General features: G+C 34.7%; 1 protein-coding gene across 3 annotated transcripts; it reads right to left on the reverse strand.

Annotated features, from left to right (window-relative positions):
- Positions 1–16,615: 16,615 nt before the first annotated feature.
- On the reverse strand, positions 16,616–49,280 carry LOC149557108 (nuclear transcription factor Y subunit A-10-like). Of its 3 annotated transcripts, none has more exons than XM_089831810.1 (7): positions 49,206–49,280; positions 44,943–45,036; positions 44,366–44,810; positions 36,869–36,987; positions 36,639–36,710; positions 18,259–18,423; positions 16,616–17,660 (listed from the first exon to the last, which is right to left on the reverse strand). In XM_089831810.1, the coding sequence occupies exons 3-7, from the start codon at positions 44,664–44,666 to the stop codon at positions 17,217–17,219; spliced, it is 1,101 nt and encodes a 366-aa protein (XP_089687936.1). In that variant the 5' UTR covers positions 44,667–44,810; positions 44,943–45,036; positions 49,206–49,280; the 3' UTR covers positions 16,616–17,216. The 3 variants fall into 3 exon arrangements, with proteins under 3 accessions (XP_089687936.1, XP_089687937.1, XP_089687934.1); XM_089831811.1 differs by having other exon boundaries at positions 44,366–44,854; XM_089831808.1 differs by having other exon boundaries at positions 44,366–45,036.
- Positions 49,281–72,089: the final 22,809 nt, after the last annotated feature.

Raw genomic sequence — 72,089 nt, forward strand, 5'->3', positions numbered from 1 at the left:
GGTTTGTATGAATGGTTGATTATACCTTTTGGTTTGACTAATGCACCTAGTACTTTCATGAGGTTGATGAATGAAGTTTTGAAAATCTTTTTGGGTAAGTTTGTGATTGTTTATTTGGATGATATTTTGATATTCAGTAAGACTAAGGAAGAACATCTTGAGCATATTAGACAAGTATTATAGAGGTTGAAAAAGGAAAAGTTGTTGATTAATCTGAAAAAGTGTTCTTTTATGCAAGAGGAGATTGTGTATTTGGGATTTGTGATTTCAACTGATGGATTGAAGATGGATCTTGAGAAGGTTAAAGCAATTTTGGAATGGCCTACACCTGAGAATGTGAGTGAGGTAAGAGCATTTCATGGTTTGGCTAGTTTTTACAAAAAATTTATCAAGAATTTTAGTGTTGTTTGTAATGCTATGACTAAGACAATGAGGGGAGATAAAAAAAGAATTCAAGTGGACACATGGAGCTGACAAGAGTTTTGAGGCTCTGAAACAAATGGTTGTTGAATTACCTATATTGGCTTTGCCTAATTTCAACAAAGTATTTCAATTTGAATGTGATGCAAGTGGTAATGTAATAGGAGTTGTATTAAGTCAAGAAGGTAAGCCTATTGCTTCCTTTAGTGAAAATTTGAATGATGCTAAAAGGAAATATTATGTGTATGATAAAGAGTTTTATGCTATTGTTCAAGCATTGAAGAAGTAGAAACATTATTTGATGCCTAAGGAGTTTGTGTTATATACTGATCATAAAGCTTTAAAATACTTGGGAAGTCAACATAAATTGAATCAAAGACATATGAAGTGGGTTGAGTATTTGCAGATTTTTACATTTGTCATTAAGCATAAGAATGGAGTTACTAATAGAGTTGCTAATGCATTGAGTAGAAGATGCTCTTTGTTAACTAAAATAAAGGTTGAAGTTATTGGTTTTGATGAGATGAAAGAGTTATATGATGTTGATCTTGATTTTTTTGAGGCATGGAGAGAGTGCAGAGCACCAAATCTGATAGATCACATAAGTAAATATGATGAGTATTTCAGTAAAGAAGGTATGTTGTTAAAAGGCATTCAGTTGTGTATTCTTAGAAGTTCTATGAGGTTGAATCTAATTAAGGAAAAAAGAGAAGTATTATTGGCCACAAATGTATAAGGATGTTCAGAAATTTGTAAAGAGTTGTGGAGTTTGTCAAGTTGCAAAAGGAGTGAGTAAAAATACTGGTTTGTATACACCTATTATTGTTCCTAAGAAACCTTGGACTGATATCAATATGGATTTTGTTCTTGGATTGCCTAAAATAGTGAAAGGGTATGATTCTATATTTGTTGTAGTGGACAAATTTTCTAAGATGGCTCATTTCATACCATATAAGAAGACATCAGATGTTGAGCATGTTGCTGAACTTTTCTTTAAAGAGATTGTGAGATTGCATGAATTACCAAGAAGCATCATTTCTAACAGACACAGTAAGTTTGTTGGTTATTTTTGGAAGACTTTGTGGAAGAAGATGGGTATTGAATTGAAGTTTAGTTATACATTCCATCCACAAACAGATGGACAGACAGAGGTTGTGAATAGAAACCTAGGAAATTTTCTTAGATGTTCAGTTGGGAATAAGTCAAGTAATTGGGAGATGGTATTGGCACAAGCTAAATTTGCATATAATAATTATGTGAATAGGAGTACAGGGAATACATCTTTTGAGATTGTTACTGGAATGGATCCTAGAGGTATATCAGATTTGAGAGATGTTGTTGGTGAAGAAAAGAGAAGTGTTGCAGGAGAAGAATTTGCTAATTTTATGGAGTCTTTGCATAAGGAAGTGAAGTTGAGGTTGGAACAAAGTAATCAGAAGTATAAGGAGAACGCTGATTAGTCTAGAAGACACCATGATTTTCAAATTGGTGATGAGGTGATGGTTCATCTAAAGAAAAGAAGATTCCTAGTTGGAACATATAGTAAGCTGAAGATGAGGAAATTTGGACCTTGTAAGGTCTTGAAGAAGTTTGGCAGTGGTAATGCTTATGAAGTTGAGTTACCTGATGACATGGATATATCTCCTATATTCAATATTGTTGATTTGTATAAGTATCATGAGTTAGAGGATGAAGTTGTTGTATCAAATGATTATCCTAAGAAGCAGATTGAAGAAGTTGAACAGATATTGGATCAGAGAGTTGGAAAGAGCACAAGAGGAAAAGATTACTATGAATATTTGGTGAAGTGGAACAACAGACCTATTGAAGATGCTTCATGGATTTCTCAATTTGAGTTGGATTCAGCTCAAGTTGGGACATCTCAATGATTCAAGAGAATCATTTCTTTCAACCCCAATTGTTTGATGAAAGAGCATCCTGGGTTGCCTTGTTATCTTGCTTAGTTTTTGTTCATTTTGTAAGTTGGTGTTGTTGGTGTTTGAAAATGTTACCGGTTTCCAATTACCCAGATGTGAATATGGTACATCTAGGGGCAGCTAACTCCCATCTTTAACATATCAATTCAGACATCGGGCCAACTGTAAGGCTTTGACCCTTCTTCACTTCAGGCTCTACAAGACCTAGGCAGCTGGACCTTGAGGTTCTGATGTATGGTACAATACAATTTAAACATAGATCTGAACCTAATTACTACAAATGAAAACCCCTTATATCTCATAATAACACTTGTAATAACACAGATCTACAGTAGCTAAATGTGAATTTATGAAATTCACAAGTTAAGTAAGGGTTAGACTTTTCAGCGCTTCAACATAAAGGGGAAAATGTTTGATTAATAATATTGAACTCAACAAAACCCCTAATATGCAGCAACATGAACAATTGATCCTGTAACCGATCGATGCCTAATCCATTGAGAAATTTTATGAATCAAATACATACATATGGATATCTAATACTTATTTATATATTCAAATATCTAATCTATCCATTCACCTTATGAACAGACATCCATGTTCAATTTAAATCCCATTCTTACATGATATTCCCATCAGTAAACTTGCAACCCTATTGATTTCCCTAAAGCATTTTACGCAACCCATTGAGTTATAAGCAACAATGAAATAACATACAGCCTTAAGGGACTGCAATTATGACCTAGGCTCTTTGTTCAAAGATCATAGAACACTAAAGATTACTGATAGAGGAGACAAGATTCAAGATGAAACTCAACCTGCTATTCTTTGTATTAATTTTCTTGAAACAATACATTCATATGCATGAAAATGAAAACACAAAACACCTAATAGATCTAAACTTATCCTATAATTTGCACTAATGTTGTTCATATAAGAGAATTATGCTGAAGAATGGTGTCTCAGTATTGGGAATACATCAAGACTGGAACCAAATCCTGGTATCACACCCATGAGCATTTTTTCTCCAACAAACTGGAACCAATGGTCTCACAGTGAAAAACTGGACCTTGTACAATCAGAAAGAATGAGAATGATATAGGAAGAAGGAATTCTTGGATCTGCTCTGCATCTGACATGTGTCCACTTGAAATTCCCTCTCTTTTCCCTGATAGACTCTCTCTAATCTCTCTCTTCCATAGGTGAATCAAATCCTTCACCATTTTGGCTCTCAAAAGCATAAAGTATCTTAGACACTTGATGGAATAATAATGGGTTTTGATGCCAGATTTTAAATCAAGGTTAAGCCAAAAACTAGTTAAAAGGCCTCCAAAATGCAAAACAATCTTCTCAAAGTTTTTTTTTCCACATTCTGGCTTCAACTAGTCTTCATAACTGCCCTCTAACCAATTTTGATGCTCCTTGACAAATTTTGCCCACTGTGCTAAGAATGCCCTGGGAATCAAAAATTGACTTATAACATGAACTAGTGAGAACCTGTGCATAAACCAACCTCAAAAATGAAAAATTCAACTCGTTCCAGTTCTGATGGTATATTGGAGCACTCATTTTTTGATTAAAAAATGCTCCAGTTATGGCCCTCTAAAGTTCAGGTCTCTATCTCATGGTTTTGCATACATTTTGTAAAAATGTATATCCTTTTTATATAGTTTCAACTATATCAAAAGTTCAAACCTTATTTAAATGACCTGCACGTAAGTTTGAGGGAAAATTAATAAAATATTAGAATTTGAAATTTCCCAAATTCCCCACCATTTTCTATCTGGGTCAAATTGGTTGACCAACCCCATGACATGTTTCAAGATGTGATTGGCTCAGACCTACATAGCTGGCACCACATGGCATCACCCAATTCGTCCTTGTCACTGCCATGTCATCATGCTACCTAATCTCGCCACGTCATACTCGCTATGTCATTATACTTAACCAGTGAGCAACTTTGGTTAGCGACATAGCGACAACCCTTTGATCTGCCACGTGGCACAAGCTGGTGCGTCTCTAAGATTTACTCACCACGTCATGGCCTACCTTGGAATTTGTGCCATGTAGCACCTTGCGATTCGTCTGAAACTCCACTTCATCATCTTGTCATTGCCTTCATTGTCCAGTTGCCACTTGTCACTCCCTAGTTCGCTGCTCTATATTCGTTGCTCTATATCTAGGCGGAACCCACATTGCTTATTTGACCTTCGCCTCGGCGATTCGCTATGTGGTTAGCCGAAAAACCTTGAATTTTCAAGCTAGAGAGGTAGCAAGTTGCCAAATTTTCTAACTTTTCTGGCGACGTTGAAATATTGCTGACTCACCTTGTTTTACATGCATATTCATTCAAAATTTATGTTTTTTTCTGGGCAACTTGGACCCACGGAATCCATCGTACACCACACAGCTTCCAAAACCCTTTCTATTGTTGACACTAGCCACTTGAGTGCAAAGGTATTTAAAAACTTAAAAAGATCCTCCCATGGTGAATGTGGGATAATGGTTTTGCTCAAACCTCTGCAGATTTCCTATTTGGTGTGAAATGCTCCTTTTTACTCCATACATGCATGGCCCTGTCCTCACGTGGGGCTTCTTCTTTCATTCATATGTTGTGTGAGCTTTCACTGTTGAAGTTCATGCTTCCTTCACGTAGGATGGCTCCCTTTCTTTAACATTGACTCTCTTTTCCTTTTAACCTATGGCTATCCTCTTTTCACATGCTTTGCCTCCTATTTAGCCGTAGGATCTTCTTCTTAGTCGACAGCTTTGACTTTCATGGTGTAGGTTCTCTGCTCTAGTCGGCTGCCTTTAACTAGCGTATCCTTTGAAACTTCCTTATTAAAAACCATGGGCTCCCTTATTTATGGAGTTAACTATTACAAAGAAGCCCCTATTCTTTTATGCTAGTGGCTGGTGCTTTGAATCTGCCCTGCATGTGCTCTATTATCTCTTGGCTTGAAACGACTTCATGATTGCTACAGGTTCCCTTTTGGCATTACCTATTGATAATGACTCTGTTGTTATCCTCAATAGGAAAGGGTGTGGCAACTCATGACTAGGACACTCTGTTCTCCCTTGGCGGCTTCAAATCCCTTGTGTTTATTATAGGCTGCTCTTCTTTCATCTGTTACATCTCATGGTGTAGATTTTACAACTATAACATATACCTTTTGATTTATTTGCTTCAACTTTACAATGTGGGCACAAAGTATTTCCTCCAAGACCTGGAAGATCTAATTGACATGTATTACATGTTGTGCAGACACTACAAACAGTCATCCTCTGGATGGCAGAAAGTACATATATTGGAGCTCCAATGGAACTTCTACTAGTAGTATCTTTGGTATTGCACTACTCAAGATATTTAGATAAACCCTTAAACTCATTTTCATCTCCCATTGTGAAATTTTTCCCCGTTAATCTCATGACTGGTTGGGCATTAGATTGTTTCCACTTTGAGATATCTACTTGAGGATGAAAATTCTCCAACAATGAAGCTTTGTCGTTCTAATCTCCCATTAAACTGCACATTTTGATTGCATGATCCTTCGTAACAATCCCCATTTGGATATCTTTTCTTCCCCAATTCATTTTTGACATTCAAACTCTAATTGTGAAAATGGTTGTCACAACTCTAATGAATTTAGTCGGGCCCCAAAGTGGGTCTGGCTAAAAAAAATTCGTTCCCAAACAACTGAATCCTCAAACTGGCCCATTAACCCTTTAATATTCATTGGAATTGATTTTGAGCATTAATTGATCATTAAAATCTAATTTTATCATTTTCTGCCCACTGTCAAATTTGCGCTAGGAGGTCTGTTGACTGGCCTTAAAAACTAACCCAAATACCTGATCGAGCTTTGAAAACTAACCCACTAATTCTCTGTTTCGTACTCTTACACCCTATCAAATCTTGACTCATGACGAATTTGGGGTCAAAAGATATTCGCTGTCAAAGTTGACCTCTCATAACTGCCTACAAGAGAACACGTTAGAAAGCAAGAAATTGCATTCATAATTGGCTTCGAAAACTAGGCAAATGGACACTTGGGAAAACGAAAACTAGGGCATTAATTCTCTGTCATGAGAACAATATGGATCTTTGATTTGGGCTCATGATGAATAACTAGACACATTTAGTGAGCGGTCAAAGTGGGCTACTTAGATTTTGTAGATTGAAACAATGGTAGAAAGTGATTTTTGCAAATGGAATTGACCTAAAAAAGTGTGCAAACGAATTCTTCATGACTTGCAAATTGGCACACTTAAAGTATTTTCAGAGGACAACATAGTGGTACAATCCATTCAATATCACCTATCACGGATCTCAAGATATGATGTCACGAACAGGGGTACTGACCAATTTGCATATGCTGATACTAGTAAAAAGTTAGAAATTGCAAACGAAATCGCATGTGAAAATTGATCAAACGGATTCATCATAAGTTCAAATTTGAAATGTAGCAAGTCTCTGACCCCTAGAATGCAATGCAAAAGGAATTTTAACATTTCAATCAACTGGGTCAAAATTATAACACGTCAAACAGGGCTTCCCAGATTATGAGCAACATGTATCAGCATAAAAATAGTAAACTACCAATTTTGAGGCATTCAAAACCTAGTCAAACGGATTCAAAATGACTCAAAATCTGAAACATAGGTTCTCAGGTATGGACACTAGACACTCCCAAAGGGGAAAATCACAAAACATTTATGGGCGCGAGATATTTAGATGCAAACAAGGCCTCCTGTCACTATTTGATACTTAAGCAAAAATGTAGAATTCTCAATTGCTCAAAATGAGACTTCATGAAATGGCTGAGAATGTCAATTTGACTTCATGGAATGAGTGGACACACTGAATGGAAGGTGTTAGAAACATTAAACACCTCACGGGGCTCAAAGGTATAGCCGGGTACAAATGCTTTAAAGAGTGCTTAAAGGGCTTGAATTGATTCAAAATTTCAAATAGATGCTCAAAATGAGAACACAATGTTGAGTGCCAACAGGTGCCATTTTGCAAGTTGGTGTCGAGTTACTATAGCACTCTTCATGCGTCGAGTTACTATAGCACTTAGGTGGTGTCGAGTTACTGTAGCACTTACTTGGTGCCAAGTTACTATAGCACTCTTCATATGCTGAGTTACTGTAGCACTCTTCATATGCTGAGTTAGTGTAACACTTAGTTGGTGTCGAGTTATTGTAGCACTCCTTCATGTGCCAAGTTACCCAGTGTACGCTGAATGACTCTTCATGTGCCAAGTTACCTAGTGTATGCTAAGTGTCAGTATTTGGATGTGATTTCTGCGAGCCGACTTGCAAGATTTTTTTTGATCTCGACATTTATGTTAAGATCTTTTCTTGGGATGTGTCCAAACCGTTGTTGCGTCAGCCCTCCTCTTATGTAATGATTCTAGAATTATCTGTAAGTCGTTTTGGCATATATATATATATAGTTTTGGCTTAGAGTTAGGCAAGTTTTAGGGAAGCGGATTAGAGAGCAGAACTGAATGTGTGAATTTGCAGTGGGATCTTTGTAAGTGAATGTATTGTAATTGGTTGTAACCCAGAAGGCCTTACAGTTGTTCATGTATGAAGATGTTTTGATGAATCAATAAAAGTATTTCACCCTTCTTCCTCCTTTGGTTGGTGTTCCTTGTGTTTGCTTCTATTGCATCAACTCTTGCAGGGTGGTTTGGATAGCTGGGTGAGCCTTTGGTCCTAGTTATTCATCCCTTGCCTGCGTCAGTATTATAGCTTCAATACTTTGTTAATCAATAGCAACAGATCTAGATACCACTACAGCCTGAAGGTCAGAGCCAGAAGGAAAAGTAGAGCTCACAACGATCTACTCTGAACCAATCTTATCAGCAAACACCACATTTTCCAACATAGAATCAGCAATAGGAATCCCACCCCCATTCTCTATAGGATTCACCTCCTCATGAGAGGTGTATTTATTAACCGTATAGAGTTATGATAAGGCTCCCTTACACCATGAAGAGGGCCTCTTAGATTTAACTATGATAATATCACATTTTGCCATCGAATGACCTATTTGAAGCAATTTCTACATCTAAATAGAATTCCTTCATAATTTGAAGTTTGTATCCAAGAACCTTTCGGTGAAAAAAGTTTAATCTCTGTCGAAAAACCTTTGGATGCATCTATAACAATAGGAATCCTAAGTAATGTTTATATGTTGTTAGTGTGTGATTGGTACTCTATTTTGTTGATTTTTATGCCTTCAAGCTATTTATTTATTTTTAAAAGGACAATATCGCATTTGTGTAATTAAATTATTTCTAATTACACTTTACTTAAGATTACTTAGGATAATGTATTGCATAGTAGTTTCTGTATGAGACACCTAAGTGTTTGAAACTATATTAAGAACATAGTGTAGGAGAAATCCACTTTATTAAGAGGTAGTAGTTATCAAATTTCACTTTATGCATGAGATCCATCTTTAGTATACACACCACATTATCATCCATCAAATGTTGTACATGCTACATTGCATAATAGAGAATGCTAGAGCCTTTAGTGGACATGTAATTCCACCTTGTGTGGGTGATAACTTATCTATTCTTTATCATAGTCTCTTATGATTTTTCTTAGATAAGTAAACCTATTATGCCTATTATGTATAGTCTTATTATTTCTATTATCAAAAATATCATTCTTTCATCTTCATGTAATTGTCTTGTCATTCTCTTGTGGAAGTTTTCTTGGTTTTTCATTTGATTTTGGAGGTGTTGTATAGTCAACTAAAACTCAAACATGGTATCAAAGATCTAAAGGTAGGAAGTCTACCTTCTCAATAAGTGTAAATTTGGCTTAGTCAAATTGTGGGTGCAAAAAAAAATTATTTGGGCATAATCATTGTATAGTCTATTTGGAGAAATTTTTGTTGCAATTTGTGGCTTTCTATTGTAGGTAAAAATTGGAGCTTCTTGATTTGAATCAAATGATGGCATCACATTAAGAAGGTCCAAAAACCCCTAAAATTGAACTATGTTTTATCTGAATTGGACACAAATGGCCAAATCTAGAGTCATTTCAATTTTGGAATGCAATGGTGGGGATTCCAAAAATCATTATTAAGGAGATTTTTTAAGAGCAGCATCTTGGTCATCTAGAATTCTTTCAGATAGAACTTCATGCTCTACAAAAGGTGTGGGTGGTTTCTAGTCATTGCTCCTAATTTTCTTTTTAACCACAAGTCTCATTTTTTTGTAATATTGAAGGTTTCGTTTGCACTCATAAGGGCTCCTTTTCAAATGCATTTTTTTTGGAAGTGTATTACTTTTTATAATTAGACGTAGTTTTACAATTATAAAGCATAGACCTTAGAATACTCCTTTGCATAGTGATTAAAATCTATTATAGCTTGATTGTGGTGTGTAAATAATTTATTAATCTCAATTTGCAATTTGACAATTATAATTTTTTTAATTATTTTGGATAAATGGAACTATAAGCATGAAGCACTCTCATCCTCATGTATCATCTATTGAAAGATTCTTATAATATATTTTCCTATTTGTATAATGAACTTCCTATTGATAGGGATTATGTTATTTGGAAAATATTTCAAGCTACAATTTTTTATACCATATTTGAGGATGTTGATGATGACTTATGGAGTCACTTGTTGGCTTTTGGGATCCTTATGCTTTTATAGAGTATATTTAGGAGGTATGTGAAGATAATCAAATTTGATGGACATATGATTTCATCTTGTGTGGGTGATAACTTATCCACTCCTTATCATAGTCTCTTATTGCCTTGCCTATATAAGAGAACATATTATGTACAATTTTATTATGTCCATATCAAGAATATCATTCTTGCATCTTAATGTAATTGTCTTGTCATTCCCTTGTAAAAGTTATCTTGGTCTTTCATTTGATCCTATGGGTGTTGTAGAACCACCTAAAACTCTAACATGCCCTTCTTTGGTTGCTTATTAATATCAAAAAGATGTCGAGATAGTCGTATTTAAATATTGGCAAATTCTCTTGCATTTCTTAGCATTGTACTATCATATTTATGTTATTTTTATGAGTGGATGCAAATCCTATTGTTTTATAAAATATTGTTATATGGATATTTAATCAATTAATTTAGAAGTGTAGATCAATCTAGGTAATGTATATTAAAAAAATAGAACATAAAATGTCAAATTGAGAAAATAAATATAAAATAAAATGCATAAGTAAAAGTGATGTTTAAAATATATAATAAGTATTAGATTCAAGATAACTTTGATTGGAAATTTGACCCTTGTCTTGTCTTGGAATGAATATTCAATTTACACCATTAGGAGTTAAATCTATAATTTTAATACATTTTCACAAATATAAATCTCACTTTGAACCATAAAAACGATTTGAAACAAAAAAAAAAAAAAATCAATCTATGTAGTGCCTAATTCACCATTCTATTTTATAGAATCTAAATTGATATTTAAAAATATTTTTGGAAGGCTATATACATGTCATTAAGGTGCATATTCTTCTAATTGAACCCCTAAACATAGTTTTGGGATCCAAGTTAATAAGCTACCAACATGTGTATTAGCAATGGTGTGATGTAAACCTACAAGTGATTTATCATGCAAACTCACCCTTCCCTAAAGAAAGGTCAATAGATAAGGAGGTAGCTTGATATGATAAATTAATGTAAGTTATAATAAATAGAACTATTAAATTTCAAATCAACTTTAGATAAGAACAAATTTTGAATTTGAATTTTAAAATTTCTAAGGATATATTTTAACATGAATTTGAATTGACATTTTAATTTTTTTAAACAAATTGTAGATCACATTTCAACCTTACACCTATAACTAACAAAAACTATAAAATGGTATGATCTAAATTAATAGCACATTGTATAAAATCAAACATATAGAATAGATTTTTAAAAACACATGATTTGTATTAAATAAATTTAAAAATCTATATCCAAATGTAATGCATGATTAATAAATGATAATGTGTACCTATGGTATTAATAGTAGAAGTTGGTGATTGAAAGAAGTATTCCAACATTAAAATCAATACATGAATGAATTAAAATATAAGTAACAATTGGTAAAAGACTCCTACTTCTATTGATGACGATGTATAAAAATGTACCTCTTTGCTAACCTCGTAAAGATGCATAATGTATTGAATTTTAGTGTCAACATTCAAGAAGAATATCTCAACCTAGCATTCATTCAAAATGTGTTGCATATATATATATATATATATATTCAAAATTACATTTCACTTATTATTAAAATAAATTTTCATTACAAGTATTTAGAAATTGGAGGCTATTTTTCAAGGTTAAGATTTGAAAATTATATAAATTGCAACTCCTTTCTAGAAAGATTAATACACAAATGTATATGTTGTATATAAGTTTTTAATATTCATTTTTGTAAAGTTGGAAGGGGTTTAGCTTGGTTGAGCCAATGAGTTTTCATTGGGAAGGCATATTTGAGGGATTCTAAATTCACTCCTTTCGGTTCATGTTTCTTCCCACCGTCTACCACCCACCTCTAGTCACCCTGCCCAGATCCGCCCCCATACTCATTTTTGTTTTAAGGATAGTGATCAAGATCTCTTCATTTTTCATTTGAGAAGATTCCTCTACCCCGCTAGCTTCACGGATCACAGTCAGGTGTCCACCATGTTTCACTCACTAGCTACTATGATTTGGGAGTCGGCTCTTCTCTCTATCCCCCATCGCTCCATTCCCAACACTCCTAGATCTATTCAATGGAATACTTGTCCCATGAACTAGTGGTTTGATGATGCATGTAAAACTTTCCACCGCTCCTCGTGGTTGGCTTTTGATACTCATTCTCCCGCTTTCACCAATTTACAACTCTCTTACAAACACTTTCTTCGCCATAAGAAATGATTATTTATTGCTTCACAGGGCAGATCCCTCCATGACATGCTTATTTAGTATCCCAAGTTATTTTGGCATATCATGTTCCCCCGATGTAGCTAACCCCAGTCCACCCCTGACCTTCATCTCCTTACTTCCCATGTCTCCACGTTGTATGATATCTCAGGTCAGCTTGCTCCCCCTCCCAGCTCACGCCCACATTGTCACTTATTCTCCACCTCCAGCATTTACAAGGCCATCAAACTTATGAGATGCAGCAGAACAGCTGATGAGGAGGGTTTTCAAGCTGAGCTCTTCAAGCTTGGTACCACAATCCTGGGCCCTTATCTCTCTACACTCATTAATAGAGTCGTTTGTTTTGATTTTCCGGACTCATAGTCGAGACATGTTATTCACCTGATCCATAAGTCTAGGTTGGCCTCCGATCCTAGGAACTATAGGACCATCATGATTGGGCATACATTTGCCAAAGTTTATGCTACAGCACTGAATACTATCTTATCCAGTGAGCTTGACATGAGGAATTGCAAGGCTAAGGATCAAGTAGGATTTAGGGTAGACTACCAGACCATGGATCATATCTTTATACTATGGGCTATTATCGAGGAGGCTCGACACCACTCGAAGAAAGTCTATTGTTGTTTTTTGAATTTTTGTAAGGCTTTTGATTCTATCCCTAGAGTAGCCCTTTTTCAGAGACTGAGAGATATTGGTATTTCTAATATCTTACTGATGGCTATCATGAGGTTATATGAGATAGTGGTTGGTAAACTTAGGACCACAGAGGACCTCTCTGACCCCTATCTAGAGCGCCATTAGGGTAAAGTAGGGTTGCCCCCTCTCGCCCACCTTGTTCAGGATCTACATTGATGAGCTTGAGGCTTTTCTCAGTGACTTATCAATTCCAGTTGATGGTTGTCATATACACTAGGTATTGATCTCCATCCCCCTCTTTATCGATAATGTGGTTCTTCTTGCCTCTTCTCCTGAGGGTCTTCAGAGGCTTTTAGATAGACTTGCATCTTTTTGCGACATGAGATAGCTGGTCGTGAACCTTGAGAAGACTCGTGTTATGATCTTCAACAGTCTAAAGACCTTACATCTCCATTTTCACTTCCAAGGTTGGGAAGTTGAGATTACATCGTCTTACACATACCTTGGGGTTAAGTTTTTTGGATCTTGTTTCAGCTTGAGACCAGCCATTCAACCTCGAATCAGTAAAGGGTTGGGTTCCCTTGCCATGCTCGAGAGAAAGTACTTCAGACACCACTTTCAGGACACATTGTCTATGCTATCCCTCATGGATTCCTTAGTAAGACCCACAGTGCTCTATGGTTTGGTGGTTTGGGGTCCCTCCCTTTTAGACTCGGATTGGGCTATGATCGAGCATACCCAGACTCTACTCCTTTGAATTATCAGATGTCATAGATCTATCCCCCACAATATTATTCTAGCTAAGTTCAGAGCTCGCCCATTCAGGCTTGTAGCCATTTTTGACCTGATTTGGTTTCTCCACCGTCTTTGTGACTTTGCAGACTCGACTAAAGGCCAACACAGATACCCTTATTTAGCCTACTGCTCCTCAGTTATTATTGCAGACTTTCATCCAGCTACTAGAGCTCATTGTTGGTATGCTCAGGCTACTATCCTACTGAGTTCAGTTGGGATTGACATTGACCCTCTCCCTCCCTACCAGTTCTCATTGGACGCTCTTGCTCATCTACTCCCCTCTCAGCAAGAGTTGAACGAGCATGTCAGACTTGACATTTGTAGGCAATATATCATATGAACTTGGGTGGATCCTCTAGGGGGACTACATTTGAGGATGGCTTTCTACGTCGAGCACTTATTAGATATTCGAGATGGGATTATTGTACGCCCTGAGTACTTACACAGGTACTAGACACGTCCTACATATCTCCCTTGCTCCTTTAGGATGGGCTCACACAAACTTCGAAAATAAGTCGATCACCGTATTGCTAGAGAGGATCGGGTGTGTAGACTTTGTACTTTAACAGAGGCTGAATTTGAGATCCATTTCCTTTTCAGATGCCCCATATACTACAAGATTAGAGAGAGATTTTATTGTCTCTTTGAAAATTGCAGATCCCTCTCAAAAAAATTCAAGTACACAAATCAGTGTTGCATTGTGCTCTATCTTTGTGAGTCCTTACAGCTTCGTGACCATACTTTACATCTATCATTTCCCAAGAGTCAAACCCAAGCACAACTTATTATGACCTTCTCACCCTTAGCTCTGGCTCAAGGTGTGAAGCGATCGTATTGTTTCTCTAACACAAGCCATTCTATATCTGTGAGACCCTGCAAGGAATCTCTTCACTAGCAACACACCTCTTGTAGCACTCAAGTTCATCACAAGGCCTCTGGTAGCTGCACAAATCAGTCATTGTTCGAGTTTTTCCCGGTGAGGACAAATACTTAATATTTTTTGTGATATCTCTTGGTTTCTTCTTTTGTTGTACTTGTTCTTTTTTGGACACCGTTGGGTACTTTCTTTGTCTGCTTTCTTCTTGGTGTAAGCTTCCAATCCCCATAGACCCACATTGCAATCTGTTGTTGAACATTAATAAAATTCTTATCTTGATCTTCCATTGATTGTTTTTGTCTCATTCTAGTAAGTTAATTTTAAATTGACTTTGTCTTCGTATTGTTATTCATTAATTGGTTGCATGTAAGAAATTTGTAAGTCTCATATTATTACTTGAATGGATGCAAGATTTGTAAACAATCTTTCATATATAAAATCCTCATTTTTGAAGACTAATGATCGACTTTCATTCATTCAAACCAAAGAGGGGTCAACATGTGCAAGAGTTAAATAATTATATACACCTATTTATGCTTATAATATCCAATCTTGCCACAAACTTTATACTATATATTGTCAATAAAATCTGGATATAGAATTAGACAAATTATCCAAAAATGAGTTAAATGAACTATTTCTGAATGCATAAAAACCTAGAAATATTATATTTAAAAAATAAGTTTATTTACATGCAAAAAAAATTTAATTTTTATTTTAACGTATCATAACTACCTATACAACTGTTATTGAAAAATAATATCGTTAGCCAATAAATAAAGTACTCTTTTTCATCGTAATAAAAAATAATATTCTTCTATATACAACTACTGAAATAATCATATTGCAGATGATTGAATATTAGACTATATGAACTTTTAAAACAATGTTGATATTAAGACATCTTCCGTTTCTTGTACATGATGTCCTTGATACCATAAATGTGGCCACTTATTTTATATAACTTCTTTCCATAAAGGCAAAAAATCCACTTCGCTGTTTTAAGTGGCGTCTAACTACAAAATAGTTTTCTGCAGATGTGAATATGAGGCATACGTTGGCACATGCCAGTGGCTACTAGTATTCGGCTTCCAAGATTCTAATCAAATAAGGTCTCTGTCACATGTTGCAAAGCCATATGAGAAGGCATACTTTTAATAATGCTAGTGTTCGCAGACATGACTAAGATTGGAATATCATATCAGAGGAATCATACATAATTCATGATATTATATAGTGAGAGCGAACAATCTTAATCTTATAAATTTCATCTAAAAAATATTACAAAGTCTTAGGCACTTTCTATCTTTAGACAAGCTTAATAGCTTTGCAAGTTAGTTTCTTACTGATACATAAAAAGATTTCCACAAAGTAATAACACCCGAGGCCCGTGGCTATACAGCCACGAACCACCCGAGATTTCTAGCTATAAATCACTCAAAAGTCAGCCTTCCGTAAGAGCGAACAATCTTAATCTTATAAATTTCATCTAAAAAATATTACAAAATCTTAGGCACTTTTTATCTTTAGGCAAGCATAATAGCTTTGCAAGTTAGTTTCACTGATACATATAAAAAGATTTCCACAAAGTAATAACACCCGAGATTTCTAGCCATAAATCACTCAAAAGTCAGCCTTCCGCAAGAGCTATCATTTTGACCTCTAGTAGCAATTGTGTCATACGCGTTTCAATCCCCAGCTTAAAACTGTTACAATGCTAAATGCGAGTAAGGCCAAAAAAACTACGTGCCCGCGTTCAGTACAACATTTCAAAGGTTTTCAGTTCTTAATTAGAGTTAGCATTGAACATCGAAGTAAAATGTACCCTAAATGTACCTAGATGAAAAACAGATATTTAAATTAAGCAGGTAATATTCGTCTCAGGGAACAGAAACAGAGCTGTAAATGACATCAATTGCTCTCATCCTATGATATTTATTAAAATAACTCACCAATGTTTTAACTAATGGCATCAATTTCCTACAGTTGACCACAAAGCATAAAAACGGAACAGAACTTTCAACAAACGTGTTTAGATTAAAATCTGTTAGTGCCCAAGCTAGAACACACATTATAACATCAGAGTACATTAACAGTATTCTCTGCCTTGACTAGCACAGGATGGGAAGTAATTAAAAAGACAATGTTTTGTTTGCTTCCAAAATCAAGCATTAATCTCATTGTCTAAGAGAACACGCTTGAACAAACCTTCCAGAATTTCATTTTTCTTCTGTACCAAACATATAGCTCAAAACCTTATCACAATTGTAATGATATACTAAGTCTAATGGAACCAGCCAAGGATGAATTGCCATAGAAAAACACCGGATGGGTTGGGCCAATCTCTTGACCGCACCTGATATGAAAGTACTGTTGATCTTCCATCTGATTGCTTTCCTACACACAAGGTTCTCTAAAGCAGGATGGCTCTTTCAACCAATTCACAAGCAACCTATACATGACTGCCTGTTAAACTGAATCATAGATATTCCAAGATTTTGCCACTCTGTTTTCACCTTACAGATAACAGAACTGCATTGACAACAATCTTTGCAAAAATCAATGTAAAAGCACATCCAAGCATGAGAACCCAATCTTTAATCTTACTTTTGAAAGTGTCATCGGATCACAACAACTCTTTGTTGTGATCCACCTGATAAGATGACCCCACTTTGCCCGCTGCCACCTTCCTCTGCTACTCCTGGAGGATGAAATGCTGAGAATTGAAAATTTGGGTGTTGGAAGTGGTTCATGTATGTTTCATTGGCATGAGAATATTGGTAACTTGTACCATTTTCAGATGACTCTGAAATACTGGTCACTTCTGACCCTGACATAGCTGACGCACCATGTAGCTCCTGTACTGAATTTACATTTCCACTTTCTGACTGCAGAACTTCAGACCCTGAGGAACTCCCAGCCTGCACAGGTTGTTCACCTGATGCAATGCCATTGGCTGCCTTTGCTTTTGCTTCCTCCAATTTCTTGGTATTCAGGAAGCGACCACCACATCCTCTTGCTCTTTTCATTGCATGACGATGACGAGACTCATGAAGATATGGCTGTTCGATAAACAAAAGGCATGTGAGACTACAATCAAGCATCATTTATAATATGAAAACAAATTGGGCATGTTTATAGAAATATCTCAAACAAATTCTCCTGTTAAATTTCAAAAAAGGTATACATATTCAACCATTGATAAGTAGGAGATATTTTCCACAGCAAGTCAAAATTCAGGTATTGCAATCAGGATTCAACTGTATAGGTATTTTGAGTCCAACTCATTGGCCTATGTTCCAAGAGTACTAGCTCACACAAACCCATCTCGATGATGCTCGCATAAGTGAAGCACCGAGACTTCTTGGGAGGTCACTGATCCCAGTACTCACTTGGGCATGCTTAACTACAGAGTTAAACCATGGTTAAACCCACTCTTGTGAACCCATTTGGTCAGATAATAGTGACAATAATGCAACTACTACCACCTCTAATTTGGTCAGATAAACTACAGCATATACTAGGGTAACAGTATAGCCAAGCATTTGAGAAGCCACATCCTAAATGGATTAGCTGAAGATTAAGCTAGCATAGAATACCAATGGATTAGCTGAAGATTAAGCTAGCATAGAACACCAGTCAAGGGGGAAAAGTATGTACCTTTCTGTTTTTAATCAGCTTATTTTCAGACTCCTGCTTTGCACGACATTGCCTGCGTCGAAGAATCCCATGATATTGTTTAGCATTGACATAAACGGGTTCTTCAGTCATATCCAATGGCAATGGCACCCGAGCCTTTTGCACCCCCAGAATGTGTGGATTTATCTGAATAAAACTCACTACTATTGTCAGCAATTTCAAAATAATGCCTTGCACAATAATGCTTAATCATATTACTTGCTTGTAGGACCGTTCCTATACATTACAATAATATCAGTGCGAGTCTAGATATTCCTGCACCTCAGCCCATAATTAAATAAGCAGTAGAATAATTAATTTCTATTAGATCTACTATATCAAAACTTTCATAATTTTGCTTTTTGTTCAACTCTACTTTATTATATATATATAGACAAACACTTCTACAATACCAAAAAGTACAAGGCAACAAAACAATACCACTATTTACTTATTCACATGATATGTTAAAAAACCAACAAGAAATATAATCAAGAGTAAATACGACTGCACCTTTAATTTTAGCTAGTTCTGCATGTCACCATGAATACTTGTTTATATAAATTTCCCCCATATCAGCTTGAATGATTTTTGCAGAGATCATATGAGATTGGGGGAAAACACAATGGGGTGGACTTTGTTATCACCCTGCACAATTTAATATATGCTTGATAGAGTCAATGAAATTAATGAGCTGGCAAGGAGCATCAAAAGTGTGCAAGAAAATCTCAGGCACAACATGGTAGATAAGGGTTTGCAATTAGTGGTCTGTTCACAATAAAAATAGATAAGCAGTTTCCATGTTGTTGAAGAAGAAGCAAGAATATGGGTGGGGCAGCCAAAAACAATTTGACAACATAAAAAAGTGACATGGGTAAGCCCTCAAACATCTACAATGTTGAGCATAGTTGGCATAATCGGCGAGTTTTTACTAATCGCCGAGTTTTCGGGACTGACGAGTTTTTCTCAGATTTAATCGCCAGAAAAAATTGCCGAGTTTTTGTGAAAAATCGCCGACTAATTGCAAAAACTCGGCGAGTTTTTCAGAAAAACTCTTTTTTAATTTTTTTTTTTTTTTTTTTTTAATTTAAATTTTTTTTTTTTTTTTTTTTTGTGGTTAAAAAAAAAAGCAAAAAGCCTATATATATTATGTAAGATAGAGAGTTACAATATGCTAGTAGAGCTAGGAAGAGGAAAATGTGATTGTAATGATGTTTTTACTTCTAGTTTGACACAAATTATTTACTATTATGCTTCCCACCATCAGCATTCAGCATGAGAATGTGATTTTGTACCCACTATGCATTTATATATATCTAAACTCCTGCTTCTTTCTTTTGTGTTCTCTATAATGAACTCATTAGATGCATCTTCTCATTGGAATTTGCAAAAAAATGTATTTTGAATTAAATTTTAGCGGTTTTTTTAGGTTCCCGAGTTTTCCCAAGTTTTTTTTTTAAATGGCCAAGTTTTTCCCGATTAAACTTTTGGGGGGCTCGGCGAGTTTTTGGATTTGGCGAGTTTTCCAACTATGATGTTGAGACATATCAGCATTAGATATCTTATATTTGGAGTTAATGATTTCAACAAGCACTCAGATTAGGAGCACCGTTGATTTTTCTTCACTGTTTGGTGATTTAGATTGTCGAGCTTCCCTTTGTAATCCTATTTTAAAGACAATTATTTTGTAATTTGTAGTTGTACAACTTGATTTGTGGTTTTTTCCTGCTAAGAGAACATTGTTTCACCAAACAAAACTACATTCTTTCCCTTTTGTCAAAGGGAAGATTACAAATCTGAGAAAACAATAAAGAGAACATCATCTCTAAGAAATAAAATCTGTTCTCTGCATCATGCTTAGCATATTCTCTATTCTTATGTCCGTGCCCGATATGAGATGAACTTTTAGACTTCCAACCAATATCCAAACAGAAGGGCAAAAACCAATTCATATCATGCACACTACAAAGCATTGGTTCCTTAGATGTGAACCACTTATTTTCTTTAAGAGATTAGGATAAAGTGTGCTAAAACCTTGGAAAAGAAATTGATAGAAGAAATATAACTGAACAATAACTGTGTGTGCGCACAAAAAGGCTTAAAATAATCAAGAGTAAATATGACTGCACCTTTAATTTTAGCTAGTTCTGCATGGCACCATGAAGACTTGTTTATATAAATTTCCCCCATATCAGCTTGAATGATTTTTGCAGAGATCATATGAGATTGGGAGAAAACACAATGGGGTGGACTTTGTTATCACCCTGCACAATTTAATATATGCTTGATAGAGTCAATGAAATTAATGAGCTGGCAAGGGGCATCAAAAGTGTGCAAGAAAATCTCAGGCACAATGTGGTAGATAAGGGTCTGCAATTAGTGGTCTGTTCACAATAATAATAGATCAGCAGTTTCCATGTTGTTGAAGAAGAAGCAAGAATATGAGTGGGGCAGCCAAAAACAATTTGACAACATAAAAAAGTGACATGGGTAAGCCCTCAAACATCTACAATGTTGAGACATATCAGCATTAGATATCTTATATTTGGAGTTAATGATTTCAACAAGCACTCAGATTAGGAGCACCGTTGATTTTTCTTCACTGTTTGGTGATTTAGATTGTCGAGCTTCCCTTTGTAATCCTATTCTATAAGACACTTATTTTGTAATTTGTAGTTGTACAACTTGATTTGTGGTTTTTTCCTGCTAAGAGAACATTGTTTCACCAAACAAAACTACATTCTTTCCCTTTTGTCAAAGGGAAGATTACAACTCTGAGAAAACAATAAAGAGAACATCATTTCTAAGAAATAAAATCTGTTCTCTGCATCATGCTTAGCATATTCTCTATTCTTATGTCCGAGCACGATATGAGATGAACTTTTAAACTTCCATCCAATATCCAAACAGACGGGAAAAAACCAATTCATATCATGCACACTACAAAGCATTGGTTCCTTAGATGTGAACCACTTATTTTCTTTAAGAGATTAGGATAAAGTGTGCTAAAACCTTGGAAAAGAAATTGATAGAAGAAATATAACTGAACAATAACTGTGTGTGCACAAAAAGGCTTAGTATAATTTTGTGCGAGACCTCCCAACTTTGTCCATATTGTAATTCCGTTTCAATGTGAGGTTTCTCCCTCATTTTCTACAACTCTGTAAAATAACATGCATATTTCCATCTTGTAGAATCCATGTGGCTATCTTGCTTTAAAAATCAAAAAAACAAAATATAAAATGGCCTAAGCTGAAAAAGAATGGCACAATAGCCAACCATGAGGTAAAATAACTAATTACAAGATCTCAAAAGATGATCGTATAAAATTAACAAATTGTATTTAGTCATTTTCAACAGTGTTACAAGACCTAGACTCGGCAAGCTGATTACCTGGACTCAGAAAAACATGGCAAAGACTCTGTAAATTTAAAAACCCAAGGAGATTCAAAGACTTATCAAGAATTTAGAACTTGTTTCATGCATTCGTTGATAAATAAACCTTGAAGATAAAATATTCTCATCAAGTAGAAGCTACTTTGAATAATTTAGGAATTTTGTGGCCAAGCTTGCAGCCAGCTGCAGCACCCTCCAAGTTGTAGAATAGAAGTCTAGTTTAATAGCAAGATTCAGCTTGACTGCAAGTACAGCACATTTTAGTTCATAGTTAACCGCAAAATAGCATCTTGGACCTGGACTAACGATGCAGATTTCAGCATATAGGCAAGCAGCAACTTAGGGAGTTCCCAGAATAAAGCACTTGCAAGATGGTGTGAACGAAGGGAATATTATTACAGCATGAGCAAAAATACTTCTAGTGGTGGGAAATGAGCTGGATCATCACATTTTATTTGTGAGAATTGGATGAGCTGTTAATCTCTGTAATTGGCCTTCCAATTAGTCTTCAGTTTGTAGGAATCGCACCTTTTCATTGAATTTTAAATGTTGTCAGATGTTATATTTATTAGATGCCAAATTATTATAAAAAAAATGTGGTGTTTTGATTTGACATGACAGTAAGGATCTATCTTCAGTCTAATTACTGTAAACCACTTAGGTTTTTAACATTTTTTTACTTTTAAACTTTGATGAGTACAGCAGAATCTTACCCGTGGGACTCTGAGTCTTGCAGACTAGGCAGAGTCCAAGTCAGACCTGGCAGAGTCCAAGTCAGACCTGGACACACTGAGTCTAGCCACTCTCTGCAAGTCTTGTAACTACAATTTTCTGTATAGCATAACTGCATGTATTTGGTATTTCAATACTGTTTTTTATACCAAAATAGTGTAACATTTTTTATTTTTACCCTGCATTCTCTATTAAACAGTTCTCCTGTCATTTCCCTAAAGTGCTTATGGGCAACTGTCATCAAAACTCTTCTTAACGAGATATTTCCTTAGACATCTAAATCAGCTTGTTGATGCTCAGAATGACTTCTGTACTCCTCAACTCCACAAAATCAACAGCCCACAGTCCTGAGTACAAAGGCAACTACAAATACCATTCTAGTAATTAAGTATTGATATTTGTGTTCCCCTTTGATCTTCTTACCTTTACAATTTCTTCGGATCATTGATATTTGTGTGGACAGGGTTATATAGTTATTTTATTTCTATGATGTACGTGGAAGATCTTTACATGCCAATGACCTACTACAGTTTGCTAGTGTGTTTCAACTTTCAACCCACAACAAATGTTATCATAGAACAATTGGATTCGACAATCAGGCACATTCAGCTGTTTATGTCTAAACCTTAAACATCCAGGCAAATGAGCATTGACTAGCAAATGTTCAGCTTCCTTATTGGAAACTTTAGATAACAGTAATTTACTTCTTATTCTAGGTCCCACAACAAATGATATCATATAACTTTTGCATTTCACAATCACGCACATCTAGGCCATGTATGTCTAAACTACAACATACTGGCAATGACCATCAACTAGAAAGTATATGTATTCTTGTTGTCCTTGATCTTCTACGTACACCTTCACATGTGTCTGCTCAGCCTTTGAAATATCCCTTCTACCAATACTTATGCAAGCTTGAAGTGTTGTCTCATCTTGATAACTCAAGTTTGTTTTGCGAAATAAAATAATTGAACATGCAATTCATTTGAAACAGACATAAAATAAACCCCAAAGCAAACTTAGATTTTCTGACTTCTGATATTGAAAAAAAAAAAGCAAGGTTTTTGCATACTTAAATTGTTCTACTAATAGAAGGAATTGTCAGAACTTTAATGATGAAGAAGTCAAGAACTTCTTTGAATTCTAGTGTAATGTTTGACAACTCTCATTCCCTGAATAATACTGAATGCTTAACATTCCAAGGCCTTCATTGGGCTACATCTCCATGACCATGTGAGGCAACCAAAGTGAGTTTGGCGGCAAATATGCCAGATTCAAAGAGGAGCCCTAAATGAATTGCAGACGAGCCCTAAATGAATTGCAGACCTTCCCTTCACACTGCAACTCCATCAGATTAATCTCTGTTCCTTCCAAATTGTTTGCAGCTTAATTCCCAAAATCCCATTTGACTCCTATATAAACTCTCCAATCAAAAAAGCAGTCAATCACTTGCCTTTTCAATCCTAGCCGACTTTGGTATTTAATGTGGATTGCTTCACGTTTTCTAAGTCACCATCATTGGAATAATTGCCTACTTAAGGTTAAAGTTGCAAGTTGTTTTGGCCCCCTTTTATGAACTTAAGTGAACAATCAAATACATGTCAGCAAATATAGCTTTTTCGCCATTTATTTAAGTATCTCCACGTCTCTTTTATTATTAAATGCCTTAGGCTATGAGGGAAAAACTAAAAGAAGAGTGTAGGTTTTTTATTTATTTACAGCCTAGGGTTAAGACTCTAAGAGCGCATTTCAGTCATCCCTTCTCAGGATTGCTGGTCCTCTAGCAACACAAATTGGGATGCTGCAGAACATATTCACCTTTCCAATTAGCATCCTCAATTGGTTAAGTCCTTTCATTTTATTAGATGTTCTCTAACTGCCTTGTTTTTCAACTTCCTCTCTCTCCAGTCAGCAATACATTCAGGAACTAGCACCAGATTCCCTCCCTTATCAAATGGGAGCAGCTCTGGAGGTGCAAACATGTGCTGGCCCAATATCTCTTGCCTTGGAAACATTATGAATCTTACTGCATTCTGGCAGGTCTATCTCATATGCAACTTCATCCACTCTCCTCACTATTTTATAGGGCCCATAGAGGACAGGAATTCAATTTTTTTGTGCCACTTCTTAATTGTAGATTGCTTGTAGATGCAAGAAAACCAAATCCACAACCTGAAAGGATCTCTCAACTCAAAAACACATGTTGATTCTGAGCAAGTTGAATGTTATCTTTCAACATCTTGAGAATATCCTAATAGTTTTGCATGGTTTCCTTTGCACAAGGAACCTTGCCATCATCAAGAGCCAAATCCACAAAAGAGAATGCAATCATAACCCCCCGCCACCCTCCCCAACTTGTACAAGGCTCTAAATGGAGACATGTTGAACGACATATAGGAGATGGCACTGTAACAATACATACCTAAGTAAAGCCATCTAATACAAGCACACTGCTGTCCTCAAACATAATTTCTAAGATAGCCCTTAATCCACTTGTTCACATTTTTCTTTGTCCATTCGTCTATGGGTGGTAGCTGGTGCTTGGTTTCAATTTTGTACCTGCCAACTAGAACAACTTCTACCAAAATATATTGATACCTTTGTTGTCTCAGTCACTGTGATCTTAGGAAGATCATACAACCTGAATAAATCTCTAAAAGAAAAATCCACAACTTGAGGTGCTTAATAATCCATAGCAATGGCGAAGTAATGTGCATATCTTTTTCCTCAAACTTGTGGAAGTCATTTAACAAAACCCATGTATATTCCTTATCACTTCTGTTCAAGTATAGGCAATAGCTGAAGAAAGCCAGCAGGATAGGTATGTTCTGACTTGTTCTTGTTGACAAGTCAAACACTCTGTAACACACAGTAACACATCATCCTTAAGACACTTCCAAATGAAACTCTCCCACACTTAATGATATGTCTTGAAGAAGCTTGGATGTACTAGTAGAAATTATCATGCAATGCCCTCAGGATTTTTTCCTTCAATTTAAATTATGAACTGTGATAATTATAAACTATGTTATTATAACAAATCACACCATCTACAACAACATACCTGTCATCCAGCACCCATCCATCAACCAAATCACAAGCAAAAAGTCTGAATGTGTGAGAAAAGAGTAGGTTTCCTAGCAAGAGCATTGGCATCAATATCTTTTTACCCTCGACATATTCTACATCCACAACGTACACCTAAATCTTGCTTGCCCCTTTTTTTGGCATTCATTCAGATCTTTCTGTTCCAATAAATACTTAAGATTGTCGGGATCAGTCATGACGACAAGTTTTACACCCACAAAATCTAATCTAAACTTAACTAGCGCACATACATGATGGCTAGCATCTCCTTATCATAAGTAGAGCAAGATCTTTGAATCTCTTAGTTTCCCTACTCTCAAATGCAATAAGGTACTTGTTTTTCATCACAGCAGCACCAATCCCATGAGCTGGTGTATCACACTCAACAACAAGTGAAGTCTAAGTAATGCGAACATTGGACATGTGCTCATGACCTCCTCAAGCTTATCAAATGCCACCTGAGCCAAGCTAGATAATTGAAATGCTCCCTTTTTTGTAAGATTTGTCAATGGTGATACCAACTGTGAAAACCTTGGACAAATCTCCTATAGTAAAAATACAAACCCAAGAAGCCTCTCAACTTTGTATGTTCCTGAGAAGCGGCCAAACAAAAATTGTAGATAGTTTCTTAGTGTACCTTAACACCATAATATAAAGAATATCAAAGGTATCAATATTTTTAATAATTCTACCAAAATATATTGATACCTTAACACATGTCCCAAATAAAGAATATCAGACATTCTAAACTCACATTAGGAAGCCTTTGCAAATAGCAATGTACCTCTATGGTAGTCGAAAAAAATTTCCAAAGGCTACAAATGATCATTCCATGTCTTGAATATCAACATATGGTCAAAGACAACCAAAACATATTTCCACAATTGTTCATAGAATGTGTGATTCGTGCAAGATAGAAATGTTGTTGGTCCATTTGTGTGCTCGAATGGCATGACAAGGAACTCGATGTGCCTATACTAACAATGAAAAGCAATCTTATGTATGTCTTCTTCCCAAATGCTAATTTAATTATAGTCCGAATGAAGATCAATGTTCAAAAGATACAAGAGATTGTGTAACTCATCAACAAGCTCGTCAATCTTGGGAATGAGGCACCTATTCTATATGGTCAGCTATGTAGTCTATTAGCATGTGTAATGTCTCATCCTTCTTGACCAATACAACTAGAGAAGCGAAAGGGTTGAAACTAGTACATATGTGAATCACTTTCAAAAGTTCCTCAATTTTTTTCAATCTACATAAAATGGTGTGGTTGTTCATCAAGCGTCATCATAACAAGTGGTGTGCCCTCCTCAAGCTCCTAACATGTTCAGACTCACGATCAAGTAGTTGATCAAGAGGAATATACACAAATAATACATAGTGCTTTTCCAACACTGTGCAAATAGTAATATGATACTATGTCTCATAGCTAGGGAAAGATTTATTGGACATAAAACACCAAGTTGCCAACTCCACATCAATAAGTCTAAATAGAGACTATGTCCTCCTTGTTTAAGTTGGTTAAGAGTCACCCATCTCCCATAGCCTTAAGTATAATTTTCTTATCAACTACATGTGTTTAAAGTGTTGAATATACCACTTGAGTGACTATTACCACTCGAGACCTAAAATAGCATCCACGTTGCTAAGCCCAAGCACATAAAAGTCACATATTATGGTGATCTCCAATCTAAATACCAAATTGGTGAATCATTGTAGTGCAACTCAATGGAAAACCATCAATAACTATGACACTAAATCTCAAAGACTCCTCTGTCTTGAGTACATGTTTCATTACTAACCCCTTGTTAATAAAATCATGCGTGACTCCACTATGTATTGAATAAACCATATGTTGTCCCTTTAAGGGCACCTTTTAGTTAGAAAGGCCAATTGCAAGAAAATACAAAACTGGTAGCTGCATCCTTAGATTAGGTATCCTCTAACTCTACTTGGGGTTGTTCTACCAGTGCATCATCTCATCACTAGTGACTTTGTGCTAATCTTCCCCTTCGTCATGAGAAAAAACCTCAACCAAATGTGATTTGCCTTTACCATAGCAATGGTGTCCAATTTCCTAAAGGTTTCTTACAATCAAAACACGGCTTTTTCCTTCAAATTTCATTCTCAGACTCTTGACCAATCTTCGAAGGGATGTCCTACTAATTAAAAACATTTTTTATTAGATTTCAAAGGATTGAGACTTTTCTTTGGTGATTGCTAAAAGATCAATAAAATTCTCCTCATATTTGTGCAAGTAAATAGAACAATTTATAAAGATTTGTATTAAATAACATATTCCAAAGCTTTTTTAGGTCGTGCAATATTAATGTGTTCATCGACAAATGGTATATAGGTTTGTTTCAATATTAAACAATGTAAATGAAAATATGCACCACCAATCAAGATGAAGTTCTTTTCAAACCCTTCTCAATGTCGAATGGTGTAAATGAGAATGATATACTCCAAACAATCAAAATGCTTAGAAGCAAAAATACCTCACTAGTCAAATTGAAGTATAAGTGCACATATATTATGCTTTGGGGTCATATAACACTTAGCAACAAATTTAATATTGAATATTTTAACATTTAGACCTACTTTTTTAAGTTTTATTATTTGTAAAATAAAGGATTTAATGTCAATTTTATTAAATCATCTTGGATTTGCTAATTATTTTTGTTCATATTTAATATTATGATTAATATTTTTATATATTTACATTATTTTTTAACAATAAGACATTTATTGTTTTAAAAAAGTACACCCATTTGGCCTATGTGTATGCATGCCTTTCATCTAATAATTCTTCTCAAATTCTTATCATCACCTATCCCACCACCATTGCAACTTCCTTAAGGCATCTAAAACTAACTTAAAAACAAAGTAGCAATGAAGATTGCATAGAATCAATCAAGATTATAACAAAAACTTTTATTATATGAAGGATAAGAAAAGAAAGGCAACAATCATATATCATAGCCAAATGTGATATTCGTATATAATGCATACAAATACTCATGATATTAATAATTATCATATATTAACTACACTTGTAACCACCATATTAATTACTAAAAAGATATTTTGTCCATGGGTTATTTTACCTAGGGTTATTACGACATTTGAATATTTTGTCTTCAATTTAACGTGTCCAAAGTTATTTTGGTTGGGTTATTGTGTCTAAATCATCGTAATGAGACTCACCGTGAGTCGAGGAATCATCTGAGTCGATGAGGCGAGTTACCTCAGCCAGGTCCATGACCCTAACTCAGTAAGTCAATTGGGCTAACTCGACTGACTCGTCTTACTCGGCTGATTTTTAATTTTTGTTTCCAAAACTTTCTTAATACATCTAAAATTTATCTTTTTACTTGTGTAATCGATTTATGTTATGTATGTGATCAAATTACCTTCTATTTCATGATGTTACTGGGTCTTTAAACTTTATTCAATAATGGGTGCATGAAATTTTTTTAAATCCAAAGAAATCTCTAAATTTTAAGGGTTTTATCACTTTGTCAAGTCATTGCCAAGTCACAGGCGAGTCCGAGTCAGGCCACAAGTTAAGTTACCCTTGCGAGGTATGGGTCGGGTCCAAGTCTTGTTACTTTGGTCTAAATACCTATAATTTGAGATGTTTCATTAAATATATATAAGTTTAATATTTTAAATGTTTAAATTATAATATTTACATCATTAAATGAATTTAATGTATTAATTTTGTAAGTACACATTTAATTAAGTTTGCCAATATTATAATATAAATATTTTAAAATTCATTTTTTATTCAAAATCAACATAATATTATGTTACTCTAAGGACTTGTTATTTAGATTTTTCAAAAAATAAAATTAATACAAAACAATAATTTTTTAATCTATTGCTCTAGTCAAATTCCATTTGATGTTTATTGTTGCCGAATTCAAAATGGACATGAACACTTTTACATAGGGGTCGCCAATCATATGTCAATCCCTCCAAGTCCATAGTAGCAAATTGTATTGAGTGCTAAGAATGTCTCAAACTTACAAACCCATGACCTTACTTTAACTTTCCAATTTCATCAAAGGTTGGTATAGAAATCTTAATCAATGTATCCTTAACTTCTTCCATGTGTGTTCTAGTGTTAAGAATGTCTCTAACTTATAATCCCATGACCTTGCTTTAACTTTCAATTTTCATAAAAGATTGGTATAGAAATCTTACTCAATGTATCCTTAATTTCTTCCATGTGCTCTAGTGATAAGAATGTCTCTAACTTACAAACCCACGACCTTGCTTTAACTTTCCATTTTCACCAAAGGTTGGTACCTTGCATTAACTTTCCAGCTTCATCAAAGGTCGGTATAGAAATTTTACTCAATGTATCCTTATAATCCACAAGTTGGGTGCACTACCTAAATTGCCCTCTAGGTCTCCTAATCTTGTCATTCTAAACAAATTCTAGCCTTGTCCTTTTGTTAATTGTCTTACATCACCCATAGTGTTCTTGTATTCATCGTGAACCACAACCATAACATCATGTGTAATGTGCGTTTTTCTTTCCTCTAGGTCTGGAATTGTTTCTCATATATGCTCCACAAGTATGCACCCCTTGTGTCTTTCCACCAATGCTTGTCTTGGGGATGATACATGGATGTGGGGATGGGAAAATTAAAAAAATTTCACTGACAAGGGGGCCATCCTCAAAACGACACTTTCACGTTGGAAGGGGACAAATTGACAACTTGTCTCAAGGAAAACCTAGTTATCCCTTAAACATCACACAGAGAAATTGCTACCCCGACAAAGTAGCCAAAAAGCACATGTTACAAGATTCAAGAAGAGTTGGCAGATTAATGAATTTCCGGAGGATTGATTGATTAACAGAGGAACAAATGTGTTCCTTATAAAGAATTACAAGGACGTTTCTAAAAGAAACAACGTAGACTGAAGACGGAATTAGAAACAAAACTAGAGACAGGATAGGAAACATTCCTATCTAGACTAAAGACAAAAGAGACAGGATAGGAAACATTCCTATCTGGACTGAAGACAAAAGAGACAGGATAGGAAACATTCCTATCTAGACTGAAAAACAGACTATAGACAACTAGTTGACTATTATAGAAAGTATAAGATATTATCTTAATACCCTCCCTTAATGGTCAACGCACGGATGTCGGAACATTCTGTGATAATTGAGACCATCCCTGGATCTACAAAATGCTGAAACCAAGAAGCTTTGCCAAAAGAGTGCTATGACTCAAAATAAGTTGCATTTACAAAACTTCGTTTTTGTGGGAAAAAACGGTAAAACCCAAAATCTCACACAACCTTGCGTATTACAGACAACTTGAAATGATTTTTTAGGAGAAAATCAACAAACCCAAAAAAACAAAAACAGATTCAGAAGGCGAAAAATGCAGCTTCGCCTTGATCAGGACCCGGAGAAGTCGAACGCTACGTAACACCCAAAACAAGTTGAGCGGTGTTGCGATATTCGAAGATTGCGATGATGCGCTACTTCCAGGTTCCATAATTGCAACCATTGAATTTGGAATTATGTTCAAGCAAAATATTTGTCAAAGATGCCATGGCACGTTTTTCAATGAAAATTTGTGAAAATCTATGAAGGCACATTCTTCAAGGCAAAAATACAAAAGACCCAGAAAAATCAGAGAACGACCCAGAAGAGAGCTCGAAAACCCAAAAGGAATTTGCTGTCGTTTTCTAGATCCACTGGCTCGAAATCGAGGCACCTAGAAAAAATGGACGACAACCCAATTGAGCTCTCGAAAAACCCACCAAGAATTTGCAAACAAAATATTTTTTTGACCCCAAAAATTAGGGTTTCGAAAAAAACGGCCCTAGCTGAAAAAAGCTTGAAAAAACTTCAAATTTCTTGATAAAAAAATGGCAGATTTTTCTTCAAGAATCGATGTGCATTGACGAATGGGGCTAGAGTGTGCTGAACAAACATAAGCAGACCCGAGTTCAAGAATTTCTCTAGGCCGAAAACCCTAAGCGAGTTTTAGAGAAATTCAACAGAAAAAATTTTGAAAAAATTTAAACAAATAATTTCACAAAGAAATTATAAATTTTTTCGAAAAAATTTAAGTAATAGCTCTGATACCATGTTACAAGATTCAAGAAGAGTTGGCAGATTAACAGATTTTCGGATGATTGATTGATTAACAGAGGAACAAATGTGTTCCTTATAAAGAATTACAAGGACATTGTTTCTAAAAGAAACAACGTAGACTAAAGACGGAATTAGAAACAAAACTAGAGATAGGATAGGAAACATTCCTATCTGGACTGAAGACAAAAGAGACAAGATAGGAAACATTCCTATCTGGACTGAAGACAAAAGAGACGGGATAGGAAACATTCCTATCTAGACTGAACGACGGACTATAGACAAGTAGTTGACTATTATAGAAAGTATAAGATATTATCTTAATAGCACAACCATTGAACATTAGAAAAGGCATTTTTTTTTGTAAGTTGACCATGTCGACCCCATGTGAGTAGCAAGAGTTACAATCAAATAGGAAACCCTATTTGAAAAGCTAAAAAGATCAAAAAGGTAAACACTCGCTCATTTAAACCAAACTTACCAAGAAGAAAAACAAAGAGCAACAACAACCAAGGAATAAATGTTTTCCTTTTAGAGTTGCAAGAGGTTTTGCCCTTAAATTTTCTTCATTCTATGTATGTTTTTCATTTTACAACTATTTATTTCAACTTTGTGGCCATTTTTTCTATTTTGAATAAAAGACTTTTCTAAACTTGGCACTACCTTGCATAATCTTGAGCAACAATGAGAGTATTGAAAGTAGTGACAGTCATAGCATAGAAGTTAAAATGCAAGAAACTCAAACATCACAAAGAACAAGATCTAGTGCTAAGGCAGCCATACGTGGGTCTTAAATTGATGTGGATGTTCATGCAAAAGAGGCAGCAACCTCTAACCCATTTAAGTGCCCTTCCAAAGCCCTCAAAAAAATTGCAAAAGGCCCATCCAACCTAATGAACCTCCACTAGAATTTGCCATGAGTAGACAGGGTTTAAAAAAATCTAAGGATAGTAGGGAATAGGAGTGTCATTTGTGCCACAAACATTATTTTGGGAGCTATACTAAAGTCTATTGCCATCTTTTGTGGAGTTGCAAAACAATAATACAAACATGAAAACTTGATACAACTAGATTGAACATGGAGGGGGGGACACTAAAATCAAGAGCTTAAATAAAGAATGCACAAGCTAGTATGCCTTTGACTCGTACAACATCCCTACTCCCACGTGTAGTAAAGGAGAGAGAAAGAAGATAAAGAAAAACACGTGTTGCTAATTTGATAAATTTGCAAGCAAAAGAAGTGGTTGAATCATCCATTGGCAAGATTCTTTTTGCTTAGGCTATACAATCACATTTGTCATGTTCCTTATATTTTAAACAAATGTGCAAAGGTATCTATATTATCGGTCGCTCATTTGTACCACTTGGAGAAACATAAATACAAACTGCCACTCTTGATTGAGCACTTAGAAGTGAGCATTTTGACGAAGGATGTGAGACAAACATGACTAATGGATGAACCAATATGAAACATCAGCCACTCGCACTTAGAAGTGAGCATTTTGATGGAGGATGTGAGACAAACATAACTAATGGATGAACCAATATAAAACATCAGCCACTCTTCAATATTATTGTCACTAACACAGTGGACTCTTACTTTCATAGTTATAGTTTAATTAGGGAAAATGAAGGATGCAAACCTTCCAATAGATGCTATAGAAGAGGTTGGAACCACTAATGTTGTGCGAGTAGTTATTAGCTGGATTGACAATGGAAGGTGCTTATAAGCAAATTTTTTGGACCCCATGTTGTGTACATGCATTGAACAACACCTCAAGGACGTTATAAATTTTGATATGATGTCTAAGTCTAAAGATGTGCAAATGTTTATTTGCTGCCATCACACACATCTCTTGCTTTATTTAGGACATTTTCCAATAAGGAATTCCTCAAGCCAATGGAGACTAGAAGTTAGCTACTTTATTTTGTTGGAGAGAATCTCTGAGGTTTAGGAAAGCCTATAATATACAATGGTTAATCTAGAGAAAAATAGATGGTATGAGTACACACTAGACAAATAAGTGGCAAAGAGTTCTTGATGATGGTTGATGGTCCACAACAAAGTAATAAAATTGTTAATAGTGATATAATATTATTTTATCTGACATTGGCATTTGCTATTTATATTAATTAACAATTAAAAATTTAAACCTTTAAGATGTTTCCAACTTGTAGCTTGCTTTCTGTTGCAGATATATATGCTCCTTTATTGTGCTTCCTATGCGAGCTAACTCATCAATTCGGGTTCAAGGACAGGTTCAGATATAAGAACCTGATACTTTAAAAAAAATACATTTTGGTATGTATGGGTGTGATATATATACAAAATATTAAAGGAAATATACAAAATTGTAAAAATAAATCATTTCATAGTATAATGCTTGATCAATGATCAATGCCAAATGCCAAAGATATACCTTAACTATTTAAATAGTTGATCATTATTCTATGTTCACAATTTTAATGAAAATCATTATATTGAATTACTTAATAACAAAATGAAAATGTACTTCACAGAACATGTATCAATGTTCATTAATCATCATAGGGATTATCAAAAACTCGTCACATGTCAAATTTCCAATGGCTGCATATTACAGCATTTTAGGGTTAGGAATAAAATATATTTTCCAAAAAAATTAACTCAGGTTTGGACCCACTGTTTTAACTCCGAGTCATGATTTCTCACGAGTTTGCCTGAGTACTTGGTCCATCGAGTTCGTGCTGAGTGCGCACAAGGTGCATGCCCAGACTTATAAAAGTATGTTTATTGTTTACATTTCAATATTTTGTTATTGTTTACATGTCCATTATAAAAAAGTGAGATTGGCTGGCAAATATTTCAGATTCAAAGAGGTGACCTCAGTCACTTGCAGACTTACCCTTCACTGCAACTTCATCAAATTAATTTGTGTCCCTCCCAAAAGGCTTGCGGCTTGCCACAAACATGCAGTGCTGGCTGTGAGTGAGAAACTTGATGTCCAAGAGAACAGGTCTTTACAGGGTTTTCATCCTGAGAAGTTTACCGTGAATAAACTGCAGATAGAAGATCATTTTGATTGCATTTTAACAGTGAATCCCAGAATCCTATTTGACTCCTTGCACACTTTCCAACAAAAACAGCAGTCACCCACTTGCCTTTCAACTCTAGCTGCTAAACTTAAGGAATGTTAATGTTAATTGTTTCACTTTATCTAAGTTGCCTCCGTGAGAATATTTGCCTAACAAAGGTTAGCATTGTAAATTGTTTTGGCCCCATATTACGAACTATAGTACACAATTAAATTCATCTCAGTTGAATATCTCCACGTCCCCTTTATTATTGAATGCCTTAGACTATGAAGGAGTAAGAAATGAAAATGATTGCATTTTTTATTTACTTATTTATTTATGGCCTAGGTTACAGGGGACATTACAGCCTTTGCATGATCTCCAAAGCTTCAGTTTAACAGTTCGGTACTGTTATACTATGGGCTTCCAAATCAGCAACTATTTGACAATTTGATACTCCAGTAATCTGAATTATGGAGACAATCCAAAAACCACCACTGTCAAACATTTATATTTTTTAATATTTATCAACTACAATACTTTGGTGAAGATACGCAACATTGAAAATATGTTTCAGTCAATGGGCCCTTGCTCTGCTGGTGAAATTGAATGGTTTTTTATGAGCCCACAAGGATCATATCTTGCAGAGTGCAAGGCTCCCACATCATAAGGGATGAGGCCAGAATCATGCCCTGGGCGATTTTAGCAGAATGGAAACCCCAGTCCTTGGGTCTTGGCCAAAAAGATTCAGTGATTCAGCCTATGGCTTCTGCTCCCATTTCGGTTAGCTACACATTAATCAGTTTATATAAAACCCTCTATCAAAAAAATGTTTCAAGGAATGAAATCATTTCATGCCTCCACACATTCAGCTTTCTTTTAGAGTAGGTAATCTGGGAGAAGTGTAACTGTACCATCCTTGGGTCTTGGCTAAAGAGATTCAGCCACTTAGCCTATGGATTGTGCTCCCATTTCAGGTAGCTACACGTTAATTGGTTTGTATAAAACCCTCCATCAAAAAAGTGTTTAAAGAATGAAATCATTTCATGCTTCCACACTTTCAGCTTTCTTTTAGAGTAGGTAATCTAACAGTAAGTGTAACTGCACCAGTTACAGTATTTGGCAGATTGTTTATAATGAATAAAAAAGTAATCTTCCTTCAATAATCAGGTTTCACTGGCATTGCAGTAGGCTCTTTTAAACACTTGCATAATAAAATAAAGCATTGCTATCCAGATAAATAGTACTATTACAAATTGCAGATCTGAAATCTTTAATGGCATAAAAAGACACATTGCTCTTTCACTACCTTGTATAAAACCCTCCATCAAAAAAACGTTTCAAGAATGAAATCATTTCATGCCTCCACACTTTCAGCTTTCTTTTAAAGTAGGTAATCTAATAGAAGTGTAGTTATACCAGTTCACAGTATTTGGTAGAATGTTTCTAATGAATAAAAATGTAATCTTCCTTTAATAATCAGGCTTTGTTGGCATTGCAGTAGGCTCTTTTAAACACTCGAATAATAACATAAAACATTGCTATTCACATAAATAGTATTATTACAAATTGCAGATCTGAAATCTTTAATGGCATAAAAAGACACATTGCTCTTTCACTACCTTGCCAGTTTCCTCCATTTTGTGGGCATGATTCTATCTCACAAAGTGTGCATTTGATTCATTATGGATATAAATTAATTGGCAGGGGAATGGTTATATATGCATACATATAAATAACCACAGTATATACAATTTCAATTAACTACACCAGTCCCTGCTGGCAACAAGAGACATCAAACACTAAAACAACTAAAATATCATAATCTATAAATAGAGAAGCCATAATAATGAATCTAAAGATTTTAACAATATGCTCCAGTGAACAACCAAAGTTGATAGTTCAATAAATTAAATAACATAATCACACTCCAGATGATCATTTAAGGAACAAGAATAGCTACCATAGCTTGAGCTCCATAAGCAGCCATAAAACTCCCAAAATATGGATCTGCATATGGGTACGCAGCTCGAGCCTGAAAAAAGGGAATGAATTATTATCAACTTATTTGAACTATAAGACTTACTCTCTGGGATATACATGGTAATACTACCAAGCAATATTGGAAAGAATCTTTTATTAGAAAATCCTACATGTAATTAGTGGTAGTCAAATAAAGTACACAAGACATACAATAGGAGAACCGAACTCCAATTGTGCATGTGGTGCAAGGTAGTCAATTGGAGTTGAAGTAATAATGGGATTAGTTGACTGGCATTGACGTGACTTCTCCCCATTTGCTCCATCACAACCTAAAAATTAAGTGTGTACAATCAGGAATGAGAAATATGAAACATATATTACAAACTGAAGTAAAACCTAGGCACTACCAATACAATGTAGGCAATTACCTTAAAGAAGTTGTTCGTGAAACAATAAAATTTCAATCTTAATAGATGCAAGATAAAAGCCTTCACAACAACAACTAATTTCAAGACTAGCAAACTATAGCAGACCTGTGTGTATAAAACAAAAAATAGTGCCTTTCTTTCTTTTCTATGTTGACCAAAGATCCTCACATAATAAACTGAACACTCCTTAGTTCTTTTAGACAATAAAACTCACTTATACATTGAAAATAAATGGAATACCTAAATAGTCAAGGTTCAACTAAACAAACATAACATTCAAGAAAATAACAAGATCAACTTTATTAACATTACTGATTACAGCATTCAACTACTCTAAGGAAAAAGAATATAAACAAACATGCACCAAGGTGATATTACCTAATGCATGGAAAAGAAAAAGGTAAACTATTCTGCTGCAGTGGAATAATTAAGCAATTCTACCATTTCTCCCTGTGAAAAATATTTTTATAATTTCCATGTTAATTTGAAATACCTTCTTCCAAGGAGAAAACAGAAACACATAATGAGAACGAGGTGTCTTTTTTCATATTAGAGAAGCTAGAAGCAAGAGAAAGTGTAAAGACAGAGAATGCCTCAATCCCTATTTCATCCAAACTAAAAAGTAGCACAAATATTGACAGCATTTACAAAATTATACTGTTAAGACAATCCTTGAATGCTATGTTACCAAATTCTCGTGCAGAATGCTGATGGCAAGAAGCAAAATAGAAAATAGTTTCTATAAACTAGAAGTAAATACATCAATGCAGTAAGTTTCTGTAAGGCTCATCTTGGGAATGAGCAAGTGGTTGACCTAAGTCTGTCAAGACTCGGGAATATAGAACTGAAACCAAGTGATTTCTGAGTAAATGTGTTAAATCATTAGAAAATCCTTGTTCCAGCTTCTGGTTGACCTCAAATGGCCAAGATAGGTTGTGAGAGATAACAATGCTGAATCCTGAAATTTGTCTAAACCTGGAATTTTTCAGAAACCCCCAAAATCTAGAATCTGAATTTTAACTTCTATGAAGCTGAAACCTATTGCGAACATCTTGACAGTATTTATACAAATATAACTTAAAATAAAACTTATACATAATGTTGTATTTGTATAAATCCTCTTCCAAGCTCTAGTAAAAACTAAGGGAGAGGTAGAAGTAGAGGGTCTAGTCCTGGAAGTCTGTAATGGGCATGACTGTGTGTCCTCACTCAGTATGTCTAACTCAATCTGTGGCTTGTCCTCCATCCTAGATGTAGCCCTGCCTCTGGCTTCTCCTAGCACCAGCAATGACTACTACTTCAACTCAATGTTATCCAATGTGAAACCAATTCGCTGCCCTCCTCCACAGTCTGCCTCTCCAAATCATTGATATCATCTTCAAAAACCACCACAAATCCCAAATCCAGCTCGAATCTCCCTCATATCCATAGAAATCAATTTGCAAGTGTTTGGAGTGCAAGGGTTTGGAAGACTAGTGTCGCCCTCTTAGCAAAATACAAGTGAAGAAATCAGGAATGAAATTAAATTAGGGCAATTTTTGCCTCCAAGTGCTGTTATAAATCTACGACTGAGTTTTTTGTCAGTTTTTGGGCAAAAACTTGGCAAATACTCAACCAGTTTTCACCAGAAATTCGGAAGGTTTTTGTTGCCAGTAGAAATCTTAAAAGCTCACCAGGCCAGAAAAATCTGCCAGTTTTTGCAACTCAGGTACTATATATCTAAATTTAGGCCAGTACAACCACAAATCCTACCCATTACAAGAAGCAATGAATTAAACACAACAACATGAACTACTATCAACCACACAGATGTAAAAGAAGACTTATTGATTCTTATATTTTATCCCGCTGTGATTGTTTCAAAGAAGCTATATCGGTACTTGTCCAATTGTTATCAGTTAGGAGCAACGAAATGCAGCAATTATGTCAAAATATACTAACAGGATATTAGATAAAATGCCAATTTATTTCCATGCCAATATTTTAGTGTCCATAGAACCTCACATGATAAATTGTACAATCAATCGGATATCAACTGCAAGAAATTTTTAAAACTTGTCATAGTTAAAGCATAAATGCTTGCCTTGTTACCTACTGACTAGTTTGAATATCTGCCTTGTTGCATACTGACCGGTTTGAACATGTGCCTTGCTGCATATAGTTTCCAGTTTCCTTCCCTTCTTACCACTTCCATGACATCAAAAACAAAACCTAACATTTCGCCCAACCAGACTCGTTTACAGAAGGTTAACAGGAAGAAAGTAGCTTTCAAGAAATACTATCCATTCAAATGCCAAATTCAGTTGTGCCCACATTATTAAGATGATGATATACTATAAAATGTTGTAACGTCAAAAGCAAGCCTCACAGATGAATCCATGAAAATTAGTAAGATTTATGTCCTTAAATTTGACTCTTTGATGCCACAGTTTTTTAATTGTGAGTGAAGAATTGCTTCTACAACAACAGGATTTGTCACCTACAAGAATCTTAAAGAGGTCTTTTGTAAATATATCGGATGCTTAGTGTCAGATAGCAAATCCATCCAGGGAAATTTAAGCATTCACCACATTAACAGTTATTTAAAAAGAAAAAGAAAAATAGGCTATAACATAGTTATTAAATTTCAAAAATAATGACATGGGCATTTTCAAGCAGTTAGTTTAAGATCATTAGTAATATATCTACAACAACTGTATAAAGTTAAAGAGATTTTACAATTACTCTACATTCAAATCACTCAGATTCCAAGTTCAAATTTTTAAAAGGCAATATTAAATGTTCAATTGTTCAATCTTCAATGTCATTAGACCATATATAAATTGATGAAAATATGTTTTTCTAACTTTTTATTAAAAGAAATTGCATGTTTCACCTTCGCCTTAAAAAAAGACTATAATTCTTATTTTTATTTGGTATCGTGTATATATAAAACATAAAATCTAATACTTGTACAGTTGTACACATGCCATCCTCAAAAATCAAGGAATTTTTTTGCTCCCCAAGAAACACATATTCATATTCCAAATGCTCCGGTAAAAGTAGGGTAAAAATGATTCAAAATAGACAATTAGAATTAAAGTGGTCTTACATGAGCCAGTATATGCATAGTGTAATCTTTAATTTTTGGTTTTGTGGATCTTGAAACCAAGGTTCAAATTCCACTAGGGCATTATTGCATGCATTAGTGTTAGGGATGAGTTTATCTGTTTGTGACCTCATCAGTTCAAAACTCCAAGTCAAAATTAATAGAACCTCTCACAAATAAGAAGGATCTTATGAGATGTTAATAAATATTAATTATAATACATCTACACCGCAAGATTTTCAAAATCTATTAATTGTATGAAATTGAATTTTTAGGAAAAACTTTGCCAAAGAGTTTATGATAATATATCTGCATTACCTTCAGAGTTTCAAAACCTACTGATTGTATAAAATTGAATTTATAGGAAAACAGCTAGACTTTGCCAAAGAGGTTCAGTTACACAGATTTTTGAGAGTTTACTCAGATGATGTCCTTTTGGCCCAGCAATTAGAATAAATCAAACCTTAATTTTGGTGATTAATTCTGCCTAATGGGAGATAAGATTCAGACCTTATTTTAACTTTTACATGCTGTTTTATTCTAAGTTGAAGTGATTTATTACTTTCTTTGAGGTACTGATTCAGACTATTCTTAGCAAGTTAGAACTGCTGCTCCATTCTGGTTGGCCAGACACATATCTACAGTTTTCTTCTTAAACCAGAGTGGACAGCAGACAGATAAAGACATCTAAAGCAGAATCTTGTTTTCCTTGTGTTTTGTTCACCCAAATAAGAGTCTATTATGGACCATAAGACCTCACTAGTTTGCACCCAAATTGAAAACAAAACAAAAAATAAGAACAACAAAATAATCATATAGCAAGGTTACATTTTGGGTGCAGATGCTGGATGCATATACGAGAATCCTGTATGCAGGAAAGCATGAAAAAAAAGGGGTGAATTTCTTTTTGGGAGATTCAGGTGCAACGCACAAGTGAGTATATGTATGTGTGTGTGTGTGTGTGTGTGTGTGTGTGTACATACATGCATATATGATTTTATTACTTGGAATTGTGGGCTGCCAATATAGTTTGAGAAAGTACATATCTGGATCCTTGTGAAAACCACATTAGCACCTCAAATTTATCCTGCTTAGTTGGCTGATCATGACATGGTATCAAAGAGTATGAATGCCTTTCATAAGATATCAAAGAACAAACTCAGCAATACATTGATAAGTGATGTAACCTATGTAACTGTCTTCCTATTGACAATCTCTGATGTTTTGTTATCAGCTTACAGCTATCCTGGTTAACATGGAGGAAAAAGAATTGGTACAACCTTAAATGAGTTCCCCCCATTCAAGGAACAGTTTATTCAGGACTTTTGTACTTGAAAAAAAATTCCTACATGGATTTAATCCAAAACAAGACCAAACAAGGAATCATTTCAGCTCTAAGGGAAGTAGGAAATAAAAACATAACCCTCATTTGGAAGATGAGAAAATATGATTAACACATGAGGGCACAGTTTGATTACAAAGGCAAGTTGGAAGTATCCAATTCTTTGGATCGGATGGAAAACAAATTGATTGAGGTGAAATATTTCAAGTTCCCAAAAGATGAGCCATATATTGAAAAGAAAAAAGCCACACAGGGAATGCAAAATCTTCAGCTAGAGCATAGCTGTCTCCATGTTGCTACACCTATCCACTAACACCACTCTTAATATAGGTTAGGTGTGCATAGTGTAGCATCAAGTGACATGACCTTCAGTAGGAAGGCTTTCAAAAGACTTTAAAATTAAAATATATTGATATACAGTAGAATTTCATGTTGAAGCCACATTTCCTATTTATGAGATAAGGACTGTCACCTTCAGCCGATGTTATTGAGCGACATGGTGTCTTATATATGTCTAGTTTGAAAAAGGGTGATCTTTCAGTTTCTTGCATGACAGTTTTACTATATGTTACTTAACTTTATGGTCAGCATGCGCTATTAGAAAAAATAGTCCACTGAAACTGTTCAAGTTCTGACCAAAGGAATGGGAATAGTGGCCTACAAGCTACTTGTTGATCTGTTCAAGCAAGTATGACAGGATGCCACGATAAAGCACTGTCCTTCTATCATTAAGTTTCCAATCATATTGTGGAATCATTCACTGATTCCATAAATACAACTAATGGAGTTACACTAAAGAGAACTGAAGCATTCTCACTTCTGACCTTACATGTGTTTGCCCCTTTCAAGAAACAGTTTATTCAGGGCTATTGTACTAAAGAAAAACTTCCCACTTTGATTTCATCCACAACGATGACCAAACTAAAAAAGTATTTCAGCTCTAAGGGAAGAAGGGAATAAAAACATGACCCTAAGTGGGAAGATGAGAAAACCAGGTTAAGACATGAGGACACAGTATGATTAGAAGGGCAAGCTCCCACTAGATGAGCCACTTATTGAAAAGAAAAAGGCCACACAGCAACAGAAAAAGTTTGCAGGGAGTGCATAAACTTCAGCTAGAGCATATGAGATATGCATCTAGAATTGAGACAGCTTTCTCCATGGCGCAACACCTATCCACTAACACCATTCTTGATATAGGTGGATGTGTGCATAGTGGAGCAAGAGATATGACCTTTAGTAGGAAGGTTTTCAGTAGAGTTCAAAATTATAAAACCATTGATATACATTAGAACTTAGCGTTGAAGCCACATTTTCTATTTATGGGATAAGGACTGTCACCTCAGCCGATGTTATTGAGTGAGATGGTGACTTATATGTTTCTAGTTTGACAAAGAACCATCTTTTGGTTTCTTGTGTGACAGTTGTACAATATATCACTGAACTTTATGGTCAGCATGCGGTACTAGAAAAAAAAACACTGGAACTGTTCAAGTTCTGGTCAAAGGGATCCGAATGGTGGCCTATACAAGCTGCTTGTTGATCCAGTCAAGCAAGCATTACAGGATGCCACGATGGAGGAGTACTCTTCTATCTTTAAGTTTCCAGGCATATTGTGCAATCATTCACTGATTCCGTACATGTAACTAATGGAAGTACTAAAGACAACAAAAGCATTTTCAAGTCCAGTCTTAAATGTTTTGCCCCATTCAAGGAGCAGTTTATTCAGAGCTTTTGTACTTATGAAAAAACTTCCCACTTAGATTTCATCCAAAGGGATGACCAAACTAGAAATCATTTCAGCAATAAGGGAACAAGGGAATAAAAGCATAACCCTCATTGGGAAGATGAGAAAACAAGGTTAAGACAGAAGAACACAGTTTGATTAGAAGGGCAAGTTGGAAGAATCTGATTCTTTGGATAAAGGAAAATAATCGATTCAGGTGAAGTTTTCCAAATTCCCACAAGATGAGACAAGTATTCAAAAGAAAAATTCAAAAAATCCACAGCAACAGAAAAAGTTTGCAAGGAGTGAAAAAACTTAAGCTGGAGCATATGAGTTAGCATCTAAGATTTGAGAGAGCCTTCTCCATGGTGCCACACCTATCCACTAACACCAATCCTGATGTAGTTTGATCTATGCACAATGGAGCATCAAGGCATGTGATCTTTAGTATGAAGGCTTTCGATAGACTTTAAAATTTTAAAAATATTGCTGTACAATATGATGCCACATTTCCCATTTATGGGATAAGGACTATCACCTTCAGCTGATGTCATTGAGCTAGATTGTGTCTTATATGTTTCTAGTTTGACAAAGAGTCATCTTACAGTTTCTTGCATGACAGTTCTACAATATGTCACTGAACTTTATAGTCAGCATGCGGTAATAGAAAAACAACCCTGAAACTGTTGGAGTTCAGGCCAAAGGAATCAGAATGGTGGCCTATGCAAGCTACTTGTTGATCCAATCAAGCAAGTATACTTGTCAATCCAATCAAGCAAGTATGACAGGTGCCATGATGGAGCTTCCTTCTATCTTTAAGCTTCCAAGCATATTGTAGAATCATTCACTGTCTGCATGCATGAAACTAATAGAAGAACTAAACCGGGGCACTTTCATTTCCAACCTTAATAAGACTTTATTAAGGTTTTAAAGTAAATGAAACAGTAGAATGAGATGGAAAATTTGGTACATCAAACATCTTGTAACTTTCGAGAGGATATGGAGGCATAATAATCTTATCTTTATTGTCCAACAAATCTATGGAGAGTTTGCATAAACCCAATGATATCCCAATTGACTTTGGTAATAGCAACAATGACAACAAGAAAAACTAATCATATACCAGACTGGATTGACATGGATTGGAGTCTTGCTGTCCCCATCAGCACACCTTCCCTTTCAGATTGAGAATGGCTTGCAACACTAGTCTGATGTTCTGACTGCTCTGACTGAATTGCCACTTGTTTTCCAGCACCAGGAACTCTGCTTGGATGATCTCCAAAGAATGACTTTGCAGGATTATAGAATGCAGTCTGTGGCACTTGAGATCCAAAACTATTCCACCAAGGCATGCTAAGAGCAGGAGACAGGATATTTGGTTGCCCTTCTGAATTCCTCTCCTCCTTACAGTCTTCACCTTGCATGATTATATTTTTCAAAATACAGTCAAAAGAATTCCCTTGTTATCACTTCTTCCCTCTGAAAGTTTCCCTTACTTTCATTCAAAACCTTTGCTCAACAAACCCTGTTAGACTGTCTCCCAAACACCTGTTTCCCATCATATGTGCCTTAAAAACATAAAAGTTCTGCTTTCAGAACTACATCAAGGACCCTGTACAGCAGCTTCCAAATGGCAGAAATAATTTCAACCCATAATAAACAAAGGGATTCTCCTAAAAGTTTTGAAACATCTTTAATACCTGGTGTAATGTGCAGCTAAGCCTTGGCACATTCAACTCTTCGGAAACAATTGCCACAGTACCCCAAACTTCACAAAACCTTATTCATGCAATCCTGTTCAAAAATAAAATGATATATGAGCCTCAAAAAAATCTTAATCTGCAGCATTTTTTTTAATTTCAGGCTTCAATAAGAAACTAAAGTGGTTACAATCAACAGTGCAAAATAGAATAGTCTGCAGACTTCAAATCTCTCAATATAAAAGGAACACCCATCAACCGAAAAAAGAAATTATTAACAAGTAGAAGTACATTACTCAAACTCAATGTGTAGAAAGTGTAACTAAAAAGAAAGGTTGCTGCCAACATAACGTATTTTATCCTAACACTTCAACCTTGAATGATTCAAAGCTCTTAAAAATAGATGAATTGAGAAAGAGCTCAGTAATATAAAGCTAACTCAAGACATTTACTCATGAGGTGTTGGACAAATTAGAATAACAGATGAGGCATTCCTCTGTTGCTATATGATGCGTACATTTTGGCTTTTGCATGCATATTTTATATATTGGGAGAATAACTTTATGTTTCATGTTGAATAGGATGTTTATTCCAAACAACAAACCTTAAAAGCTATTGACCTTTCAAACACCAGAGATAACTTTCTGCAACATTGGAAGTGATGAAAATCTTGAAACAAATATACAGGTTAGAAACAGCTATGGTAATTTAAAGTAGTTAATAAGAGTAACTGATGACATTTTAAAAGACGGTCCAAAATGCATTCCACACTTTAAACAAACAGGACTGTTAGAAAACCAGTTGTTTGATCAAGTCTTACAGCCTCAAGATGGCATCTAAATGTATCTTTCATGTCAGTGCTAACAAAATCCTAGAATACTAATATCGTCACATCAAGATACATATTCAATCAGAGTAACATTTGTAACTAATTAAATATAGCATATTTTCAGTTGATTAGTTAAAGACTCATGTGGGGTAGCTCTAGAACTGTTCAGCATTAGGACCATAGAAACACAGTCCACAAACCATTTACATCATCTACTAACCCCAAATTAAATTTGTAACTAGCCTCGGGACTCAAGTAAACTTGAGCTAAACACATCCGACAACTGTCCATTGTCCACACATCATCTAATTCTCCCCTCCTCTGAGTTCATTTCTTTCAAGTACAAATCTCCATCACCTTCAAAGTACAAATAGTCAAATACACATCTACAAATATGGGAATATTTTCAAAAACTATTTTGCCCTCTTTCAAACATGGCAGGATTAAAGAAATTTACCCAAAGCACCTAAAATGTGCTCACACAGCAAATCAATGGTTTAAAAAACAGAAAAGAAGTATTGCCCACATGATCCCTAGCTCAAACCAGACCACAATCAGTATCAATTGACTTGCAGCATGAATATTACAGAGACCCTCTGAAACTATATAAAATTTCATTACTCCTTGATACCTAGTTTCAACGGCTGGGTGTGGATCTACTACATTTGCCAGCCAAGGCAATGGACACTAAATAATGCACATCTAAAATATTGCATCCATAAAGGCCATCATCAGGACAACTGCAGGAACGGTGCTGTAAGTCCCTTGTAAGCAAAGTATTTCAAAAATAATTAAAGAAGAAAAACATATAATATAAAACAGACTTTCCCCTAACATTGGTGTTAACAGGTGTTCATAGGGCTGTAAAAAATCCAGCTGTTTGATCTAGTCTTGCAACGAATCCAGCAATTCACACAATCTAATCCAGAAATTCAGAACTGTATAAGTTCTGGATTTGGAAACCTAATATCATAATGTCTTACAACCTCAAGATGGCATGTAAATATATCTGCCTTGTCAGTGCTAAGAAACTAAAAGTCCACCAATGCTTGCACGGTCACATTAAACTTTCTTTTCAATGAGAGGGTAACATCAGTAACTGATTAAATCTATGTTACGTGGGGATGCCCCCACTCTTTTTAGCCCTATAAAACACGTCTAATGACCTTCTAGGAAACTTTCCAGAGGTTCCTGCCCCTGAAATGCTGTGGAACATTTGAAAAACCATCACGAGTCAATATTTTTCTTAAGACAGCAACATAAAAACAAATCCAACTGGTATTTGATATTAACTAATGGTTCTAAGCTGGCACTAAGTTCAATTAATGTTTAATGCATGCATTGAAGAGTTGGAGTTGCAGACTTATTTTGTGTCTCGGAGAAGACATTTTCTGATTTCACCATAAATGCTGACATTAAAAGCTATATTAAACATTAAAATAATGTTCAACACACACACACACAGATATATATATACTGTCCCCTGCTCTCTAGGAAACATCCCAGAAAGGCATCCCTACCGTCCCCATCCCCATCTTCAATACACTGTGGAACAATGGATTAAATATTACATTATGTCAGTTACTTAATTATATGGAGTAGCTCTAGAACTGTTAACTTGATGAACTCTAGGACCATAGACACATTCAATCCTTAAATTTTTAACACTATCTACCAACACCAAATAAAATCTGCCACACGCCTCAGGATTCCAATAAACTCAATCTAAACACATCTGAGGATTGTTCACAGATGATTTACTTCTCCCCTCCTCTGCGTGTTCAAGTACAAATCTCCATTACCTTCAAAGTACATATACATGTCTAACAGTCTGGAAATACCTTCAAGCTGTATTCTTGATTTCTTTGAAACGTTGCAGGATTAAAAAAACTTATCATATAAAATCTGAAAGTGCTCATGAAGCAAATCAATAGTTTAATGAACAACAAAAAGGAATTGCCCACATGATTGCTAACTCTAACCAGACCACAATGTGGATCAATTAAATTACAGCATGATTATTACACAAAAATTGGTGGACCTATATGCATATGCAGTGTTCTTTCTCGTTGGCACCTTGCAACAGCTGGGAGTGAGTCTACTAAATTTACAAGCAGCAGCACTGTGCAATATATAATACACAACTACAATATTGCATCCATAGATGCCATCAAAAGGATAACTGCAGTAACGATGTTCAAGGCCTCTTAATCAAAGGTTTTCAAAAATAATTAAAGAAGGAAAAATACATAATAAAACAGTAACACACTTTCCCTAACACTGGCATCAACTTCACAAAGAAGTAAGAAGAGACTTATATCCTAAAAGCATTGAGCCAAAGCAGTTTTTACTAGAAATAACAAAACAACGTTATCAATAACCAATATGTTGTCGTTATCATTAATTACTGTCTATGATGAATTTTGTCGGGTGGGAAACAGAAGTATACTTATTGCAGTATGTAAATGCGAAGAATATAGTTTGTAAGACCAGTATTTTAATGAGATGTGCCAAGGTTGACGTATGATTAATATGGGTATGAATGAGCTCCGCCTAGGTAGTGGCGTAGGTAGTGGCGTACAGTCAGGCATGACATGAATTTAGTATTGTTTTTTACCATGTAACTCGCGCTGGCCCAACATTAAACTGCGGCCAAACCTACCGTAACGTAACCGAAGATCTAACAGTGCCAAAATTTCGAATTTCTGAAGCATAAACCCGGGACCAAGCTTATAAATGCACCAGAACGCTATTTCTCGTGCAAATTATTAACCTTTAAGAAAGTGGAAATCCAAAATAGGAACTGTCACCGGCCAACACATTTGAAGAACAGACATCTCTAAAATCATTTTGCAGCTATTTTAATACATGACGATTCCACTGTTACAACAGATCCAAAAACTCTTCGAAGCTCGTGCTCTCAAAAGGAATTCAATAAACTCATTCCATCAAAATACTAAGGCCCCAAACTGATAAGCAACATTGACAGAACAACAACAAAGAAAACCTCACAACGCAGTCCCTACAGCCGAACACAGACCCTCCATCTGACTCAGCATATACGAAAACTTCAAAACAAAAAGGTACGTAACATTCTAACCCCTCCTGAAAACACAAGAATCCCCCCATTTCCTTTCATCAAGCACCATCACCCAAGTTCCAACGACCTTAATCATATCCCCCGTCGAGGCGCCCAAATTAAACAAAACACAAGCAGCAAATCTCGAAATACGAAAGCACCCAGAGGATTCAAACAGCACAGCCATTATGAAACAACAATACAAGCACACCCTAAGCATCCCACGCCTCTTTCCACACCCAATCACATGAAGAGAAGCAGACACCAGCAGATGACACGAATCGAGCAAAAGGGTCTCAAACGAAACAGCGTATAAACAATGCATACACAACCAAACCGAACAGAACCAACCTACCTTCGCAAAAGCATCGGCATCGAGCCATGGGTGTCAGGCAGCGAAAGCTCGGCCATTGTCGAGTGGGAGATGTGTGTCTGGGTGAGTGTTTAATTCGCCTTTTGTGTCGCCTGTGCAGTCGTTCTTCCCCCTCTTCTCGGGCTGTGCCCACTGCCACTCACTGTCCTGTACTTTGCACTTCTGCTCCCACCCGATTGGTGCTTCACTATTTCATTTACCTCAATCCGGAATTCACCCGCCTCTCCAAACTATTTTAATGCACGGATCCACGTTGCGGGTTTGCTAAATTAAGCCTACTTTGTTGTAAAGAAAAATGAACTCCGTCAGATCGTGATCCCGTTCTAATTACGGCTCTCTCGTTTTTTTAACCGGGGCAGTTAAACGTTGCTATTTTCAGGGGGGCCCGTATTTGTTTCGACCTCTGCATTTGGCGCCTCGCGGCATCTTTGTCCGTTTGCCCTCTTTGCGGTGATCTGGCACTCAGATGACGTGGCACTCGCCGGGTCCCACGCGGCCTATTTGACTTGCTCTTCAATTTTTAAGTCTTTCAAGGACATTCCCGTCTAGGTGGTAAAAGTCGAGGAATTTTGTTTCCTAGGACAGGGGGGCGCACCCCACACAAGAAGAAAAGCTAAAGGCTATGTCGTATTGTATTATAGGCCCTACCTAAGGTTTTTTTTTTATATTTTCTCAAGGAATCATTCACATCAAGATAATCTTCCGTGAGATTCTTTGGGTTATTTTATCAGAGGACAGGTACACCACGGTTCTGATGACTCTCTATATTTTATTTTATTTCAATTGTTTATTGATTAAAGAGGATAATGATGATGTACAATGGGGGGAGCTCCAACTTTTGGTACTAATCATTCCATGCATCTAGGGATGGGTTTAGGCTAGCTACTCCAATCTAGCTGTTAAATGGTATAAATAATTATGATTAATGCTTTCATGCTAAGGGAGGATGGAGAATTCACCTTTTTCAAGACAAGATAATTAGGTTAAATTGTAACAAGAAAGAAGAGGAGGAAGATTATAATTTTAACCTTAGTTTTTTTTGGTATGTGGAATTAGTGAATCAGGGCTTTTACTATAAAGATGATGATGAGTGCTCTCTAAGGTGTTAGGGAGTGAGGAAAGTAATTCTATCAATCTCATGTATAACTTACTTTTATGTGTGCTTGGAGTAAATTGTTGTTTAAGGGTATTGTGCGAAAAAGTTACTTCTTGTAAATTTTTTAGTGAAGTATAGGTTTCAGCACATAATATAAATATATAATATTAAAAAATATTCATGTCTTTAATCCGTAAAGTTTTATCATTAAGTAGTTTATTTTGTCATAATCCATCTTTCTATTATTATTTGTATGCATAAAATTTAGGTTTGTGTGTACTTAGAGTTGAATCATTAGTAAGGATACTGTGGAAAAGGGTTCATTGTCATGAATTTATCTATTTTTACAATTAATATAGAAAAATTATTGAAATATAGATTGAGTGTTTGATCAGTAGTAGGTAAATATATAATATTAAATATTTATGTCTTTGATTTGTAAAGTTTGATCATTAAATAGTCCATTTCATCATAATTTGTCTTTCTTCTTATAATTTCATGCATTAATCTTAGGTTTATGTGTACTTGGAGTTGAATTGTTGTTTGTGGTATGGAGTTTATATAAATTGTGCGAAACAAATTAATTGACGTGAATTTGTTTATTTTTATTATTAGAATATTAAAGTTAGTGAAGTGTAGGTTTGATGTTTGACTCATTTGATGTTTTTTATTATATAATATTAAAGAACCTTTGATCTATAAAGTTTGATCATTGAGTAGTTTATTTCGTCATAATCCATCTTTCTTCTAATAATTTTAATAGACTTAAATGACTTATTTATATGAAATTTGTGACATTGGATCATATTTAAATAACATAATTGTTTCTACATCAAACATTGCAAGCATTAAAAATAATATTCATGAATAGACATATTTGATGTCTTCATAATAAAATTTGAAGCAACTTTGTAATTATTGACCTAACAAATATCCTAGAAAATAATTGTTACTAGTGACATTTTTAATGAAAGATGTTAATGTTACATATAGCATTACAAAAGTCAACGATGTATTTTATACCATACCCAAGCATTGATTTGCTCACCTTAGTTTTAATATTATAGTCTGGATTTCTCTACTATATCAAACAAGATGTATTATTGGTTTGCAACATCTATACTCCAGTGGACATATATATTTGTCTCTAGCATGTAAGCATACATTTGTAACTTGTAACTTTACTAATTAAATTTATCTTTTACTACAAACATGAATAGTTATGAGCTCATGCATTTGAGATCAAGCTTGCATCTTAGTATACAAATATAATACACTAATAAACTTGTGACCAAACAATCATGAAATTACTCCTCGTGCATTGTTCTAGGTACATCTTATTTCAAATGACGTAAATGGATAAACACACACAAGTTTTATAAGTTTTTGTTTTGGGAACTATTTCTAGATGATAACTATAAATCAATTTTAAGATTGCAACATGGTTCTTATGATCTTCATCTTCCTCTTGTCTATTATCTTTCTTATGTTCTTTACTAAATATAAACTCGAGTAACTAACATAACTTGTGAATTGTAACATAATTCACACGTACATTAAAATATTATAGTTTGTATTTTTCATTATTGTTCAATTATGTAGGCATTGAGCTATACTTTAACATGATTTCTAAGTGTTTGAGATCTCCTTTACACGTCATTAACTCCAAACATGTTATACGTTTAATATTATTCAAATGTTTTTAATGTTATATGGATTTAAATAATTTGACTAATGTATGCTAAAAGATCATATATAGAATTATTAGTGCATAATTTACACTTGTCTATTTTGGTGTTCACTTGCAATGAGCATGTGTTTTTAACCCTAGTGGAATATAGATAAACCTAGAGATGGCTCGTCTCATTTGTGAAAGACTCCCAATTTTATGAGGACCACATTTCTCCCTTACTCCAACACTTCAGTTACTTGAGAAATGACATGTGCATTGGTTTTATAGTATATTTTAATTCCAATTTTTCACGTAAAAAATTGCTCTTTTTAATAGATCATAACCAATAACATATTTTCCAACTTCAATTAAACCTAAAACATGCATACTCTTAAAGTGATATTTCCAAGAGGGAAAGGATCCATCCTTTAGGATCCAAACTGTAGACGCTCAAAAATGGTTCGCATCTATGAATTCATCACTTCTTCATACTAATTTGTCCCATTTTCTCATTCTACTAACTTTGATCTTTTGGCCAGATTGACCATATTTTGTCATTTGTATCCCCTTTCACATCAATTTCATATCAACTCAGAATCATATCAAATCAACTCGAAATCGGTCCTAATCAACCCGAAACATACCAAACATCTCAAATCAATCATCATTTATCCGCTCCTAGGCATTGTTGTGGCTTTCGGTGCCTTGGAAACCTATCAACTTATCAATCTTATCAATCTGACCTTAGTATTGTCATGGCTCTCAGCACTAGGTCAAAATATCATTCATGTCATTCAATCTTTGACATTGTTGAGGCTTTCAACGTCAGATCATGGCATCATCAACCATTTTAATAATATTGACAGTGTCTGTCAGTATTATTATGATCAAAACTTATCAATCAATTTCAATCTTGTAGCATTTACAATGTCGGTTAAATGTTACATATCAACCAATTCATGTCATGTGTCCTTGGCATGTTATCAATTTCAATCTATCAATCAATTTGACCATAGTTTTGGTCTACCTTTTCATCATCTTATTCCATATCCATCATCGTCACATTTTTATCAAAACATACGGTCGCTTTCATTTAATCAATTTGGCCAATCATCTACTAATTTTCTCTATAGGATTAAATAACCCATAATTTAATCCTATTCTTTCTAATTATTCTTCCTAATTATCATCCTCAATTAATTAATTTTATTAATTAATTGGTTTATCATCTGCAAGCCATGGAAATTCTTAATTTCCTAAGTTCTATTTTCCATCATTAATTCCATTTTCTACTAATTCTTATTTTGTGGAATAAAAGAATTTTTAATTCAAATATTCCATAAAATATTTCATCATCATGACACTTGGATGTGACACCTCGTGGATTCTCCTTTGACACTTGCTGAGATTTGTCATAATCAAATATTCTTATCTCTTACGCATGTCCCTATTTGGCTTATTCGTCATAGATTCTTGACTTTAAGTGGGTTAAGGAATCTTATGACGCGTCATAGATTCTCTTCCAAATTTGACTCTCATGTGTCATAGAATCTTACTTTTGGCATATTCTGTCATATGTGTCATAGGAATTATTATTACCTCTTACACATGTCCCTATTTGGCTTATTCGTCATAGATTCTTGGCTTTAAGTGGGTTGGGGAATCTTATGACACGTCATAGATTCTCTTCCACATTTAGCCAAGTTTGACTTGCATGTGTCATAGAATCTCACAATTGGCATATTTTGTCATATGTGTCATGGATTCTCAAAGGAATCTCTTGCCACATCGCATATCTATGGGTGACAAATCCAATGCTCTCATCCTCCATGTCAATTATAAATTGGACACTCTTTCTCTCATTTTTGGTCCTGGAGTCTCTAGAGAGCTAGAATGCTTAAGTCTTGAATCCTTGAATCTTTGAGTCTTTACTAATTTGCATTTTGCATTCTCTCTCTCACATAAAATCACACTTCAAGTATTCTCATGGCATGATCCACATCATAAACTTTGGCTTCAACCTTGTGTGCACTATAGGGGAATTGGAGCTACAATCATTTGGAGAAGAAAGAAGAACATGGGAGCTACAAATGAAAAAGGGAGTTTTTTATTATGTTTGCTTTCTTTTGTTTAGTTTGGCTTTCATGGTAGACTAGTGGGTGCTAACGTATGATTATTGAGTTTGTGATTTGCTCATAGTATGTTATGCATTTTTAGCCCATTTTTCTGGTCCTACACAAACATATTTTCCAACTCATTTAAGGCACTTGCACTTGATGTGCATAATACCTCTATTATTACGGATCCTCGCATTCGCACTTGTGGGATCACATACTCTTATCTAGCTACTTTATGTTGAAACATACAAGATAGAATCTTGACAAAGGTAAGCTCCTAAACTTCCTAATGACACCACTTTTATTCTTCAAATTTCTAATATGTCCCACAACATCAAAATCAAGTTATATGACACTAGTTGTAGTCATTGACATGCATATATAATTTTGACGTGGTGAACACAAAGGATGTGATAATTGTAGAACATTAACACATCAAGAGGCATGAACACATTATATAGGGCAACATTGTGCCCCTTAAGGTATACATGTGTCATAAAAGATAAGATTATGTCCAACAAGACACATGCTTAACAATACTATTAATAATGGTCACTATTAGGAATTTACTAAACAAATTTTTATTGTCCAAGACATCTTATAGATAAAATCCTCTCTTCCTTAACCTTAGTGGTCATCAAATCAAGCGCATTTTTATAACCCTATTTCATTTCCTTTTTCATAATGGCAATGAAATCTTAATTATTAAATCCATATACACGCTGTAGAATTTAAAAAATAATTACTACTGATTTTCTTAGTAAAGTCAAATATAGCATGTGGATAAATGTAAATGAATATTGATTCTCTCCTCAAACTAATGATGGAGCACAAAGTACTATTCAAATTATTAATAAAAAAATAATACATAGTTTTGTCCAAGAGCACTCAACATATCTATATCTTAAACAAATCCACATAAACATATCAACTCTTATTGTTCTCGGGGTTCCTATTTTTACTAGAGAATGTCACCTTGAAAATGACAAATGTGAGCAAATTTTACTTAATTCCTTAAGATGGATATGTTAACATCTTAGATAACTCTAAATCTTATTAGTTCGTATCTTTTTAAGTGTCTATCGTAATCTTAAATTATGTTTTAAAATCAAAAGCTGAATATCTATATGAATCCTAAATTTTATGAAATATATCTAGTACTAATCTTCTCGTGGATTATTTTCAATTCTTATTGCAAACTAATATATTATTGTATTTGTTGTAGGCAATATACTATTGCATTCACTTTGTCCAAAAATATTTTCACTAATCACTAGTAACTATTTTTGAACAATTGAAATATTTATAAAATTTTGCTATTTATTTGTAAATTTTATATATTATACAAATTACTTGATTGGTTGAATTCATTTTGTGTTATAGGAGCCCTTTTTCCGGAGAATTGTCCATATTGCTTCTTTTTCACCTAAATTTTAGACAGACACCATATATGAATTATTAATGTTAATCTTATTTATTATGAAATATGTAATTATATTCCATTACACTATATTTTTACATAACTATTATATATTAAAAAATATATATTATATAAAACTTACAATATATACATCTTATAAATAATTATTACAATTTAATATTTTTAAAATATATTATTATATAATATATAGAGTACTATGTTATTTATGCAATCTCATTTATTATTGTATATTTTGAATAACATTAGAATATATTACTACTACATATTTTCAAAATGTTCATTATGTTAAGCTTATAATAGATTTATGCAATAAATAAAAATTATAATTTCAAATATATTTTTTAATATATTATTATGTAATGCATATAATATAATAGTATTATATATATTATTACAATCTTATTATGTTTAATACTTATAATTTTTTATACAATATAATTCAAAACTACTATTTATTTACTAAAAATACTAGCCATTATGTGACACTTGTTCAAAATTGAAATTGTTCAAAATAAAATCTAGATAAAATTAAATTACAATAGAACACAAAAAATTATATACCATGGGCAAGCCACACCTTGCAACTTCCCATGTATTAAGTTAAATTGTTCAAAAAAACTACCACTACATTCTTACATCATGATAAAGTTTGGGTGTAACTTGCTTTTCAATCTCATAAAAAAATTAGGACTCTTCAATCTTTTTTTGAATCTCATAAAATATCTATTATAGTGTTAATATTATTTTTATAAATTTAATGTCTAAAAATTGATAAGATTGAGCTAGATAATGTCATTTATGATAATTTCAATGACTTCAATTCTATTTTGTCAATAATTTAGTTGTGTAACAACGATTTTAAAGAAAATAAAATAAAAACTAAGTTTAACATTATTTTTTGTGAGATTATTTCAAAATGTCATCATAGATTAATCTTAAAACAAAAAATGGTGTTTAATATATGTGATCAAATATAAGACTAATTAGAACTTCCATGTTTCAATTTTTTGTTCCAAAATTTTCATCTTATTTTGCTCTCTTGCATCTTAATGTTGGATCATGAAGTGTGATTTAAAACTTTTAGGATAATTTTTTTATATAATCAAATTCACATATTATAATGGACGAACAAAAACTACTCAAATTTGAGTCAGATAATTCTTACGATTAACATCAAATAACACCAAAAAAATGTGTACAACATAAAAATAAAATAAAATAAAATTTAAAAAATGTATATATTAAAAATGAAAAAAAGAGAGTTAATGAATGGGGGTGAACCAAACCAAATTTGTGTCAAATATAAATTTATTTAAAAAAACTTTATAATGATACAAAAGATATTGAGAATGGGAATCTCTTCATAATTTGTTTGGCTTTGTATTTGATTATGTCAACTAATATAAAGCTTCTTAAAAACATTAGAAGACAAACTCGTCCATGTTCTAATAAAAAATTATTAATAAATGTAAGTTGAAAGTCTAATAAAAATTCTACATCTACTAATCGTTGTTCATTTTTATACTTGTAGTTAAAAAAATATTTAATTGAAAAAATTGTGCAACTTTATGGGAACCCATGGTTTATGATTATTAGAACATTTATGCATGAGTAATGGTCAAAGTGTATCGGATAAATTGTGCAAATTTTGTTGTAGTCAAAATAAACGAAAAATGAAGTATGAAATGTCATCTTAAAATAGTCATTTAGACTAAATCCTTCTCTATTAAAATTCAAACAATAACTCTCTAGATGTAAAGTACACTTGAAAAACTTAATGCTTGTATGTGAAATTAGAATGAGTGACCCATTGTCGAATCTCTCTAAAACCAACAAACACAAATAATAAAATATGACCTCCATTCTCAATTTGTACACGAGGTAAGCAACCTACTCTTGCTGTAAAGTTAGCAAGTAATAAGTACACTTCTCCTATTTGTTTTTTTAATCTTTTTATAAGAGCAACTTTAGTGAATGAAAGGATTGATTTGCCTTGTTTGGAAAGAATGTATAAGTGAGATGAGACGTGTGGCTATGGATAAACAACAAAGTTTAGTCATTTTCATGTGTTTTTTCCTTTTAAATGCAAAGAAACATTTGTGTAGCGAGTGGAAGATTGTGTCACGAACATGATGTGCTAACTTTTACTTATGACGACTGAAATGACATGTTCCCCATTTGAGTAACCCCAAAGCATTTTGTTGGGGGGACCTCTTGGCGTAAACATTTTTTATTCTACTTACAATCATTCTTTATCTTTATCTAATCACGTGTATTTTTTAGTGTTTTGCAACCCTTAAGAGGATCCGCTAACACCTCCCATTTCCATGGCTATCTACTCTTTAACAATAAAATACAAATACTCATGTAAATCACATCCTACTATTTTCCTCGTGCATAAATAACCCATCGTATATAGAAATTTGTTTTCCATATAAATTGATGGGTAAGAGAAATTTTTGATCTTTCAACACGATAAGAGAGAGCTCGGTCACTTTTTTTGGTTTGTTAATTTTTTATTTTGTTGTTGAATTCCAACAAATACCAATTTATCAATTATTGTATTTGAAAATTATTTTTTTATTAAAACTTATTAATCAAAATATTATGAATTCTAAACAATGGGTTTAAAAGATTGTTTAAAAAATAATAATTGAGATTCCTTGAATCTAAATTAATAAATTTTAAGAAAGAGAATTTATGAGTTTAGTTTTTTTAATAAATATTAGTTAAGTTTAATAAATAGTAGTTTAATTTTTTTTTAAAAGGTATAAATTAATCTAAAGAGTTGAGTTTATTTCTACATGATATGTAAAAGTAAGATTGATAAGAACTATCATATATTTATTTTGTAATGATTGAGAAATTTAAAAATTATTTTATGAGATGTCTTTTGTATTAGATATAAGATGTTTAAAAAATATTACAATTTGATTGTTCATTAGATAAGATAGCTATTAGAATTTGCATCACATACTCAAACTATCTCCCTTCTAATATTAAAAAAAAAGTAATTATCTGACTATGAGTTGGTAGTACTACAAAATATAAAGTAGCGGACGAATGCAACAATGTTAGAATATACCATTCATATCTTTCGCATTGCCTCATCTCTCAATCTAATCAATTTAGTTTGCATGTCCGTCCATCCACCCCACATAGTATCATATAGAATTTTTTATGCATTTGGGTGTACAACTCTCTTGGCGATAGGAACAACTAGTGGGGAGGTTGTTATAGGTGGAATGATAGCTAGAGGTATCACTACTACTGGAGTTGCATTACGGAACATGTTTCTTTCATTATACTTTGTAATCTCAGCCATGAGATTCTACAAATCAACCTCAAAATGAGTTATTTCAGTTGATTTATATTCCAATGTGTACCCATGAGAAATCTCTTCTCCAAGTACCCTAATAGTGTCATCATGTAAAGGATCCTCAAACTTCATTCTCTCAAGTCTTGTAGTGACTGATACTTGCAAGTCAATATCACGAAAGTTGAGCCTCCTTAGATACTCGATGAAAGTTCTAGCCTTGTCACTAAAAACATAGTCAATCCTAAGTATCTAAACATAGAGAATTCAAATTGAGGGAATAGAGGAAAAACACTTTAATCTTTTTTAAGGCTTGGGATATTTCCAAACATAATCTTAGTAATATGCAAGCTCTCATGAATAGAGATGCCAAATAACCCCCAAATCTACCCAAAGCCTAAGACCTTGATCTTGGTATTGGTAATGTGAATTCTAAGCCTAAAAATTCTACTCAAAATGCTTAGCAAATTTCTCTAGAATGGATTAAGAAGAAAGATGAATTGGATAACTCTAATCCCCTACCCTGCTAGAATACCTATCAAGTCTCTACCCCTAGTACCACTAATGATTCCTCTTTGGACAACATTTGATCCCCAACTCTCCATAAATAAGGCATGATAGCCTACATAGCCCCCCTCTAGACTATTTTAGTGTTGTTGATAAGGAGGGATGGGAAGGTGGGGATGACCCTACTGCTAATAGTTTAGTTCAAAAAGAGGATAGCCTTAATGGTTTCTCTATTGTAGTTATTCCCGCCCCTCCCCCCATTAGTGTCATTATAAGTTGAAACAAAAAGAGCCTAAGGGACTCCCTTCTCTGTCTTTGGTGAGCAAGGCTTTGGATGATGGTCAAAGTACTTATGCATATCAGGAGGTGGATAAGTTAGTGAGAACACAAGATAATCATAAGGTTTCAAAAGAAGAATTTGTGTTTCTACTTCAAACTCCAACAAAAAACTATAAAAAAAGATAGAAACCCAATAAGAAGGATTCAATGGATTTTGAAGAAGGAGAGATTATCATGAGGAAGAGAGGTAGGCCTCACCTTATGGGAGGAAACACCAAACCATCTAAGACCCCTCAAAGTAAGTTGCTACATAGTTTCAAGAGTTTTCAAGCTCCCATGGAAATTGATGAATGATAAATTTTCAAGATGAAGTTGAATTGTGGCTCTTGGAATGTTAGAGGACTTGAATGCTTGGATAGGGAATTTATTGTTGAGGTTTTTAAGAATTATTAAAGAACTAGATATATTTATGCTTCAAGAAGTGAAATATGTAGGATTTATCCTTGAAATCTCCCTCGAATGTATCTGGAAAGATGCAAATATTTTTTCAGCAAGTCACTAGAAGGGGAAAGGGGGTACCTCTATTCTCATTGGCCCTAGATGGAGGAAGTGTATCATGGAATATGAATTCTCCTTATGCAACAGGGAAGTCCAGGTAAATATGTTATGCAACAATACTAAATTTGGGATCTACAATGTTTATGCTCCTAATGATCATAATGAGATGATCACCTTGGATACTAGTAGGTGACTTCAACATGATTAAAGTACCTCAAGACAAGAGTGGGGGGCTAAAACTTGATTAGAAAGGTAATGAACAACTCTTTTGGCATAGAATGTTGATTAAGATCAACCCTTTTGACTGCCTGGTAGGACTTAAAGAGGAGTCCAAAGGAGTTTGGTATACATGGTCAAATTTCCAAAAAGGTGATAGAAGAATATATAATGGACTACACAACTTTAATCTGAACAAAAACTTATTTATCTATCATAAGACCCCAAATGAGAATTGTGTGAAAGTCCTCCCTCTTACTCTCTTTGACTGTCATCATGTCACTTCTAGTATATTCTTCATCTCTAATAAAAATGTTGGAAACAATAAGAAGCAAGGAATCTCTCAACTCCTCCCTCCTTCAAGATGAAGATGTCATTGTAATTGTAAAATCATAAACTAGCACAATAAACATATTGTGAAGCACAACAATGAGATTGATAAATGTGTTCAAATTATTAAATCTTGGAAAAATATATTTAAAGTTGTGGGAAAAAGGAAGGAAAAAGATGTCAGGAGGGAGGAGAGGAACTTTTTTTAATCCCTATAAATAGTTGAGAAAGAAGCTCGATACAATCCTACAGATTATGAAACTGTAGACATGGTTGTTGGTGTTAGGGATTCTCTCCATAAAGTGCAGAACAAGAAAATTAGGGGTACTAGGATTATGACCAGAGTTAATTGGATGAACTTTGGGGATAGGGGCTCTAATATTTTTGTTCATGCTCTTAAATTTTAAAAAGGCTAGGGACAACATTTCCTGTATTTGTGAAGGGAGTGATACCCTAACCTCTCAAGAGGATACTCTGAAGGCTTTCTACATCTTCTATAGTAAGTAATTCTCCTATGAAGATATTAGAGATAGAATGGAGATGACCAGAAGTAAAGTTAAGGGTATTATCCATAAGAATATATGTGTAGAGGAGGTTGAGGTAATCCATAACAAGTTGTATGTTGAAGAGATCAAATCTGTTAGCTTAAAACCTAGTAATGTTAAATCATCAGTACTAGATGGGATTTTAGTTAAATTTTACAAGGAAAACTTGGACTGGATCAAAACTTAATTTTTGGGTATATACACAAAAACAATCCAGACTAGGTCTTTAAGACCAAACATCAATGCAGAGCTCATTTAATTGATCCCCCAAAAAGGTGATAAAAATATTATAAAAAATTAGAGATGTACTACTTTACTAAATATTTCATATAAGATCCTAGATAAACTTTTGGCTCTCAGGATTGAAGGTTTGTTGATGTAGCACTAGGACAAAGGGTTTAAAGAAGAGAAAGTCCACACCTTGTAGCAGGAATCACAATGAAACACATATGATACATTTCAAACACCAACCATTTTATTCACAAAATCTCTTCAAATTATAAGAAACATGTCAAACTGTAAGGCCTTCCTAGTTGTGACCAAATACAAAATTAAATAACTCAAATCTTAGTTTGATCATTCACCTCTGAGCTATCACCTCTTAGGATGCCCCTAACTAAAGTTTTATCTCCTCCCTCCAATTACATCAACAGGTACAACATCTATACAAATTAGACCAATAAGTTGGCTCAAACAAAGAGCTAATTGAAGCGTTTAACATTATTTAAAACATGCCCCAAATAAAGAACACAACTCAACTCATAACTCGTATAAAGTTGTGTTATTTTAGACTTAGTTCCACATGGAACCCACCAAAAGAGATCCATGATCACACCCAATTAGATCTAATGATCCTCCATAACACACTAGATCTTTCAAGTTAGTCTAGAAAATGAAGAACAAGTTATGCATAAACACCTCAAAGATCCAAACCCAAACACCTTTGATCCAAATGAGGCAAGATCATAGGAAACTAACCTCAAATAGATCTCCATTAAGAATTCATGATCATAGCACAAAAAGTTCCCAAATAAATTGTTGGTCCCAACAGGTACTGAGAGGGGGAGAGTAAATCAATACCTATACTTTTCTTTTTCCTTTTTGTTGATCTAGTGATTCTCTCCAAAAACTTAGTTACCACCTCTTTAACAACTATGAAAATAACAAAAGATATGCACTAAAACCATAAAATGTTTGAGACATAAGCATGCATCAATGACACAAATATTTATGTGTGGAAACCCTTGATGAGAGGGTACAAACCACAATAGGAGTAATATACCCACTAGCTTTTTCTTGCAAGTAAAAGGGTGCCCGGTCAAGAGCCTGCAATTATTCCTTCTAAGAACACATCCTGTTAGGAATGATAGTAACCTGCTAGGATTACAACTAGTTTGTTAAGACTACCCTTCTAGAGGATTTCGATCTCTTTCTGAGAGATACCTTGTTAGAGGATTTTGATGACTTATTATAAATTTTCCATGTTAAAGGCTTTACATTAGATGCAATGGTTAGAAAGAAAACTATAGTAATAGATATAAGTGTCTAGCAAAACTTGTCTGATAGATCCTCAACTTTGGCTACTTGAAGATACTTTGATCTTCTAGTGATGTTCTTGCTTGTGTCTACTTCCCATGTGCTCTGCCTCTCCTTCTTTCATGCTTCTCTACACTTGCTTGTATTTTATCTTGATCACAACTTACTCTCCTTATGGATTCCCTTGTTGGCACAACTACTGCAATAATGGTGTACTTAGATCTCATCTTTCTAAAAAAAAAATTCTACACACACCTCTTATTTTTACTCTTTCATATATATATATATATATATCACAATCTTTGATTTCAAATGTAAACCTTAAAAGATTATCCCACTCAAATTGCAATTTGAAATTTGAAATCAATAGTGATCAAAATCACAAGACACCCATGACCCCCAGTAAGTGGATGCATGTGTATATAGCCTACCTTAGTCAACTTCATACCTATGTCCAAATTGGTGACTATGCAAGCTTTAGTCGTAATCTGCCACATTGCTGTAGTGTATGTCTTGTCATGTTCAAACCTTCTTTTTATTGTCACATCAATGATGACTGTGTTGCTTCCACTTCCTTCATTCTGTTGCTTTGACTAATAAGCCAGTCTGTTGGTAGTTTCCCTTGCAATGGTTTGCCACTTCTTGTTAATTGGTTGCCAATCAATGATAACACACTCTTCTATCTTACTATTTGAGTTCATTGCTCATCACTTGCCCAATTGGTATAGCTTAGTGCAACAATCTCCCCCTTTGGCATTGATGGCAAAACCTTTTACCTTTAGATGATCTTTGTAGGTTAACAAGACATATAGACTTAGATGTAACCAATTCATGATGCATGTTTGATGCCTTAGATTGATTTCAAACTGAATTCTCCCCCTATGTGATCTTCTCATTTTCATTTGTCTTTCTCTCCCCTTTTGTCATTAATGATAATGGGATGGTATGGTTTTTGGTGTTGTCTACTGGTGCAGGAGCACCTCAAATATTCAAGCCACAACTGAAGATTATAAGACCACAAAGATCATCAAAACAAATCAGAAGGAAGGAATGTATAAACAAGGTCATCAAATCAATTGGGCAGTCTTGGAACCTATAATGATGCTAAAATAATATTAGGTCTTCAAGATAGGTTTGGGTATAGGAAAGAGTTTAATGTTGAATAAAACCATTGTATGGCTTTTCAAGTTCAAACATTAAATAAAAAAAGGTAATGACTAGTTTAGAGGGAAGTTTAGGTTGTCATAATTTTAAAATACCTAACTCAACGATGATAGTTGGTTGGAGTCAGTTATTATAGGGTGTCTTATAAATTGGAAAGAGTCTCTGATGTAAAGAGGAGAGAAAATATTGGAAGACTGGTATGTACGGACTCATGAACAACAATATTAAAACTTAGATATTTTGCAACTCAAATTGCATATTATGGTCCGCAAACTAATTGGTTGGCTCTACAAAAGCATTAATAAGGTTTCCTTCATCATTCCAAGTACTTTGTGGATAAGTTTCATGTTATTATAGGTTTTTTGTTACGCCTATTGCAGAACCAGTAGATTTCTCTTAATTATTTATTTGTTGTAGTAGGTTTTAAAGGAAATGAAGATCTTTCCATGAGGATGAAGACTTGATACTCATGGAAAGAGTTATTCTAACATGTATGATATATTACTAACCAAGCACTTGTAGAATTAAACAAGATAGGGATTCTACCCAAACAAGGGGTTTATTTGTTGATTGGAGACATTAAACAATGTACATGTGAAGGTGAATTCACTGTTAGTTGGGATTGGAAGTGTGTGTAATCAAGTGATCGAGAAAGCCCTAGTTCAAGAGTAAGAAGTGCTAGGAGGAGTCTGCCATATGGTTCCTTTTTAAATTGTATCATTTATTATTTGATTGTCATTATTGTGATTGGTCCTCATCATATTGCTATCAGAGTGAGGGAAAGGTATTGTGGAAGTGTAATTGGTCTTGTGAAGTTGTTTCTTGAATCCCTTACTGAGCCCTTGTAGTTGAACTATCCTGAGAGGAGTAACTCTATAGTAGATTCTTGTACTAAGTTGATCAAGCAACCATATTTGAAGGAGAAGAAGAGATTCCTACAAGGTTGACAAATAGGGAGTTGGAAAAGATAGTGAAAGAACAAGTGGTAGATAACAAAAATTTAAGGGCATCATTAGAACAAAGGGACAGAGAATGCTGAAAAAGATAGATTGATAAAGTCCATGATGGAGAGATTGTCAACACTAGAGAAGAAAGATAAGAGCATTAGATTGGATGAAGATGTCAGAGATGAAGAAGAGGAAGAAGAACCCAAACTAGAAGAAAAGGACCCTGAGGAAGTAAGAATGGCTAAGTTGGAAAAAGCCATAAGAAATGAAGATAAAAGGGTAAGGATAGACTTACCTGTGTATGGAGGAAAAATGGATGATGAATAACTAATAGATTGGTTTGGTGCAATGGAAAATTGCTTTGAGTGTGAAGGGATAGAAGAGAAGGAAAAAGTGAAGATAGCAAAGTCCAGGTTGAAGGGACATGCTTTGTTGTGGTGGGATTGCATCTAGGTAGACAGATGGAAGAATGGTAGACCCAAGATCACATCTTGGTATACTTTGGTGGAAAAAATGAAGGCAAAATTTTTGCCAACGGATTATAGAGTACAATTGTACAAGAAAATGAGAGATTTCAAGCAAAAGGAGATGGATGTACAGAAGTACACTAAGGAATCTCACAAGCTTGATATTAGGGTGGATCGTGATGAAGAGATGGAAGAAAAGATTGCAAGGTATATGGGGGGACTAAGGATCAATATCCAGGATGAACTTAGTCTTGCTACCCCAAGGTCAGTTGATGAATGTTATCAGTTAGCCTTGAGGGCTGAAGAGAAGATAAGAAGGAGACAAGAAAAGCAAAGCAGAAATAGAGGTGGATCTTCCATGAGAGGAAGAGGGGGAAGAGGTACTACTGATTTTCAGAGCAGCAATGATAAGGATAAGGACAAAACATTTTCAGAATCAAGAGAGGGTTATAGAGGTGGAAGAAGTGGAGGAAGAGGAAGTGGAGTATTCGTGGGAAGATGGTTCACTTGCAATGAAGTAGGCCATCAGTCCTTTCGGTGTCCTAAATGGCAGGAAGACAAAGGGAAAGAGAGAAGAGTAAACTTGGTTGATGAAGAGCCAAGAAAGGATGAGCATAATGAACCCATTGAACTTCTTCTAGAAAAAGGAGAGTGCTTACTGATGGGAAGAAGCAATCAAATACCAAAAGATCCAAGCATATTCAAATCAAATTATCTCATTCAAGGCAATGTATGCAAGTTTATAATTGATTCAGGGGCAAGAAATAATATGTTGTCTTATGGAGTTGTTAAGAAATTGAATTTGAAAACTTTTGCACATGTTGCTCCTTATTATGCTACTTGGGTCAATGAGAATCAGAATTTGTTGGTTAAAGATCAAGTGATGGTTGAGTTTTCAGTTGGGAGTTATAGAGACAAGGTACTATGTGATGTCATGCACATGACTTGTGGGCATCTTATGTTGGGAAGATCTTGGCAATGTTCAAGGAGAGTCATGCATAATGGTTATGAAAATACATATGTAGTTCAACAAGGAAAGGTGAAGTATAAGTTGCATCCATTGGTGAGGAGTCATAAGGAAACTATACTGATGTATTTTGGTAGAGATATTCCAGTGCAGGATTAGGGTACTCCACATTATGATACTGGTTGGAAGCAATGTCAAGCTAAGGGGCAGGACAATCTAGGGGTGGTAGGGCTAGTTGAACAACCTTTTGTTTTGGTTGGAGCAATGAAGTGTCCTCTAAGAGGGCATATAGATGAAGATGATATGGTGACAGAGTAGAGACAAATAAAGACTTTCCAACAGTCTAATGTGCAACAGCAATACTATCAAGCAAGACGACAATCTAATCCAAATATTTATGTATCTAAATCTTGGTGTGTGACTGCAGGAACCAGGATGAAGGAGAAGATCACTTTGGGGAATAATTTCACCCCTCAACAGCAGCAAATGGGAGCAAGGAACAATGGATCACAGGTCAACTCTTGGGGCAAGAGTTCCTTTTATGGTGGGGAGTATGGTGCAGGAGCACCTCAAATATTCAAGCCACAATTGAAGATTATAAAGACCGCAAAGATCATCAAAACAAATTAGAAGGAAGGAATGTATAAATAAGGTCATCAAATCAATTGGGTAGTCTTGGAACCTATAATGATGCTAAAATAATATTAGGTCTTAAAGATAGGTTTAGATATAGGAAAGAGTTTAATGTTTAATAAAACCATTGTATGGCTTTTCAAGTTCAAACATTAAATAACAAAAGGTAACGACTAGTTTAGAGGGAAGTTTAGGTTGCAATAATTTTAAAATACCCAACTCAACGATGATAGTTGGTTGGAGTCAATTATTATAGGGTGTCTTATAAATTGGAAAGAGTCTCTGATGTAAAGAGGAGAGAAAATATTGGAAGACTGGTATGTATGGACTCATGAACAACAATATTAAAACTTAGATATTTTACAACTCAAATTGCATATTGTGGTCCGCAAACTGATTGGTTGGCTCTACAAATGCATTAATAAGGTTTCCTTCATCATTCCAAGTACTTTGTTGATAAGTTTCATGTTATTATAGGTTTGTTGTTACGCCTGTTGCAGAACCAGTAGATTTCTCTTAATCATTTATTTGTTGTAGTAGGTTTTAAAGGAAATGAAGATCTTTCCATGAGGATGAAGGCCTGATACTCATGGAAAGAGTTATTCTAACATGTATGATATATTACTAACCAAGCACGTGCAAAATTAAACAAGATAGGGATTCTACCCAAATAAGGGGTTTATTTGCTGATTGGAGACATTAAACAATGTACATGTGAAGGTGAATTCATTGTTAGTTGGGATTGGAAGTGTGTGTAATCAAGTGATTGAGAAAGCCCTAGTTCAAGAGTAAGAAGTGTTAGGAGGAGTCTGCCATACGGTTCCTTTTTAAATTGTATCATTTATTATTTGATTGTCATTATTATGATTGCTCCTCATCATCTACCCCTATGGGGGAAATACCTTATGCAATATTTGTTACAACTTTTCAAATGTTTCTTTATACTCGTCTCAAGATGAGTTGAGAAGGATCTCCCATGAATCCTTTAGATCTTTGAGTGCAATCATGACACTCAAAAATTTTGCTAACTGTCGGTAGAATGCATCTTCGTTCTCGGGTGGTGACAAGCAAAGTAGTTCTTTTGCACCTTTGAGTGTGGTACTGATGGACCCAATGGTTGGAGTCAAGGGGCATTGCTCCATTAACTTGTTGCTTCTCTTTTCTTCTCTAGCTCACAACTAATGTAACAGGTATATTGTATCATGAACCTTGGTTAGATGTTATGTTGCTGATCCAAAGAGTGGATCAAATGCATGTGTCATTGTGTCAAGTTCATGTTGAGCCTTTGAATTTGACTATTCAAGATCACTTGTGAGGGTGTGTTACATTTTTTGTTTCTAAATTACTGGGGTTATCTCTCTTAAGGCTTATGACATCTCATCTTTGAGTGTTGTAAGTTCCGTTTTCTTTTCTTCAAACAATTTCTTTTCAATTTCAAGTGTTCTTACTAGAACTTGTTGTTCCACTATCCTTGGGAGTTGTCTAACCTTTGCATGAAGTTTTATTGTTATATATTTGATTTGAGTGATAAAATCATCATCCTCATCAAGGTTGCTTCTCCTATGAGTCCTTTGAGGATATCACAAGTATTAACTAGTATAATTGCTCGCTTGTATCTCTTAAATTTCTACTTCATTTTTAAATAGTTTTTAGTGAGTTTGGTGAATTTTACCAACACCTTTGGTTTTGTTCGTCTTGATCTCTTTACCATCTCACTCACTCATTCCCCTAGTTTTAGCATCTTTGTTACTTGAGCTGCATCGAAGTCATTTAGTGCTCCTTCATCTTTAGATATGTCAGATTCACCAAGTTCTTGGGATTCCTTTGTCCCTTTGTTCCTCTTTTTGATTTATGATTCTTTTGAATCTCACTTTCTCTTCTCAAGCTTTCTAACACTTTGTTGCCCCTTTTATGTTGTTGAAGATAGCTCAACTATTGACGTATGTTGGAATTGAGTGGATTGCAGATCTTCCTGCCTTTTTTTTGCACTAATGATATTTGTATATTGTTTACTTGCTTCTGCTTGAACTTCCATTGGTAGTAACTGAGTATCCTACATTTCTTGCTCTAGTTCATTTTCTTTGACATCTTCTTGTCATTCTCAGCCCATGTCCTTATCTTGACTGGTTGTCTCCTACATACTTAATCTTGCTTCCCCTACGATTATGTCAATGATTGTAGGTTGTGTAGTTTGTTTCTCTTCTACAGCGGACAGTGCAGTGGAGGCTTGTTGTGTTTCTCCACTACCTTTTGGCTAAAGATTCAGATATTGATTTATTTGGGTCCTCTATTTGACCCATTCAACATGCTTCTCTGTTGGCTTCCTTTTATTGTTTTGGGACATATAGTTTCAGGTCTCTCCTTTTCCTTTTGACCTTGTATTTCTCCATTGTTAAGTGTCTCTTTCTCCTCCTTATAGAATTGAGACCAAAATTTATTTTCATTATTAAATGCATTTGTTTGCAGTCCTATTGTGATCAATGTTATATTCTTAGTTGGGTTAGAACTTTATTTACATGACTTTATAAGATCTTTGATCTCTTTTCTAGTCCATGTCAGGTCTGATGTTTATGAGAGCTTCCTCCAACATACCTTTCCATTCTATGGTAACCTTGGACCACTTTTCTTTAATTATCTCTAATATCTCTTTAGACAGTTGAGATTCTACTTCTTTCGGCATTCTACTAAATACTCTTAAGCTAGCTAGTACAAAGTATACTATCTTACTTATATTCACCTTGGTAAATTTAGAAAATCTATCCCTAATGGTGGTATGATTACCATTGTTTTCAATATCCTCTAAAATATTTTATAGAGAAAGCTTCTTACCTCCTTTTGTAGACTTTAAGATTTCATGTTTTGATTCTTCTTCTTGGTCCTCTTCCTCTAATTGAGTGGGGGTTTCTTCTTTCCTTTTGTGCCTTTTATCTTGTAGGTCTCCAAAGTGGAGGGTTTGGAGGTTTCTTGTCTCCTCCTCTTCTTGGGTTCTTCCTCTTCTTCCAACTTAGGTTTTGGAGTGGAGCTTCTCTCTAACTCGGGCTGTATAACTTCTCCCTCTATTTTCTTAGCGACTTGCTTCTTATCTTTCCTTTTCTTTGGCTCTACTTACTTTGAGGCTTTTGCTTCTTGTTCAAAAATCTTTTTTTTACCTCCTTTATTGTGCCAAATCTTTGTTGTTTCTTGTCAACTATCTTTTCCAAAAGTTTTACTATTAGGCTTATGTTGGGTTCCTCCTCAATCTCACATAGGAACTCAGTTAGCCAATGTGTTCTTGGTTCAATCGCTTGCTCAAAGTAGTTATCAGTGTCAGCCAAGAAAACAAATGTTTTGTAATCATTTATCAATTTTTTTGGTATTCTTCTTCTCTTTTGTATGTCCTCCCAAAACTTCTTAAAATAGACTCCAAGTTTCTCTATGCCTTTATCTCCTGACTGGTTATGCATACTAGTTATTTGTGTGGTGATTCTTCTCTTTGGCTTCCACTTGAGCAATTTATATCCAGGATACTCACCCTTGAAATAGAAAAAGATGCATGTCAATATAGCTCTAAATTTGAAGGAGTGGTTTATACTATCAGTTTTAATCTTCTCGAGGTTGTCTATCATTTGCTTGTGTAGCCATCCATTGAGATCCAACTTGGTATTCTTTTTTATTATCTGATGCACTCCATGTATTACCCCTATAGGTACACTTTTAGGATGACTTGAGGGGTAGTGTTTATGTGTTATCGCTATTATCACAAATTGCACCCTATCATCTAGAATGTAATTTATGGTGCACAGTCTTCCATTTGCGTGACATCCTATCAGTTTAGCCACCTTTTTTATAGAATATGCTTTGGTAGTCAACTTCTCTCTAGTCCTGTTGAACCTTGTAACTCTTTCAATCACTTCTTTTGTGATCTTATACGGCTTTCCCAACCACATGTACTCATTGTGTACCCAACCAAGCACAAATTTCACCCATTCTACTATGAAGAAATTTGGAATATCTAGGGCACAAGTTAGGGTTGTGCCTTCTAGTACTTCTACGTCCTTTTCACCTATTTCCTTTTTTCAGATCTCCCCATATATCTTTTTGATCATTTTATCTTCCATTTCTACTATCTTTGTCTTCAAATACTCACTAACATCCTCTAGTAGTAGCACATTTCTTGGGAGTGAGGATAGGACTGCATTCATGTCTCTTTTTTTCTAACATCTAATAGTACTGGCTCATTAACATGTGATTCCTCATCGTGTTCATCCACCAACTTGACATTAAACAAATTGTTGTATTGTTCAATTGTGACTATTGGGTGTTGACTCTATCTCTTGGTTTCTTGTGCTGAGTGAAACCTAGGGTTTAAAAATCACTGTTAACTTCTTGCACACACTTGCTTTGCAAAGTAGCTTTTTGATAGTTAGGGTTTTGCAAGCAAAAACTCTATTGAACTGAAGATTACAAAAATTATTTTTGTTTGCCAAGATACCTATTTATAGATTCATTAAAAAAGTAATGTTACATTCCAAATGGTAACCTTGTTTCTTGCTTGTCTTTTTCCTTATGCAACAAATGTTTTCCAATAATCAAACTAACGATCAAAATTTGAAGATGGCATGTCTTCCACTCTTGGAAGTGGCTTAACCTTTACCTTTAGAGTCACTTAGTCATGACTTACCAGATTGCATGAGGGCATCGGTGCAAGTTTTATCCTTCTTGCCTAACCCCGTTTAGCTCATATTATCTTAGCTTGATTGGGAGGATTCAACACTTGCTAGTGATCTTGTTCCCTCTCCAATCTTTATTCTTGTTTCTTCTAATTATTTTTGTATCCTTACCTTAGCAGAGTCCTTTGTGACTTGCTTGGTATCAATGACTTTTCCTTTTCCTTTGTTGCCATTGTTATACTAATTAGGTCTCTACTTCATCCAACAATTTTTAACTTCATGAATTGTTTTATAACATCTGTAACATGTCTTTATTGCATTGTTCTATGGTATTTCTTATCTTTGTTGTTTCATCCATCATTTGCATTGTGCTACAATGTACACATCATTTCCACAGGCAAAACAAACCTATCTTTTTTTTGGTAG

The sequence above is a fragment of the Cupressus sempervirens genome, chromosome 5, assembly GCF_028749045.1.
Source record: "Cupressus sempervirens isolate cs-2001-9-10 chromosome 5, ASM2874904v1, whole genome shotgun sequence".
Classification (NCBI taxonomy): Eukaryota; Viridiplantae; Streptophyta; class Pinopsida; order Cupressales; family Cupressaceae; genus Cupressus; species Cupressus sempervirens.

Excerpts from the sequence above, each read along its gene's own strand:
- LOC149557108 (XM_089831810.1), bottom strand. The coding sequence starts at position 44,666 with ATGCAAGGTGAAGACTGTAAGGAGGAGAGGAATTCAGAAGGGCAACCA. Across the intron at positions 36,711-36,868 it reads TGGAGTTCGGTTCTCCTATT|GCTCGAGCTGCGTACCCATA; the intron begins GTATGTCTTGTG and ends CCCTTTTTTCAG. Across the intron at positions 18,424-36,638 it reads CTTATGGAGCTCAAGCTATG|ATAAATCCACACATTCTGGG; the intron begins GTAGCTATTCTT and ends AGTTTTATTCAG.